The sequence below is a fragment of the Xenopus laevis genome, chromosome 5L (assembly GCF_017654675.1).
Source record: "Xenopus laevis strain J_2021 chromosome 5L, Xenopus_laevis_v10.1, whole genome shotgun sequence".
NCBI lineage: Eukaryota > Metazoa > Chordata > Amphibia > Anura > Pipidae > Xenopus > Xenopus laevis.
Window position 1 is genome coordinate 8734759 of NC_054379.1, and position 72089 is coordinate 8806847.

Below are 72089 nucleotides of genomic sequence, written 5' to 3' on the forward strand. Positions count from 1 at the left end.
GAAACACAGGGGAGGGGGGAGGGGTTTTGCACCCAGGGGGTTTCCTTCTCCTTTAATGGAGTCCTGCTTAGGATTTCATTCGTTGCCTCGTGTTCCACTGCTTCTGCGTCTACCGCTTCACTTCCTGGTTCGTTTGTGATGAATTCACCAAACGTTTTAGTTTCTTGCTCATACTTCCAACATATTGTTTTTTTACAAGGACATTCTAACAGATAAACTACATTAAGGGGCAGATTTATCAAGGGTCGAATTTCGAAGTGATAAATACTTCGAAATTCGACCATCGAATGGCTTTACTTCGACTTCGAATATTGAAGTCGAAATTTTTTTTCACCAAATTTGACCGTTTTGCGGTCAAAGTAAAATCGTTCGTTCGATCGAATGATGAAATCCTTAGAATCGAACGATTCGAAGGATTTCATCCATCGATTAAACGATTTTTGTTAGACTTCAAAAAACATAGAAAACTACTCTAGAAGGTCCCCATAGGCTTACATAGCACTTTTGGCAAAGTATTCAAGTCAAAGTTTTTTTTAAAGAGACAGTACTTCGATTATCGAATGGTCGAATATTCAAACTATTTTACTTCGAATCGAATTCGAAGTCGTAGTATCCTATTCGATGGTCGAAGTATCCAAAAAATTAGTTTGAATTTCAAATTTTTTAACTTCGAAAATCCCATCCAATTCACTTCACCAATAGTGATGATCTCTCTATTTCATCAACCTGTTTTTTTGAATCCTCTATTAACTTGATGTCATATCCTTTTTCTAAGAATTCATTTTCAGCCAATGCTGCCGCCATCAGTTTAATATATACAGGTATGGAATCCCTTATCCGGAAACCCAATATCCAGTAAGCTCCAAATTATGGAAAGGCTATCTCCCATAGACTCCATTATAATCAAATCATCTTAAGTTTAAAAAACAATTTCCTTTTTCTGTGTAATAATAAAACAGTCGCTTGTACTTGATCCCAACTAAGATATAATTAATCCTTATTGGAGGCAAAACCAGCCTATTGGCTTTATTTAATGTTTATATGATTTTCTAGTAGACTTAAGGTATGAAGATCTAAATTACAGAAAGATCCATTTTCTGTAAAACCCCAGGCCCGAACATTCCGGATAACAGGTCTCATACCTGTAACAATAAAACAGTCGCTTGTACTTGATCCCAACTAAGATATAATTAATCCTTATTGGAGGCAAACCAGCCTATTGGGACATGATTTTATAGTAGATTTAAGGTATGACGATCCAAATTACGGAAAGATCCGTGGGTCCTGAGGATTCTGGATAATAGGTCCAATACCTGTATATGATTAACATTAATGGTCGACAGGACCCAAGTCATGAGACAATACATTTCTCTTTTAGAAGGTTGTTTTCTAGAGTTTAGCTTCAACGTCCACCACATGGTGCCCAGAGGACATCTGAGCTTTCTATAATCTACAATGTTCTTATTTCTGGTTAATGGTTATTTTTGAAAGGACTCCTGGAAAGAAGAAGAAAAAACTCCTCTACTAACAGCCACTCAACAGGGATTATCTAGGAATTGACTGAATGACCTGAGCCCTATCTCTCAGGTTGACCTTTAACTCCCGGGTCATAGGGGGCTCCATCTAGTATCTCGTAGCTAAAGAAAGCTGAAGGCTATCAGCAAAACAAGGGTCTATTCTTTCAAGGTAGATTCCGTGATGCATTGACAAATACTAGGAAAGAATGGCCTTCTGAGCATTTATTTTTTCAGCTGTTAAAATGAAGGCAATTAGTGAGGAAGATAGGATAACAAACACCTAGGTAAATATTTCTAAAAGGAAATAAATAATGTCTTGGGGGGGGTGGAACAATTCAGTGAAAAAGAGAGAACAGAACAAATAACAATGCTGGATACACATAGAAATAATCTCTAAAGAGAAGTTAACGCTGGACGAAAAAATAAAACAAAAAGTCTTTGAACCAAAAATGGATATTTGTATAAGTTTCTATTTATTATAATGTAAGACATTTCTGAAGCTCTAAATTAATGAGGAATCTGAAGGCTCCAAAGGTTTGTCTATTGCAAGAGATACAGTATCTGCTGCCATTTAGATATGTTTAATGCAAAGGAACAGAACACTCTATGAACTTCATGAAACGGTGGAACTTGAGCTTCTCCTAATTCACCAGATGGAGATTTCACAGCTCTCTGGTAACTTGCTTGGGGTTTTTAGGGGTATATTTGTCAAAGAGTTAAAATAGAGCACATTTTTTCAATCTATTTAAATATTCTGTAGAGAATAAAGAGCCGGGGAGCTCCTCTCTGGTGAAGTGTCTGCTACTTTTTAAGTGCAACAACCTATAGGCCTGGGGTTGGAAAATTAGATTTTGTCCATAACTATGCCAAGGGACCCCTAAACCATTTTATTTAAAGGTTTGACAAGACCTTTGCCAGTACACAAGAACATGTGGGGGTAAATTAATTAAGCAGCGAAAATTCGCTAGAGACGGCTTTGCAGCCATCCCAATGGTCGAAAATTTGCTCAGACAAAGCTAATTTACTAATAGAGAGAAAAGTACTTGAGTGGTTCTACTCGTAGGGAGGCTTGGGGACATAATATTTTCCATAGAAAAACAACCCCATCCTACAGAAAATCGGGGAGGGAGGGGTGATTCTGCCACTCACCTAATCTCAGAATTGTCCCCCACTTTGTATTGCCCACCTCTCTAAATAAAATGGGTGGGGAGAAGGGGATGTGTGCAGTATAGCAATAAGGGACCTCTGAAACATTGAATGATCATCATCTATATATAGGTTTGTAAAAGAGGAGTCAAAGTCACAATCCCCTCACAGTAAATAAGGGCTTAAAGGAGAATTGAACCCTTAAAAAAAGAAAAACCTACCCCCCCACCGACATAGACCCCCTCCCTCCTCCCCCAGCCTAGCTGCCCCCCCCCTCAGGGAAATGCCCCTAACTTTTTACTTATTCAGATTCAGGGATCGCAGTTCACCGCAGGCATCTTATGGGTCTTTGGTAAACTGACAGGGAGACTGGCAAATCGGCGGATGCGCAGTTTACCGTTTTGCAACAACTGTGCATGCGCCGAAATGGACGGGAATTGCAGACGCACGGAAAGAAGACACGAAGACTCGGAAGATGGCTGCAGTGAACTGCGATCCCTGAATCTGCACCGAGGGATAAGTAAAAAGTTAGGGGCATTTCCATGGGGGGGCAACTAGGTTGAGGGAGAGGAGGGAGGGGGGTTTACATGGGGTGGGGGGTAGGGTTTTTTTTGTTAAGGGTTGAATTCTCCTTTAAGGAATCATATCTTGCCATCTTGACACATGTACCTTATATCTTAATGATTGAAGTTAGATATCAGTTAGATATTCCTGATACTCCACAGTAAATGACAGCTGGATCATTTTATATGCTGAAATATCTAACAATTGTTACACAGTAAAATATGTCAGTTTTTACTCGACACTTTTCTCGCCAAGGAGCCCTTGTTCTACTGGGGCCCAATGCTTCACAAAAAACAGCCTAGATACCAAAGATTATGGATGCACAAAAGTGCAAAATTAAATTTGGTATCAAGATATGAGGGTTTTTTTGTGTTTGTGATCCCTGGTGGCTTTAATGACTTCCTCTTGAGATCTGAAAGAAATTCCCATAAAAGAAGCTTTCAGGTGTGTGTCTGAGGACCCAAGGGAACTATAAATATAAGCTTAACAGCTCTTTCCATTAAAATTGGAGAAGATGTACGGGGAGGAACAATGGCTTTCAATCTCTTTAGAAATCAAATAGCAGTTTATAATCCCAGACTTATTTGGGCCTTTCAAGAAGGTAACTATGGAATTAACTTTAAGCTTTTCAGCCTGTTGGGGATCCGCTTTATTTCTTTTTGCTAAAAAAAAAGGGTATCTTGGGATTTCCAAGGAGAATGGATTTTATCCCTTTCTGCCTCCAAATTAATGTTTCATTTAGAACCACTGGAAGTTTTGGTTTCCGCAGCTATTTGGTGAAAGAATTCCAACGTATTTTGCAAGTCCAATGAGCTCTACCCTATAAATGCCTTATAGGGAAAGCCCTTAATTCTTATCTAGTGATGTATTGAATCATTTGAGGATTCAGTCAGATATTAAATCCACAAAACATTCTGTTAAATCCCACATTGAAACTTAACCTAATTTTAATATTCAGATTTAGACCTGGGCAAACTTTGCCATTTTTATTAACACATTCTATAAGTAGCTAAGATTAAAATGTTCTTTTGTAATTGGATTGGTTTTGACAAACTGTATCCTGGATTTGGTTCATCTTTTATCAAAAGTCTTTGATTATCTGCATGGATATAATAACTCATGTGCTGTTGACCCGGTAATATTATCATAGTGATGATTTTCAATACATTTATGGGACCAACCAAAGGATAAGACTTCGGTCGTAAATAATTGATATAGAAAGGAATACGTTGTGTTGAGGTAAGACATTAGGGATCATTTACAATGCCCCACTTTGTGGAATTTACTAAAACTCAAATATTTCTCATTTATGTTTTTAAGAAACAAAAAAAAAAACAGAAATAAAAAATTTTCACGAATGTCAGTCATTTATCAAAAGATCCAAACTGAAAAAGCATGAACGGGAAAAAGTCATGAAAAAACACCCGAAAACCTCAAAAACTACAGATCAAAGAAAGATCTTCCAGTTGTAAAAGGGACATCTGCCATTGACTTCAACATCATTTATATAAATTTTGGACATAAGTATTTTTGGAATCAAAATTGTTGCATAATTAATCCAGGAAAAGATTTTACGCAACTTTTTGGGTTTTTGGCCCAACAACAAAAAGTTGTGGTTTAATAAATTGGCCCCTATATAAAAGGTTGAAATTGGACATATTTTTGTACCTTGCCCATTGCATGGGGCATTGCCATCTCAACAAAGTATATTCCTTTTTATAAGTGATTCTCTTATGAATTACCCCTATAGTGTCACAATTTATTTCTGTTTTTATTATTCTAAATATTTTTCTACATAATCTCTGAATTAAGGTTTTTTTTTATCTTCTAACTATTCTTATCTTCCACAGTCTACCTTTTCATATTTTTGGTACATGCCTTATTAAGCATGGGACAATGCTGAAAGCCCCGTTTTTCCAGTTCTTTACTTTGTAACTTCCTATGGTAGGTGATAATTACAAGGTTCCTTTGCACCCAACAGCACTGTACTCTGAACCTTGTGGCCTTCTGGTCTGCACAGTCAAACTCTGTACATGGTCAGTAAGTGGTATAATGTTTCTGCTCCTTCGTGCTCATGCACGTGTGCCTGGGACAATATTAAATAAGCACTACAGATGCAAAAATTTAAAAAAAATAATCTGTTATACCTAGAGAACCACTGAATAGACCAGTAGGCTTGAATGATGAATGCTTTGTTCTGAAGATATTTGCTATATCTACAAATGATGACCCTTGCTTCAAGGAACCAAATCAACCCCTTCCACTGAAACTTCATGCCAAAGGAAAGGTGGAGATACAATATGAGATCACCGAATGAGAAGAATGGACCATACATTTGAATATTCATACCAGAGACAACTTCATGGGGTTCTATATAACCTATACAGAGAGGTCTATGCTAACATATGTGCGAAACATTATTCTGCCAGAAAATTTTAATGTAAAATGCTCTCGTATTTGAATAAAACCATTCTTCTCAAGCCCACTGGCTTACTGTAAGGCTGTCACAAAGCTTAATGAATCATGGCTCTGAGATATTATTATAAAACTAATACTATCTAAAACATCTTTAGGCAGAAAAAAGTAAAATAAATGCTTTTTACAGAATACATTCCCATAAGAACCATTTGTACTTTTAACATTTTTCTCTAAATGAGATAAATGACAAAGCTTAGATGCAACAATATGAGAGTACGTGATGTATCTGAAACTTTAATTCTGACTAATGACGAGGGGAACAAAAAGATCAGTTTTCTTAGTAAATTGCTCAAGTCTTTGAGGGTGTTTTTGAGTGCCTGGGCTGCTTTGCAGGCTTCAGATGTCATATAGGAAATCTGAGGGGAATAACTGTGATTTGGTCTGACAGTAATATATTTTTTTAGCATTCTATCCAACTATTGTTCCATGAGCTGCAGATGGCGTTAGTAAAGAACCACTGGAAGTGCATAAGGCTGGGGTACCACAACTACTGAAATGCTAAGGGGGTTATTTACTGAACTCCGAATGCAAAAATCATGAAAAATTCATGATTTTTTAAATAAAATCTGACTTTTAAAAAAATCAAGAATTTTTCGGAATTTAGTAAACCCCGAGGACGGGTCAGAATCTGAAAGTCCGGCATCTCAGACCTGTCGGTATTGCATACAAGTCAATGGGAGAAGTCCCAATTATTTTTTGATGTGCTCTGGGTTTTTGGCAATACCCCACAGTTTTCTGAGTTTTCGGGCAAAATTCTGAGTTTTCGGGTGAAAAATCCGAAAAAATCGTGAAAATCAGATGAAAATCAGATTTTTTTTTTTCGCATAGAAAATTTTCGGGAAAGTGTATTAAGAAATAAGCCCAAAAAACCTGTGTGGATTTGGTCAGAGTTTTTTTCAAAAAATATTGAGATAAATTCGGACTTTGATAAACAACCCCCTAAATGTTAATTTATCTATTCATCTTTTTCACCCAAAGGACCTTTTAAAACTTTAGGCTACCCTACCCACAAGTCAACCTTCCTGACAATCTCCAACATGCTCTGTTTGTGGTCATTGATAAACACAGTCATGATGATTGAATGTTCTCAGATGTAACCTCACCATATGTGGTATGAAGTTGCAATGGGCTACACTCTTTCTTGATCCATTTATTTTACAAATTCAAGGTGAACCATGAATGAGTACAAATTGCAACACAAGGTAATGTTTTCTTCTGCACCCTGAAAGATTCATCTTAAAGCACTGGTGCTCACCACATCCAAAAGCCTGTCCAAGCTGAAGTCCACTGTAGCTCAAAACAGACAGAAGATTTTTCTTGGTGGGCCAAACATGTTTTATTATCTGAAAGCAAAGAAAACCACAAATGCTTTTGTGGAGCAACCCTTCATCAGGTCATATATAGTGATGGGCGAATTTATTCGCCAGGCACGAATTCGCGGCGAATTCGCGAATTTTTCGCCATTTTGCGAAATTCACACATTTTTCGGCGAAGCAAAACGGCGCAAATTCGCCCATCACTAGTCATATACAATAATTGTTTAAGAAAATAGTTGGCCAGTGTGTTGATGGGTACAGAGTCTCCTTTAGTAGCCCATTTTACAGGGAAATCTTTGATATTAAGCATAAACAAAAGGGATTTTTTAGAATAGTTCAGTACCTATCCTCATGAGGGGCTTAACGTTTCAAGTTTCACTTACCTTTGACGTTTTTCTCTCATTCTGCCTTATATTTAAACATTTTTTACTTTATCCACAGTATGGTTCCTATTATTTCCTGTGGTGGACTGATGGACTTCCAAAGTTAGAGAAAACCCATTAGTAGTTTGAAACCTGTTTATGATTTTTTGACATCCCTACAACAGCGATGACATTTTTGAAGCTTTATAAATGCTAATTATGTACATGGCACCAAATTTGCTGGTGATTATACTCTGAAGTTACTGGTTTGTTGAACTGGTACTGCCATTGCCTTGGCAGACACACATCAAATAATTCCCTGTTTATGTGCTTCCATTGGATTAAAGGAAAACTAAAGCCTAACTAAAAAAGTAGTTAGAAATGTTATACATGATGTTTTGTGCTTCTGTACCAGCCCAAGGCAACCACAGTCCTTTAGCAGTAAAGATCTGTGTCTCCAAAGATGCCCCAGTAGCTCCCCATCTTCTTTTCTGCTGATTCACTGCACATGCTCTGTGCTGCTGTCACTTACTGAGCTTAGGGAAACTCACAATATACAGTACACAGAGAATAGAAATGTCACACTATAAGGCTAATTAAAGCTTAGCTTCTCAACAGCTGCTCAGAGCCCACTGAGCATGTGAGTGTCACAGACACTTTCCAAGATGGTGACCCCCTGTGACAAGTTTGAAGTCCTGGATCATTGCTGCTATTGACAAGCTCAAACTTTAGCCTCGTGCAATAAGTTCACTATATAAAATATGACATTTTTAACCATATTAATTTTTAGGGTTTAGTTCTCCTTTAAGAGGTACTGTTGTTTATTCATTCTACACTCATTTGCAGTTGAGGAATTTTGCAGCTACCTTCCTTGTCTCCAAGCCAAGTCCTTGTGTATTCATTTACTGTAACTGCCAGGAAAGACAATGCCTCAAGGCACAATGTAGCATTAAAATAATGATTTGGCAATCGGTCAGAAAATGTAGCCAAGACTGGTGAAATCTAGTGTGTATAAATGAACACATGTCCTGACAAAAGCACATGATAAGGCCTCACTAAAAACCAAAACAAACAAAAACTTCTGGTGGAGTGAAGATATAAAATGTATTCTCCATAAAGAATCTTGCACCAAAAACCTACATGGAGATGAAGAGCTGGTCCTGCCTATGCAGAATTTTGAGGAGGCTCCATTCCATAGTAATCCTTTGCTTTCATGAATAATGGTTGGGCAATCATTGATGACAGCTTTCCTACATTTCAAGCGACTGTCCCAATTTTGACTTTTGGACCCTGGTTTTGAAAGCTGACAACGATACAGAAGAATTTCAGTAATATTACTCATACCCACTGAGCACTTAATGTACGGTGGATATATCAAACACAAGTTTGCACCAAATCCTTCCTTTTTTGATTCAGATGAATACCAAATCCTCTCCAAAAGATCGGGTCAAATATCAAACCAAAAAGTCTACTTCTCATATGAAAATTTTTGAAAAATCTATAAATCAATCTCAAACAAGTCCTGAATTCAGCCCTTTAAAACTCACTCTCTGTACAACTGAGTTATTTTTGTTATATAATTTATTGTTAAAGGAAAGGCATATTTAATTTGGGGTGCCAAAAAGGCACTCCAAAGGGATTATTTATACTTACCTCACACCCCGGGCCAGTGCTCCTATCAGGAGAAAACTGCACAGGTTCTTGCAGCGAGCACCGCGGAACGATCACCTTCCTGCGCAGTAGAATGAAATATCGGCTTTTTCATTAAACCAAGGTCTACTGCGCATGTGCACCCACGCAAAGAAAGAAGAAGCCGGAAGCCGATAGTTTTGTGGTTCTCGCTGGAAGAACCCTGTACCAATGCAGTTTTCGCCTGACAGGAGCACTGGCTTGGGGTGTGAGGAAAAACTGGTAAGTATATACAATCACTTGGGGGCACCGCAATTTTGGCACCCCTAAGCAGGGCTGCCATTAGAAATCACGGGCCCGGCCCAAACACCAAGCCCCACCCCAGATCCCGCCCACTCCGCACCACAGTTAAAAGACCACACAGACCAAGCCCCCCTGATGGTGATCCTGCCCTCAAATAAAGTGTCTTTTCGCCGCTTTGGGACTTCCTTCGGCACGGGTCTTTTCGCGGCTTCAGCTGTTGTACCCCCTGTGCCCCCCTGATGGTGATCCTGCCCTCAAATAAAGTGCCTTTCCTTTTTTAATGCTAATCTTTCTCAGGAGACTCTCTCATATTCCATTCTGGCTTATGAACCAGCTAGCCTGTCACCAGTCTGGGGATTACAAGCCTGCTTGCCAACCTTTCCTAACCATTTTTATTTCAAGCTAGAAATAAACCAAAGAAAATATTAAATAAAATAAATAATAAAGAGCCAAACAAAGGCTGACTACAAAGGGTCTGAGCATACATTTTATCAAATGTCATTTAATTATCAGCATACATATGTATTAATAAGTTATTGCCTCTTGCAGCTTCTCGCTTCTTTCAGCTCCACAACAGGTCTAAGACTTATCTTATAGGGTGCTGGGCTAGGCCTTGATCAGTACTTGCCTACTGAAGGAAACTGCAGGGGTTGATTTAGAAGTAGGCCACAATGACATCACTTGGGGGCATGATAGAGTGATTTGCCCTGGAGCACTGCAATACCATTGATTATCAGGTTAATTAGACCTTGTGACCGCCACTGCCTATGGATAAGCTTCAAAGGCCGGTTCTTCAGTCAAAGGCGTCTTTTTGCTCTCCTAATATGTACAAACTTGCACACAATACAAGTAGTTTGTATTTTGTTTGTGCTACAGCAATATACACTCACACTCAGATTATCATATAACATTTTGATTATGTTTTAGTATGACCTTTTTAAGTCCTATCCAGTGCTTGCTAAATAATTCAAAACAAGTCATTGGATTGAAGGCATTTTAGAGTCATTTCCGTGTTGACCCACTCAACAGCCAGCATCTACTGTAGATCTCACTACACAAATATTACTATGATATGGACATTGTTCAACATAACTTGAAGTCAAGAACTGCACCATCCGGTCCCTCGTTTTCCAACACTATGAACCCCTCCATCACTGAATGGGGTTCTCCAGTAAATTACAGATTAGAGTTGAACTACATGCAGTTTATTTTGGTAAATATTTTGAAATTCTGAACATTTTTTGGAAAACAAAATTCACATTTGTTTACTTATAAACCTTCTAAAAAATGTGTAATTGCTGTTGTGCGCAAGAAGCTTTTTCATGAGCAGGAGCTTAACGATTCTCATTCAAAGAAAATAATGAATTTTGACAAATCCACCCCAGCATAGAGATATTCTTTTTGTAGGAGAAATTTAAGCAGAACAGGTGCTCTTAATCTTTTCAAAAATTCTCTAATCTACTCTCTGTCCAGGTTGGTGTTATTTCTGGTTTCTAGTGATGGGCGAATTTATTTGCCAGGCGCGAATTCGCGGCGAATTTGCGAAACGCCCGCAAAAATTCGCGTCATAAACGGGCGCCAGCGAATTTTTCCCCATTTCGCGAATTTCACGCGAAATTCGCGATTTTATCGGCGAAGCAAAATGGTGCAAATTCACCCATTACTACTGGTTTCATTATTTCAGAATACAGTGGTAAGCAGGGCACAAGGGTAAGAAGAAATAATTTATATCTGAGACCTTTCTCAAGTTCTGAACCTTTTTTTCTTATCCCAGTAGATTGGACATGACAATAAACTGCCAAATTTTGTCATATTTTAAAAATTGCTGAATTGTTTCACTCCTTTTTAGTTTGATGCGTTGCGTGTAACCTCCATTATTAGTAAAATCACATTCCTTATAGCTTCTAACCCCATTCCCCCAAATGAGCGGGCCTCCTATTCAGCTAGGATTTTTTTAAAAAAAAAAGAATCTAAAATACTTGAGCTTAATTTGGAGAGATCAAAGGGCGTAAACTATGTGCACAGGTGCAGAATGCGATGGATGGGAAAGAAGCAGATTAAATAGGAAACTTCTTTTAGAGTGTTGATATTAATTGACATGTTTTTCAACAAACTCGGGATGCTTTGTGCCATCTATTCCTATTCAATGGCAAAATAACACTCTAATGAACTCGTCCCTTCAAGATTAATGAGCACAAAATGCCTCAGCCTATCAGATGCAACCGGCGTAACATTTTCAGGCTGCTCCTGTGTTGACATTGCCCTTATGCACATTGCCTACATATTGCCTAGTTTCCCCCCTGCTGGGTAAGTCCCAAGGTCACTACCCCATGGATTCCTTGATCTTTCTCAGGTTTAGATATGGTTGATTAACTTCATCTCCTACTTATTCTCCTAGCAGCTATGACAAATCTCCATCCTAATTCTGTTCCTGTTATATTCAGCCTGTTATTTGCCTTTAAGAGCCACAAGAAAGAGGATCATTCAAAGACTCTATTTCACGGAGTTGCATGTGAACTACAATGGCACATGCAGGATGGAATCCCTTGTTCCTCATGTTGGCCAGCTGGTGCCGGAAGAAGCTGAAATTAATCACGCTACACTTGGGTTCCTACACAGTGTTCCAGTTGCACTAAATGGGTGTTAATTCAGGAAATGCCAAACTGGAAATCTGCCGAAGAAACAAAAATAATTAAATACCACCATCTTTTATTTCAGGGTCTTCTCTACAACTGTGCCTCCTACTGGCCTACTGGGGCATGCAGAATTTGGGTTTTTGTTCTGTCTCTGTACAGATATGAGCAAACAGTTGGGCCTACATGCTCTTTCCTTTCCCCAATCTCTGAGTTTTTTCAGTTATGGCTATGGACCAAATAGCAGCAATCCATGTGCCGATCTCCTAGCTCACACCCATTATAATTGTAATGCATTGTTAAAGATTTTTTACATATGGGATATGCTATATGACTATTCAACCAGCTGGCCAATCACCATGGATTGTGCACAGTCTGGTTACACAAGTGGATAGTCTTATGCGAATTCAGCTGGCTAAACAGTATAATATAAATTAGGTTTGTATGACTTTTGGTATGTGTAGACTGTTTGGACAATCATCGTGTATGTAGCAATATGTATCATATTGGTTCCATTGATTTGCACATTTTTAAAATTTCATCTGTCGGTGCACTATGTTGCTCAGGAGGAGGTCCTCTTCACTTCCTTTTATTTCAACTATTCAGGCCCAAATAAAGGGAACGATACAAAGGAGCCCATACTGTGTTTGGCCCCTCGTGCAGTATCTGTCATTTTGACTAGCTGGCTGACAATTTGGATACTCTACATGGTCATCACATATACTCGCAGGGCCATATTTTTTCTATACATACCCAAGGGCCTGTGCCTAGGACTGCAGCTTTAAGGGTTGTTATATAAAATAAACAAAAATCTTCCCAGTCTGCTGCTGGAAACTTAAAGGGATACTGTCATGGGAAAAACATTTTATTTCAAAATGAATCAGTTAATAGTGCTGATCCAGCAGAATTCTGCACTGAAATCCATTTCTCAAAAGAGCAAACATATTTTTTTATATTCAATTTTGAAATCTGACATGGGGCTAGACATATTGTCAATTTCCCAGCTGCCCCAAGTCATGTGACTTGTGCTCTGATAAACTTCAATCACTTTTTACTGCTGTACTGCAAGTTGGAGTGATATCACCCCCTCCTTTTTCCCCCCAGCAGCCAAACAAAAGAACAATGGGAAGGTAACCAGATAGCAGCTCCCTAACACAAGATAACAGCTGCCTGGTAGATCTAAGAACAACACTCAATAGTAAAAACCCATGTCCCACCGAGACACATTCAGTTACATTGAGAAGGAAAAACAGCAGCCTGCCAAAAAGCATTTCTCTCCTAAAGTGCAGGCACAAGTCACATGACCAGGGGCAGCTGGGAAATTGACAAAATGTCTAGCTCCATGTCAGATTTCTAAATTGAATATAAAAAAATCTGTTTGCTCTTTTGAGAAATGGATTTCAGTGCAGAATTCTGCTGGAGCAGCACTATTAACCGATTCATTTTGAAAAAGTTTTTTTTTCCCATGACAGTATCCCTTTAAGTCTATATCAGGCATAGCATGTGCATAGAATATCCTGCACACGGACCAATCAGGGAGGAAAGGGGGCGAGTGGTAGGGGGTTGTCTAGGATAGGGTTGCCACCCTTGGAGGCCTCTTGGTTTGGGCAGGCAGCATGGCCTGTGGCATCATGAATGGGCCTGTAAAGTCACTGGTGGTCCGGTAGGGCAATCTCTTATCATTGCATCAGTCTAGGAGAATTCTGTCTGGGCAGGTAGTTTTGTCCTGGGCAGCCCTTCCAAAAAAGAGGCTGTGTGGGTCAAGACTGGACAGGTGGCAACCATAGTCGGACAGAGCCGGCTGTTAACACAGTTCTGGGTACAGGCCCAGCCAGTTCCTTCAAGTAGATGATCTCCCATTAATAACGAGGAAGTAAATCTATAAGAAAAGCAAATTCGGGAATTAAGAAACACCTTTATAGAAACAAAGGAAAGATCCGCAAACAAAAAAAACTGTAATGGCTGTTACAAATTTTTGGTTCTTCTTTTTTTTTTAACTGGCTGCTCCCTTTAGCAGCTGCCTGTCATCACATAAGAGACCTAAGTATTAGGTAAACAGAGCAGATTGACAAATAGATTCTTCACCTCTCCTTGCTCCCAGGACAGGCAGAAACAAAAAGGTAAATAAACAGGACAGACACACCTCAGTTCCCTTCACTGACAGCTCTCTCTATAATCTTTCAACTTTTGTGCTCGGTTCCAATCACGTCAAACAGAGATATTAGCAATAGAAAGTGCGAAACCTTCCACTGCTAAATATTGGAGGGATATATATATATATATATATATATATATATATATATATATATATATATATATATATATTGGTAAAGAAGATACGCACTCCAGTATTTCTTATTAGTGAAGATTTACTCCACTGTGCATATCACAGTGGAATAAATCTTCACTAATAAGAAATACTGGAGTGCGTATCTTCTTTACCATTATTTATCATTGTTTGATTCAAGTCAGAGTGCGGATACACATATGACACAAGCCATAGAGTGTAACTGATCCTGCCGTGTGTCTCGCCAGACCAGTCCTCTGACTCTGGGCGGCAATCCCTGAAAAACAACTACATTGAAAAAGAAGAAAAACCGAGAAGCACAAAAATGACTAACATTTCCCGTAACATTTTCCCCAACATGACTCTGTGCTCTGCAAAATGATACATTGGTTTCAGGCATAAGTAAACACTTTTTTGTTGATGATTTTGTAATTTTGTCTTTGATCCATGGAGAGGGACCATTGTACTCTTGCAGCACATGCAAAAACTCTATGGGAGCAAAAGTTTGTCCTTGTGCTCATTTAAAAAATGTTTGCATCCTTGGTCTGTCTGCACTCTGTACCCGGAGCTGAATAAATGATCTGGAGCAGGGTGCAGGGTGCAGGGTGCAGGGTGCAGCTCCGGCTGTGCAAGGCAACACTGTCCTTTATCTCTGCCATGCTGTTTCTACCTGTGAGCCACATTCAGATGTACAAAGTGTAGGGGAGCCACACGAGCATGAGAAACGCAAACGTTAGTTGAGTCAAATAAGTGGTGTGATTGTCTAATTTAAAAATGATCACTTGCTTTGAGGCTAGTGGGTGCAACAATAAAATGTTTGGAGAGCAACATGTTGCTCAGGAGCCACTGGTTGGGGACCACTGGGGAACGAGGCCCACTGTGCTGCTAACCCAGGATCATCTACACCCCCTCTGGGTTCCCCACTGCCTGCTCCACTCAGCCACTGCCAACCCCTTCCCCCCTCCATGCACCTTCAGGGGCGGAGCCACCGGGGGAGCAGGGGGTGCGAATGGGCCAGGGCCCGCACCCCCTCAGGGCCCCCGGCCAGTTCCGGGTGTACGGAGGGGGGCGGGGGCCCGGCTGCGCGTCCTGCGTCAGGGCCCGCCCCCCCTCTAGTTTCGTTTTTGTGCACCTTATACATACTTTTGCCGCAATTGAGGTCAGTGAGGTCTGGGGCGCACCGGGTTTTTTCCCGGTGCCCACCAGACCAGTCCATCCCTGAATTCCACCCATTTTTAGCATGTTGTATCCTGTCTTTGTAAATGACAGCTTAAGTGTATTGCTATGTTTTTATTTCTATAGTTACTGGGACCTGCAACAACTAAACAGTTTGAGCATATGGAGCTATCTCACCCTGCTTTCTCCATCTTCTGCTGTCATTAGCTTGTCCTACTGTCTCCATCTTCTGCTCTCAGCATCTAGTCCTACTGTCTCCATCTACATCTCCTTCCATCTTCCTTTGCTGTCTCCATTCTGCTCCCTGTACCTGCTGAATCGAATTCTCCCTACTAGTGATGGGCGAATCTGTGCTGAAAATTTCGTGAAATGCATTGAAGTCCATGGGCGGCAAAATAATTTTGACGCGAGCGCCAATTTTTATATGCATGACTATTTGGTCCAAATGCATTACAGTCAATGGTCATCTGAATAATTTTGATGCACACCAATTTTTATGTGTGTGATAATTTTTTTGATGCAGTGGATTTTTCGCCGGTGCATTGTCTCTGCAGTTTTGCAAATTAATTTGCTTGCAGCGAAACACGGAAATTCAACACAAATTTGTTCGTCCATCACCACCACTATGTGCTGGAACTAGGGCATGTGCCATAATCTCGATTTGTCTAAATATACTTTGGAGGAAGATCTGGAACTGCAGTACAGTGTCTAGGCATAGACAGTCAAGGAACTGCAGCTGTAGTTCAATAAAAGCTGGAGTTTGGCAAGTTGGCTTCATAATCTACTTTGACCAAGGTCCCACCACCACAAGCAACAGCCCAGTTACAAAATCATCTGACCACTGTGCATTTCTTGTTACGGTTGCTCTTTCTGCTCCTTCTCAGAGAGGTTTCCTGTGCACATACTGTAAGATTCAAAGCAAGATTACCTGCTAATAGCCACGTCCCCTTTTCCTTTCAATGCACAACATCAATTTTCTTTGAGCGGTCATTGCTAGGAAGTGGTTTTTACGTGCATGGAAGGCTGACATTGTTTCTACTCCTGTTGTTGTTCAATTTCATTTCAGGATTCAAAGAGCAAGTGTGGGAAACTTGCGATGATGATCTTTTATACAGGAAATGGGCTAAACGAGACCCTGACCGGCTATTGTTAATGAGATCAGGAGGGAAACCAGAGAAATGCCTGCCAAAATGAAACCAAACGAAACCTGCTGCCTGCTCATTGTCATGCGATTTGCTGTAAAGCTATACAGTATGATGTACGCTACAAAAATCTTGCTTGAAAGATAGTTGAAGAGTGCTTGGTTCTAACATAGTGTTTGAGTCAAATCAATTTATAAACTGGGTAAAAATATATTGGGTAACTGGGTAAACAAATATCTGCATTATTTTTTGGTATAGTATGACCTTGCTCTATTGCTCACCAACAGTAGAATACCAGTATGTATAGTGGCACTGATGACTTCCTTGGTGGCTTCATAGCGATTGCCTGCTCTAGAACCTTCATGCCAGAGGCAGAATGTAAAAGAGGAGAATACTAGGACAGTCCACTAATGGCAAGTGGAGAAGAAATGAGTCAAACTCTTTCTCTTGGTACACCTCAGTAAATGAAAAAGACATAGAGGAGAACCAAGGGAGGGAGACCCAAGTGAGTATTGAGCCTTAAGGGCAGGAGACCACAAAAGGACCAAAGTAAGGCCATGGGGAATCCATGAACATGAATAAACAGAAGAAGGTTAAAGCCTACAGTTATTAAGGCTATTTTGGAGCAGATAAGGGCAGTGTATCGATTTTGGGAGACTGAAACGACACATGGGTTTTACCACCAGTGATTCAAATGATTGCCTATGGCAGGGGTAGGCAACCCACGGCTCTGGAGCCTAATGCGGCTCTTCATCCGGCTTCTTGCGGCTCGGTCTTGCGGCTTTGCCTGTCACGTCATCTATACAGCCCTCACACCTGCTGGCGGCTTCTTGAGTGTGCGACCGCGGTGAGCGAATGGTTAGCTTTTCTTGGTTTCACACTCAGGAAGCCTCCAGCAGGGATGTATCGATGTCTCAGGAGTGACGGAGCCACGGCAAGATGATTCATCATGGTCCTTACCGCGGTCGCACATTTTAATTTATTCCAAAGTAGGCCTACACATACACACTGCACTTTTGTTTGTTGTATTCTGTTGTAACAGTTACAATTAAAAAAACTTTTAAAAGTTTATAAGCTGTGTTATGTGTTGCGGCTCCAGACTATTTTTCTTTAATGGTAGAGTGCCAGAGAAGCAGCGATTTTTCGCCAGCGATTAATCTCCTAGTGTGTCACTGCTCTTAGAGTGGTTGATTGTGCCTTTCCAGTTTGATTGTTTGACGTGTGTAAAAACAAGTCCCAACCACTTTTGCATAATTCCCTTTAAACGTGTCATATAAAATAACGAAGTTATTGTGAAAGAAACACACTTCCATCGAGCAGTCCCTCATATAACCTACGCCTATTTTATTTAGTAACCTATTGAAAGAGATTCTATCTTAATAACATAAAGCCACAAAGGAGTATATTTGCATGGCAAGCAAAAAAACAGACAAACTAGGTAAATATTGCAAAATCTTTATTGCTTCCTTATCTCTTAATGTTACGGAGATAACTGCCCCTTTACCCCCTCATTGATTTCTTCAGATTAGCAATTTGTGCATGGAAAGTGCACCCAGCATAATAATGTATATTGACTTTTATCTTTCAACCGTTACCTGTATCTCATTAAACTGTAACTCAGTCTTGTCCATCATTTTCCACATTCTGGAAGGACCATGGAAGGTCACATCTGGACCTCGGGCCCCCAACTGGGCAGTTGTTATGTAGCAAAACACTGAATTTAATTGAGAACATCTTGTAAGTGTGTATTAATGTGAATAAAGCCAGAGGAATGAGTGTGACTATCTTATTTCTGCATCAGGATCACAATGAAGATGTTGTTTTAAGGCTCAGGTGTGCTGGTAGCTAGCATCAGATATGGATGATGTGTGTGAAGCAGAGCCTAGCCATGATGTCAGCTGTTATCTGATTTAAAATATTTGCATTTTTATATAATATGCTGTACCTGAAGAGAAAAATACAGCAAATCAGGTAAAAAAAATCTTTAAAACAACCCTTCTCTCTCAACAAAGGCCTCATTGGTTGCAATAGGTCTGGATCCCCAATAGTGATGGGCAAATTTGTCCCATGTAGGCTTTGCAGAAAAATCCACGAAATGCATTAAAGTCAATTGGCGTCAATATTATTTTGAGACGCGTCAATTTCAACGCCTGCGTCAATTTTTATACGCACCTATTTTGTCCAAATGCATTAAATTCAATGGGCGTCCGAATAATTTTGACGCATGAGAATTTTTATGCGCACAGCCATTCTGACGCACGCCCAAAATTTTTATGTGGCGGATTTTTCGCCGCCGAATTTTCTCAAATGTATTCGCCAGCAGTGAAATGCAGACATTCTCTGCGAATTCGTGCCTGGTGAATTTATTTGCCCATCACTAATCTCCAACCTTACCCATGAACCACATTGAAATGTTAGAAAAAATGTTGGAGGGCAAAAAGTTCCTGGGGATGCCAATTAAGTGCTGTGATTGACTATTGGTAGCCCTATGTGGACTGACAGTCTACAGGAGACTCTGTTTCGCAGTAGACATGGTTTTTATACAACCACAACTTGTCTCCAAGCCTGGAATTCAAAAATAAGCTCCTGCTTTGAGACAACTGGGAGCAACATCCAACATCGGGGTTGGTGAGCACCATATTGCTCATGAGCCACTGGTTGGGGATCACTGCTGTAGGTGATGGTGCAATTTAACATCTTTTTCCTTAAATCAGTCCCACATGCAGGGCATGCTTTCATAAAATTAGGAATTAGATTGCTCAATTCCCCAGGAACAATAATAAGATATTTATTGTACAGCTGACGTCTTTTTTCTGTTTTTCAAAATGAGGCTGCTGTTTCAACCTTGTCCGTCCTACGATCTAGATGATGCCCCATTCTCACTGCATCTTAATTGGAGGTAATGTCATAAAAGGTCTTATGTTTGTTACTTGTCTAAAAGCCCATAGTGACTGACAGGCAAGTAGTATCATAAAATACCTGACCAAGCCCACCCCGCCCCCTGTGTGCCCACAGCCAAAGTACCTTACCCATAATGCAGTTTACTTGATGGTACAATATCCCCAGTAGGCCCCATGGGGGTCTCACCTCCAGCCTACCAGTAGTTTGGCCACTTTGGATAGGTAATCTACCTTAAGGAGTTTTTTTTGGTTAACTTGGCTTTGAAAATACCACCATTATGCTAGGACCAGATGGGGCTGAAATGAGCCAGCTGAAATCCACAGGCCAATTTCAGCCCCTACCTCAGTGTCGTTCTTCTTTTTTGTGTCCGGATCCCTTGTGTTGGCTCCGATGCAAATACACTCTGCGGATCTGGTAGAAGAGATGCAAGCCTTTGCATTTTATGCTGAAATCCACAGAGTGTGATTGTGCCGGAGCCGACACAAGGGATCCACACAAAGAAGAAGAAGACAGATACTGAGGTAGAAGGAATGAAGAAGGAGGATACTGCTTGTGGTAGGGGCTGAAATTGGCTTGAGGTTGATTTTGGTCCCATCTAGCCCTAGACTTATGCTACAGTTTTCCACACATACATATTTTTATCAGTTGCAGGTATCGTGGCTATCAAGCTAGTCAAGTGTTTGTGAAATAAGACACAGTTTTCGTTTCCTTGTTGTGAGCGACAAAACTGCTTTTACGGAACATAGGAAAACACAACTGCTTCTGATGAGTACAGCAAAAGGTTCCATGCAATGAAAGATGATTCACCCGTTAAATGGTTAAAATGCTCTCTCTCACTATAAGTGCAGTTCCCATCCACTACAGACCTGTAGAGTCATGTTTACGAGAAGCAGTAGTGTTGGTAGAATCCACAGTTGATTCATCTCTTCTGTCGAATAATATTAATCATGCGCCTATTAATACTTCCTGATTAGTGATGGGCGAATTTATTTACCGGCGTCAAAAAAATTTTTTTCCGAAAAAACGGACCCCGGCGTCAAAAACGGGCGCCAGCGTCAAAAACGGTCGCCGGTGTCAAAAACGAGACGCCGGCGCCGTTTCGCGAATTTTTCGCCGTTTCGCGAATTTCGCGAAATCACTATTCCTGATCATTGACTGAAACAAATGAAGAACAATTAATAAATAATATATACTGTATAATAATAAAGTGAATTTGCTAGGCCTCCATGCAAACTCTTTTTAGGGCCCCTGTGACCTATGGAAGATTGAGCCTGTCCCCCTTCCCCAGCAGATGCAGGATCTGCTTTCCCTATAATTACACCCCTGAACTTATGCTATTTCAAAATTCAAAAATATTTTTCCCAACATCTCAAATAAGGGCTAGTGATGGGCGAATAGATTCGCCTGGCACGAATTTGCGGCGAATTCCCGTGTTTCGCTGCCAGCGAATAAATTCGCGAATCTCCCGCAACAATTTGCTGGTGAAAATCGTCGGCGTCAATTTCCGGTTTTCACGATTTTTTTGTGAAAACCTTCAAATTTCACATTTTTTGAGTTAAAACGTCCGAATGTCACGATTTGTTTAGGAACTTTCCGATTTCATGCTTTTTTCAACATTTTTTGCCGTTTCGCTAATTTCGCTAATTTTGCGGGAAATTCACAATTTTTTTGTCGAAGCGTAACGGGAAAAATTCGCCCATCACTAATAAAGACTGTTTTATATGGACAAATAAATAAATTGGGGTGGTTAAGAAAATCCCCATAAGGATGAACATAAACAGTAGGTTGGTCTGTTAGAATGTTTCCATGTTAAGGCAGTCCCTGAAGACACTGGAAGTTTGTGCATCAGGTGCGTCAGGTTGGGTCCCTAGTCTAGATGGGGTTGAAAGGAACCTGCTGAAATCCAAAGGCCAATTTAAGCCTAAGGACTCATCCCAGTGAAGGATTGTATTGTCTCTTTGGACTTCGTTTGCTGGATGGGTGAATGGTGCAGAAGACCAATATCAGGTTGATCACAATGGCAGAGATACAGGTCCCTGGGGCAAGGATAACATCAATGAACCGAACTGCCTGATCATCATCTGCTTTATTTTTGGCCAGATATCGGTCAGGTAGACCCATTGGAGGTGCAACTTTCGACTAGCTTATGTGATGCTAGATCTTGTAGAAGCACACACTCAGGGGCAGATTCATTAAAGGGCGATGTTGATTCGCTAGCAAAAGAAACCGTCGCTAGAATTCGTTTGCACTCCATCACCAGGCAACTTTTCGCTCAGACGAAGTGTTGTTACTTCGCAAATTCAGTAAAGTGCGGATTTTACTGAACCTTACCTCTTTCGCCAGATTTGACTTCGCTATCTCAGACCAATCCTCAATCTTCTGTCCCTTATCCTGTATGCCGAAAATGCATTAAGTTCAAAAAACGCTGGCGACTTTTCCTTTTTCTAAGCGGAATTGCCTGCAAAAGTCCTAATTTTTTTTGGGTAACCATTTTTATCCAACATACTGTATGGAACATTCATTTTACAGTGGAGGGCATTATATTAACTCTCTTGTCTTTATTAAGGTTCCCTTGATATTTTTAATAAAAAAGTGGTAACTTCAAGCATTTGCACCAACTTTTATTATAAAGACTTCAATACTTTAAATTACCCGCGGTATGCAAATTGACCTAGCACATCTTCGCTATGAAATGCTCGCACTGCCAATGTAACGCTAGCGAAAAGTCACCAGCGTTCGGAGCCCAGGACGAAATTTGAATATTTGTGAATTGGCTTAGTCGTATCGCATTTGCGCCTGGTGAAGTGGTGCGAGCTGTCCGAAGCAGACGCTGGCGAAAATTCGCCCATTAGTGAATCTACACCTCAGAGTGAGGATAAGGGTACTGAGTTGAACACCCAGAGGTTCCATAGACAAAAGAGGAGCACCACTTTACGGACCTTGTCCTCCTGGACATCTATTGACCACTGGCTGCAAGTCCTGTATGTCTGCTCCCATGCCTTCAGAGAAGTATTTATTCTATATTCAGTTATGTAACAATGCTTATGTATAAACCTGATATCCAGAAAGCTCCAAATGAATGGAACGATTTCCCATGTTCTCTCTAATAATAAAGCAGAACATTCTAACACATTCCAATTTTCGGCGTTCTTGTATCTACAGTATGTATCTATCTTCAATCCAGGAATCTGGTCTGCTGATTCTGAGTGCAACAGTCAGTGGCCACTGTTACTGCTCAATCAATGAGGCTAGAAGAGTGGATGTCACTAAGTAGGTATGGAACCCTCATGGTATCATGTTCAGAGTTACGCTCCTTCCCTGGGCCGAAGGGAGAGATTATTAGCTCTGTAAAACAAAATCCTTCATCCCCCCCCCCCCCCATTGTACTGGGACTTTCAAGCATATAAATAAACAGAGCTCTATAGACTGAATGGGAGGGAGAGAGAGAATAAATAACTTTTTCTCTTCCTGGAGGTGAAAGACTGACCTGTTTATTATTCTGTCACTGTGCACAGGGTAAATCAATACGTTATGTTAAGCGGCAGAACCTTTTGACCACAGCGAGGCAGAACAATACATTCATTTCATTTCACCAAGAATCTGGAACAGGCTGAAAAACTTGTTTGTGACATGTCACCGAACACCCAAGAGTTTGTCTTTTTGTGAAGGAAACAATATAGAGCGGGGTTGTTCTCTGTACATTTAGTCCTTGTGAAATCTACAATAGTTTTTACATACGGTAAGTTAACTCCTTGACCACAATGGACGTCCTTCAGGTCCTGAAATGGAAATATGATAAGGTTTATAGGGGGTAATGTAATAAAAGATGCATGGTATAGTAACGCATACAACCAGGCTTCATTTACAAATCACCTGTTTAAATATCTGATTTGGGTTACTTTACCTTCTTGTATGGGCTGAACTCTGGGAATTACATGTTCTTTTATTGTGATTCCTTCGTGTAGACTCCATCCAGCTGATGATGATAATGGGCTTATATCATTAATATGTGGAAAATGTATGCAACTGGGTTGGGTTGTAAATAATTATTGATTGTTCTGAAAGTGAATATTCTCCCTGGTCCCTCAAGAGTCTATACACCTATAACTTGTTCTTCCCAAGTCACCATTTCTAATGAAGTGTGTTGACTTGCTCCTATGTGTGATAGGTTCTTGGTGAGAGGTAGTGAATCTGCGCCGTTTCGCAGAAACATTTGCAAATTTACAGAAAAATGCAGCAAACCACGAAAATTTAAGAAAAAAAACGCATTGAAGTTAATGGACTTCAAAATAATTTTCATGCACAACAATTTTATGCCCGCAACTATTCTGATGAGCGAACAAATTTTTTTTGTCACTGCGGATTTTTCACTTTTCGCAGCAGTTTCACAAATTTATTCAATGGTGCGAAACGAGGAAATTTGCCACGAATTCATGCCTGGGAAATGCCTGGGAAATGAATTTGCCCATCACTAGTGAGGTGGAAAACTTGTGGCTGCTGATAAAGTTTAATTCTATTTGCAACACCCAGCAAGGACAATCAGAAGCTTCTTGGCAGTATTATCAGACTCCCCCCCACAATAGGAAGAATATACCAAATAAAACACAATGAAAAGGGCAAGAGGAAAAACCACTTGCAAGTTGTGCAACAATTGTGCAAGTATTTCTGCTTGAAGACTAGGCCCATTCAAGGTGAAAGAAGGGCCATACATCAAATATGCAATAACCCTAAAGAGCTGGTTACTCAACAAAAGGAATTGAAGTTTTACGTTTGTAAAATTACTTTGCATATAAAATTTGGGATATTTAGTCAAATGATCTACTGTGCATTCCTAACAGAAACCATGTTTATTTTTGCTATGTATCCACTTAAGGTTTCCCTCATTTCTCCATTGGGCTAGAGGGCAGAACTGATTGAATAGAGGCCTATGGAGTAGTGATGTGCGGGTCTGGGTTTCCCTGACCCGCACCCGACCCTAACCCGCCCTGCTACGACCCGTGCCCGGCCACACTCGTTTCCGGGGGTCCTTTTATAGACCCCGCCGACCAACCCAGCCGATGACGTCACAATGACATCACAAAAGGGGTGGGGCGAGCAGACGCAAGACTATAGAACCGGAACCCGGAAGTCGGATGCCGGCATTTGAGGGTGGCGGTCGGGGAGAGCAGGAGAAGAGCTCAACCCGCACCCGCCCGCCAACCGCGAGGAGCACTGCGGGGTCGACCCGGGTCTACTATGGAGACCTGTCTGGAGAGACTGCAGGGGGAGCTCCACTAAGTGGAAGGCATGTTGGTATCCACCCTACACATTCCTAACTTGCGTGTCATTCAGGGGTGCAAGATAGGAACTACCTGGGCATCTGGATTTATTAATCGGCAGAGAGCAGCACACATGGAGGAAGTGCCTTCCTCTTAGTTTACATAGTAAGTTAGGTTGAAAAAAGAAACACATCCAGCACGTTCAACCTTTTTAACCTATTTTAACCTGCCTAACTGCCAGTTGATCCAGAGGAAGGCAATAAAACCCCATCTGAAGCCTCTCCAATTTGCCTCAGAGGGGGAAAAATTCTTTCCTGACTCCAAGATGCAATGGGACCAGTCCCAGGATCAACTTGTACTATGAGCTATCTCCCATATCCCTGTATTCCCTCACTTGCTAAACACCATCCAACCCCTTCTTATACCTATCTAATGTATCAGCCTGTACCACTGATTCAGGGAGACAATTCCACATCTTCACAGCTCTCACTGTAACAAACCCCTTCCCAATATTTAGGCGGAAACTCTTTTCTTCTAATCGAAATGGGTGACCTTGTATCAGCTGGAAAGACCTACTGGTAAATAAATCATTAGAGAGATTATTATATGATCCCCTTATATATTTATACATAGTTATCATATCACTACTTAAGCGCCTCTTCTCCAGCATGAACATCTTACATAGTTACATAGTTACATAGTTAAATCGGGTTGAAAAAAGACAAAGTCCATCAAGTACAATCCCTCCAAATGAAAACCCAGCATCCATACACACCCCCCTCCCTACTGTCACATAAATGATATATACCCATATTTATCTGCCAGTTTTTCCTCATAGCTAAGATTTTCCATACCTTGCTCCCCTTAGAACTCTTGCACTTGCGCCCCCTGGGGTTATACATGACCCCTAATGTCACTTATAATGACCTACTGAGACTCTCTGATATGATGTGAGGTGACTAATTACTGTTAGATTTATATACAGGTTTGCACAGGCCCCAGCTTAAGCTCCCCGCATGTAAATAACATAATTTATATATTTTTTTTACCTCCGTAAATTGTGTGCTTTGTAGTAAGACTGTGTTTTCCACCCACATATTTAGGAATTTCTGTATGAAAAAGTTTTTCTTTCCTTCATTGCTGTTTGTGACAGAAGATATTTAAAGCTTGTTATGAGGTGTTCTCAGATTATGCTGGGAGGTGAGTTCCGGGAAATAATTGTATTGGGTTGATTTATTTTGCATTCATTTTCTTCAACAGTAATCACCTATTTTCAGAATGACAAACATCTCTGCTCTACAGAACAGAGGAAAGTACACTGTATATTTTTTTCATTTTTTTCTCCGTTACTTTTAAAACAGCTTTTCCAGAGCACCATTTCTAGGTATAAAGAGAGGGCAGGGCCTTTTTCTGGTCCCTCTGCAAACAAATTATGGGGCCCCCGGCAGCATTACCTCCTCCAAACACATTTCACATCTGCTCCCCCTATAGTTGTGTGTTCTGTTGGAACCAGGGGGCCATGGTTCCTTTAGGAACAGCTGGGATAAAATCCTCTGGGAAGGTAGTATGGCTGTGGGATAGCAGGTATAGTAGGGAGAGATGATGCCTATAGTAACAGTGGATAATAGTCTCTGGGAAGGGAGTGTGACTGTGGGATAGCAGGTATAGTAGGGAGAGATGGTGCCTATAGTAACAGTGGATAATAGTCTCTGGGAAGGGAATGTGACTGTGGGATAGCAGGTATAGTAGGGAGAGATGATGCCTATAGTAACAGTGGATAATAGTCTCTGGGAAGGGAATGTGACTGTGGGATAGCAGGTATAGTAGGGAGAGATGATGCCTATAGTAACAGTGGATAATAGTCTCTGGGAAGGGAGTGTGACTGTGGGATAGCAGGTATAGTAGGGAGAGATGGTGTCTATAGTAACAGTGGATAATAGTCTCTAGGAAGGAAGTGTGGCAGTGGGATAGCAGGTATAGTAGGGAGAGATGGTGTCTATAGTAACAGTGGATAATAGTCTCTAGGAAGGAAGTGTGACTGTGGGATAGCAGGTATAGTAGGGAGAGATGGTGCCTATAGTAACAGTGGATAATAGTCTCTGGGAAGGGAGTGTGACTGTGGGATAGCAGGTATAGTAGGGAGAGATGGTGTCTATAGTAACAGTGGATAATAGTCTCTGGGAAGAGACTGTGACTATGGGATAGCAGGTATAGCAGGGAGAGATGGTGCCTATAGTAACAGTGGGATAATAGTCTCTGGGAAGGGAGTGTGACTGTGGGATAGCAGGTATAGTAGGGAGAGATGGTGTCTATAGTAACAGTGGGATAATAGTCTCTGGGAAGGGAGTGTGACTGTGGGATAGCAGGTATAGTAGGGAGAGATGGTGCCTATAGTAACAGTGGATAATAGTCTCTGGGAAGGGAGTGTGACTGTGGGATAGCAGGTATAGTAGGGAGAGATGGTGTCTATAGTAACAGTGGATAATAGTCTCTGGGAAGAGACTGTGACTATGGGATAGCAGGTATAGCAGGGAGAGATGGTGCCTATAGTAACAGTGGATAATAGTCTCTGGGAAGAGACTGTGACTATGGGATAGCAGGTATAGCAGGGAGAGATGGTGCCTATAGTAACAGTGGATAATAGTCTCTGGGAAGGGAGTGTGACTGTGGGATAGCAGGTATAGTAGGGAGAGATGGTGCCTATAGTAACAGTGGGATAATAGTCTCTGGGAAGGGAGTGTGACTGTGGGATAGCAGGTATAGTAGGGAGAGATGGTGCCTATAGTAACAGTGGATAATAGTCTCTGGGAAGGGAGTGTGACTGTGGGATAGCAGGTATAGTAGGGAGAGATGGTGTCTATAGTAACAGTGGATAATAGTCTCTGGGAAGGGAGTGTGACTGTGGGATAGCAGGTATAGTAGGGAGAGATGGTGCCTATAGTAACAGTGGATAATATTCTCTGGGAAGGCAGTGTGACTGTGGGATAGCAGGTATAGTAGGGAGAGATGGTGTCTATAGTAACAGTGGATAATAGTCTCTGGGAAGGGAGTGTGACTGTGGGATAGCAGGTATAGTAGGGAGAGATGGTGTCTATAGTAACAGTGGATAATAGTCTCTGGGAAGGGAGTGTGACTGTGGGATAGCAGGTATAGTAGGGAGAGATGGTGCCTATAGTAACAGTGGATAATAGTCTCTGGGAAGGGAGTGTGACTGTGGGATAGCAGGTATAGTAGGGAGAGATGGTGCCTATAGTAACAGTGGGATAATAGTCTCTGGGAAGGGAGTGTGACTGTGGGATAGCAGGTATAGTAGGGAGAGATTGTGTCTATAGTAACAGTGGATAATAGTCTCTGGGAAGACAAATCTTGCCTCTTCTCCTACAAGCATTACACCTTTGCGACCCTCATATTGCTCTTTTGCATCTCTTGAGGCGATGTCCGTGACTGCAGTACCCACTCCAACCTTCTGATGGCGACCCTATGGGCAATTATTGCCCATAACTTGCAGGGCTTCCCATTGATTTAACTGGAAATTGGAAACAACTTAGATCACCTAAGAATCACAAAAACACCAGCATTAAGATTAATTCATAATAACCATTTGCAGTTCTTTCTTACAGGATTGCACCAACTGGAAAAAATATCTTAAAGTAATTGATCCTCGATAAATCAGACCCATAATTAAATGAAAAAAAAGTCACAAGTCTGGAGGAGGACCAACAAGATCCAGAATAGACTAGTTAGTTAATTTAGCCTCATATGATTCCAAAACAGAAATCCAAATTGCTTCCTGATTCAGTTACTACTGATTATTTCATAAATCATAATTATCTTTCCATTTTCCACCGCAAAGACATCCAACCAGTTTTTAATGCCAAACGATCACTCATAACCTGACTGTCCTTACGGTAAATAAACACTTTCTATGTTAATAAGTCAGATCATCCTTCCAAGCACGTAGTGTGTTTGGCCTTCTATGGTTTTTGTCTACATGTTCCTTTACCCTTAGATATGCGGTGGAGCAATTCTATAGTAGACAAAAGATATGCCAGTAAGTCTTTTCTTCTAATTGAATGAGTTTGTGGGCAATGATGAGTTGTGCTTAGAGTAAATATCCATATACCATCATAGTTACATTGGTTTCAGAAGAGAAGCACAGAGATATAGTGAAACCTTCACAATTAGTCATGCCCTTGCTACATGCAACTAAACCATAATTAATATTCTCATATGCAATGAAAACATTTTGTAAAAAGCACCAAATGGAACAAATCTAGTATTATTTACACTGAAACAAGCTGACACATTACAAAGACGTTGAAATCATTCACAATCCGCAATTAGTGTTCTTGTATTGGTGAATATAGTACTTTAATGACATGGAGACAAAAATCCTTGAGGTATTTTTAACATTGAAACAAATTTGATTTAAACACATAGGCTGATCCTTCATTGGCAGTTTTGCTTTGGTCTCCAGAGTTCTTATTTCTTTGAACCTGAATTATGATTATGGTCTAAAGGTGGCCATAGATGTAACAATTACGATCTTTCTTGGAAAAGATCTTTCCAAGAAAGATCGTTCGTTTCAATACACACGTGTAGAGCTGAATCGTCAGATATACAGGTAGATATACGGCAAAAAACAATAGAATTCTACCTGTATCTGACGATTCAGCACTAACAATGGGCGATGTTTGGGTCCCTTCAAAGGCACCCGTTCAAAATTTTCCGTCCAGCCCGATCGACGAGCCGACCGATATCCAAGTCTTCTGCCGATATCGGTCGGCTCTTTTTCCACCATACACGCAACGAATATCGGACGAAAATTCGTTTCGTACGATATTATCTGTGCGTCTATGGCCACCTTAAGGCCAGGGCTACACAATGGCAGATGTCCGCCTGAACAGGCCCTAGCCCAGAACAGGTCTTTAAGGGGTCATGATAATACCATTTTTACTCTTCTAATGTAATGAATTTGCAACAACTACATCCAACTGTGGGATGGTTGGTAGACTCTTGCCATGAAATTAATTTCCTGCAAAACACCAAGTAATCATAAGGTGGTCATACATGGGACCTAGTAGTCAACTTATCAACCCATCTACAGGGCCAGCTAGCAGGCCTGCCCAACCAATATCTGGCAGAAAATCGATCGGATATCTACCATCTAGGTCTGACTTTCCAATTGGGGCAAGGTCCGCATCCGCACATTGTTTCTGTCTTCTACCCCACAGCCTGTTTTGACTGAAATTATGATCAGATTGTTGGCCCAAGGGCCAAATGATTAGCTCAGTCCAACATTGTTCACCTCAACATGTGTGGCCACCTTTAGTCCAGAAAAGTCCAGTAGACATGGGACCAATGTTACCACTCAGTAAAAAACATATAAGACAGTATTTGAATGAGGTGATAATGCTCAGCAAGTGCTACCATCTTCTTTGATATATATGGGGCAATTTGTTATAATAAATGTGTAAAATATCAAATACTGAAAGGCCATTTGGGTTTGTATATGATAAAACTGGCCATCATTAGCTCCATGGAAACTTATTTTTTTGTGTTTGATGAGAAAATGTAGAGGGGATTTTTCCCTGTTCATAATGTCTTGCTGTTTTCAAAGTTTGGAAACTTTTGACAGATCATGTCCGTGGCTAACAGACCACATGTTTTTTCTGGATTATTTAAAGAGGCCGCAGAGAATTATGTTTTTGTGCATTGCATAATTTGCAAGATGAGTCAGTCACTCAACCTCTAGGTAAAACAATAAAACAAAGGAATCTATAAACCTTCACATCTTGATTTTTCTAGTACCTTTCATGCTGATGTTTAACTCCTAGAAAAAAAGTATTTTCTGGTGACAGCTTTTTCTGACATATTAGCTGGAAATATCCTTACACAGACTCATTACAAGCTCAAATGGAGACATTTCATCCGTGAGATAGAAGTATGATGTGTTGGCTTGTCCCTTTGAGTCACACTTTTGGCTAAAGATTCGGCACCTTCTGTCATCCAACAGTGGCTTGGTAGTTTTTGCACTTAGTAAACGAGCAGTTATTACTGATTTAGTGTGTTTGAGGACGGAATTTTCTGGTAAATCTGAAATATGTGGGCAAGGTGACTTGATAGTTAGGAAACAGTTGACACCTCATCAGTAAGAAATAATTGGTTGAGCTGACTGCCAGCTAGCTGAGGAATTTCATTTGGGAATTCGGGTTATAAGCACACACTGCATGCTCGATTCAATGTAAATTCTGATTGGGGCAAACAAAATCATTTTGAATATAATATTTTTCTGCATAAAACAAGGGTGACTTCATGGGTCTTTAGTTCTCCTAAGTATGAACATCACATGCACATCACATGTATCCTGGAGGTCCTATTTCCCATCACTCAGTTGCTGGATGCCCAAACACATACCCATGTTGGATGTCACGGTCGGCACCCAACACCACAACAAATGGCAAGCACCCTGGTCTCGGCTTGTGCTTCACCTGTAGTGTGACCACCGTTGGCCTCAGGAGGAGCCCTCAGCTACTTGGATGCCACCAGGACTTAAACGAGAGGTGCAAGGCAAGAGGTTCTGGATAGGCAGAGGGGCACGACTGTTAGCAAGAGTCTTTGGGCAGAAGGTCGTAGTACAAGGCGTTAGGCAATAGAGTAGTCAGATCAGGCTGGGTCAAGGCAGGCAGAGAATAAGCAAAGTCAGACAGGCAAGGGTCAAACAAGGAAGTCAATCAGAGAATTAAGCAGAATCAGAGTCGGTAAACAGGCAAGGGTCAGGATACAGAGAGTAGAATCGTCAAAGCCAGGCAGGGGTCACAACAGGAATCAAAACTGGTTCAAACAGATTTAGCTTAAAGCTCAGAAGCACCAGGAACAGACTCCTATAACGGGCAAAGATTCAAAACCTGAATGTCCCTCTAAACATTTGACTTTGGCGCCAATTGCACGCTGACGTCATGACGCCAGCATGCATGCGCCTTTAAATAGGAGAGACGCGTGGCTCGCGCGCCTTTGGGAGGAAGAGGATAGCATGGCGGGCGTCCCCGCCGAGGGAGCGGCAGGCGTCCCTGCCATCCTCCCACTAGACCACCAGGGTGAGTACCCCTTATTACATTGGAACTGTGAACAAGGGATGATCATTTCACAAATCCTCATACAGGTGGGAATTTTGCCATAAAATTTATATAATCATTATTTGTGTACATAGATCTGTCTATTGGTGTGTTACTTTGAGAGTAGGTTCTGGTATGGTGCACTCCCTCCTAGGAAGGTCTAAATCAGTGATCCCCAACCAGTGGCTCACAAGCAAAATGTTACTCGCCAACCACTTGTATGTTGCTCTCAGTGGCCTCAAAGCAGATGCTTATTTTTAATTCCAGGCTTTGAGGAAAGTTTTGGTTGTATAAAACTAGGTGCACTACGAAACCAAGCCTCCTGCAGTCTGCCAGTCCTCACAGGGGCTACCAAATACCCAATCACAGCCCTTATTTTTGCTCCCAGGCTCTTTTTACATTTGAATGTGGCTCACACGTACAAAAGGTTGGGGACTCTTGGGTTAGGGCATCCTGGAGAGATATTTCAACAATTTTGGAACTAAACTAATCTAGGTTATTTACAGAGGCCTTGCCTTTTCACAACAATTATTTTGGCTTACGCAACACAGGAGATACAGATGTTTTAAATTTCCAGAGAATGGTTAGTAAATATATTTTGACATCTTAATCTAAACACAAAAAAACTGTATAGATTGTAGATATAATTTAAGAAATAACACACAGAAATAAGCCTACATTTGCTCATTTGCATTTATGGCTATATTTGAATGTTCTGAATTAACACAATGTTCTCAGATGTTGAAAACATGCTATTTTCCCACAAAGGCAAGATGTGATTCTTGGAACTGTATAATATTCTAAAAAAAACATGCATTGTTTTAGGATTAAATATTTACTCACAAACCCTTATTTTCAGATGAGTGCTAACAGAGAAATGGAAATTCGGGCAGGGTTGTGGGAAGAGTCACTGGTCCAAAGAAAGGCACATACCTAGGTAAAATGTAGTCTTCATTAAGGCTTCAAAGAAAATTGCATGCAATAAAATTTTACTTGATTGTCCATTGGGTACACCACTGATAACTAAGGTTTATTTAGCTTTTTCTTGCTTCAACACATTTTTGACTTGATGTAATGCCAACTGCAAGTTGAGCAACTTTGAAATGACCAGGTAAACAAGTGGTCATTTTATGGAATGGAATGGAACCTGTTATGCTTGGGACCTGGGGGTTTCTCAATAAGGGATCTTTCCTTAATTTGCACCTCCATACCTTAAGTCTACTAAAAATCATTTAAATATGAATTAAACCCAACTGGATGGTTTTGCCTCCAATAAAGATTAATTATTAATGATGAGTGAATCTGTCCTATTTAGTTTGCTCCAGAGAAAAATTTGCGAAACTGTGAAATTATTTTTGAAACGCATTAAAGTAAATGGGGAGGTTTTTTTTGTGGCAATTTTTTTTGTCTCTGCAACTTTTTTTTGTCAAATGCATTAAAGTCAATGGGTATTTTTTTCTGGCGACTTTTTGTCCAAATGCTACATTTCTGTGTTGGCGACTTTTTTTGTCATTGCAAAAATGTGGAATTTCGCCACAAAGCCATGGCTGCCGAAAAAAAATCACTCTTCTGCCTGAGTCTGCCTAAACTAGTTTTATGTCCTATGCACTCACTTTGTGGAAGGTCTGAGGCATGATTCTTCAAAGGCAAGTATGGAATCCTCTACTTAATTTAATAAATAGATATACAATGAGCGTATTAATAGGGTATGAAAATAAAACGTAAAAAAAAAGTATATATTGTGCTTCTAAGGCATGGACTGACAAAATAATAATCTCAACCCAGAAAGATCGGCGTTAACTGGTTTGTTGCTCTGGGCATAACAGGGGTTGGGTAGATTGTTGCACAACCAAATCCTTCACAGTCATAAAGGAAATGAAGCATCAGCATAATTGCAACAGGTTTTATCAGTCAAACCAACAGAGCAATAAAAAGAAGAAAATAAATAATGCTAAAAGATATCTATGAAACTGAGATTGAACAGACCAAGTCATTCTCAATGATATTTACAATTATATCCAAGTATGCTTTTGGGGGAAGAAAACCTGAATAGACTTGCATCTCTTGAGCAATAGTACAGATGTAAGAGGACAGAAAAAATATTTGGTACTAAGGGAAGATATGTTCCTATGAAACATCTGCTAGTGTTTTTTTTATAAACATCTTTCAGATTCCATTGGTCCTCTTCGAAGATGTTTTCACTTCAAGATTCAAACACCCATAGACTTCTGCTAACGTTTCTTTTATTGCAGACGATGGTTTGTTTCCATTTTACGTCAGGCAGAAAAAGAGCATCGCTGATCAGTGGGTGAAATTTCAGTTATTAACATGGTGTTTGACTTCTAAACACATCACTAGACACATCACTATTTATTCCAAGCATAAACTCCCGTAAAGACATCACCGACCATGATAAAAAATAAAGGTCATTCATAAAACCACAGCTGGCAAGCAAATTGCACTGGTTGGGACGGTTATGACTAGACTTGTTTATGGGCCGTTTGTGCTGAACATTGATGCTCTTCTTGGACTATGTAAATCCAAGGCCTCTCTATACCCTGTAAAAAAAATATACGTCTGTTAATCACTACAGAGATCTAATGTGAATATTAGCTATAAGGGTTGTCATGTTGGGGTCATATGTATGGCTAAAATCCCATTGAGGTGCCAGGCTTAGAAGGAGGAATGAGAACAACATTTGGGTTGCAGTGTAGGACCCAATATGTAAGAAAATGTGTCCCAGTATGGTAATAATAATAACCATGCTGAAGGTTGAACCCTACTATCATAGTGGCCATTATCATTCAATCTTCCCAACATTGCTGGAGTATGGTTCCTCATCCAATAAAGTTCTGCTCTCTAATCAGTGTTTATTTTATTTTTGCAGTCCTTGGATAGCCCTGACAAGCATTTTTAATGATTTGCTGGCAAACCTGGACAAATGAACGGGGGCCAATATACTAACATTTTCTCAAAAAAATCGTGTTTTTTTTTATTTCTTAATTTTTTTTTAAAAATGTAAAAAATTCAAGATTTATTATGGGGCAGATGTATTAAGGGTCGAATATCGAGGGTTAATTAACCCTCGATATTCGACTAGGAATTAAAATCCTTCAACTTCGAATATCGAAGTCGAAGGATTTAGTGCAGATAGTTCGATCGAACAATCGAAGGATAATTCCTTCGATCGAAGGATAAAATCCTTCGAATCGAACGATTCGAAGGATTTTAATCCAACGATCGAAGGAATATCCTTCGATCAAAAAAAGTTAGCCAAGCCTATGGGGACCTTCCCCATAGGCTAACATTGACTTCGGTAGCTTTTAGCTGCCGAAGTAGGGGGTCGAAGTTTTTCTTAAAGAGACAGTACTTCGACTATCGAATGGTCGAAAAGTCGAACGATTTTTAGTTCGAATCGTTCGATTCGAAGTCGAAGTAGTAGTCGAAGGACAAAGTAGCCCATTCGATGGTCGAAGTAGCCAAAAAAACACTTCGAAATTCGAAGTTTTTTTAATTCGAATCCTTCACTCGAGCTTTGTAAATGTGCCCCTAAGTGTAAAAACCATGAAAAACTTAAATACAAAAATTTGGCAAATAAAAGTAGTCAAGGTCTTATTGAAGTCAATGGGAGCTGCGCTCATCTTATTTTTTCATCCATTTGTTTTAAGGGTTTTTCGAAATTTTTTTCACTGGTATAGGACCGATTTACTTGTTCGGGTCAGGCTTTTTGTCACCAAAAATCCGAAAAGTCGCAGACTTATTTATTATGCGACAAATCTGCGACAATACTAAATCCGAAATATTTCAGACAAATCCTGTCAAAACATGTAGAAGATGTTCCTTTTACAAGTGGAAGATCTTTCATTGTGTAGGGGACAGGAAGAATCCTTCCCCTGTTTGTCTTCCAGTGACATCATCCAGCCCAGTTGCATGCTGGATAGTGACCCGATTGGCTGGGAACCCCAGTGCATCCTGGGGAGAAAGGGTGTGCCTGACTTTGGAGCCAAAAGCACAGGGTCTCCCAGGAAGAGAGCTGAGAGAGCCAGCGTGAGTAGCTGTAAGACTGTGAGGTGCAGAGAAGAAGCTGCTGAATCTGGGGAGATTGAGCCCAGCCTGTCCCCTGCCAAGTTGCTGCAAACTCAGAAGGAGAAAGGTGCCACTAGTGAGACTGATTCTGCTGCAGAGCTGTGTGTGATCTCCAGTGTGAATTCCTCTGAGAGCACCCCGGTGAGTGAGCCACCCAAGGGAGGATACTGGCACGGATACAAGCGTGGGGCCCCATACTGAAGACAGCTGTTAACCCTTTACCTGCTACGAGAGAGCTGCTGCCAACATTCAAAAGGGAGAGGTACTTTGGGGAATAAGGTAGCGCTACCTGGGGAGTAAGAGCTCTGGGGAAGGGACAATCATTTGAACTGTGTGATTATTAACCCCTTCAGGAGGATTGGGACTGTGATATCTACCAAGGACTGTGATATCTACCAAGGACTGTGTGAAGCAACAGTTAAGCACCTAATAGTGGTTTAGGGAGTGTCCCACGTGTCCCCAGTGTAGGAGTGCAGAGTGTATTAGTTGCCCAAGTGTTTACTTTTTGTTTATATAAAGTTTATATTGGTTCAAATTGCAAACTGTGTGTTTTATTATTCCTAGTGTAACCCCCTGAGGTGTCTTCCTCAGTGTTCACTAGGTGGAGGCACTGCGCTGTAATTCCCAGTTCCCAGTACTTTTCAATGCAAAAGGGACTCAGGGCCCCTGGATTGCCAAGGGTAAGTGGTGATTTAAAGAGACAGTAACCAAATTAGTGTTACATTTTGGAGGCACTGCTGAGATATCGACTGGGAAGCTGGATATGTTTGATGAAAATATGTCTTCATTTGAAACTCCACAAACTGTTCGCCAGTGGTGTACTGCATTGGGACTTAACCCTCGAAAGGTTGCCGCTGTAGGGCCTATGGTGCCCAGAGTGAAAGAAGAATTTATTTACCAAATTCTCGATGGGGAACAGACTTTTTACCGCCCAAGAGTGGCTGCGTCACGGAGAGATTCTGCTGGGGTCCTACTAAATGTTCTTATAGAAAGCCCTAAAGAGATAGATCGTGACCGGGTTCCCCCTGATATTGATGCTGAAAGTGAAGGGCCCTGGAAGATTGTTCTGCCTGATATGTCTGATGATGCAGATGAGTTAACTTCCCAGGGTGATGCCCTTACTACTCAGTATGCTGTGAAGGCACAGGAAAGTGTGCTGCGGGACAAGACATTGTTTGATTCACCAGCTGGGAAGAGTCAAGTAAAGAGATGTCCATCCTGTGAGAGCGTGGTCTCCAAGGGGAGTCGGCATAGCTCTGGTTGCCGGCTGGATACCCCAGAGATTGTGAGCGCGCTGGGACAACTGACTGACCAACTAACACAGCTGGCCTGGAATGGTAATTTTAAGAGACTTAAAGTGTTTTCCGGCACAGATCCTGTACCTACTGGTGAAGAGTCCTTTGAGAGCTGGAGAGACTCCACTGTTGTGTCCGTGAGAGATTGGACTGGCCCCGAGACGACTATGAGAAGGAAGATCCTTGAGAGTCTCCGCAGTCCTGCCGTGGATGTTGTTAAATCCTATATGGTTGGCCACCCTGATGCTACTTCAGGTGATCTGATTGAAGTCCTGGAGGTGACGTTTGGCCCTGTAGAGAGTGCTACAGAGATGCTTCATCGCTTCCACTCTACCTTTCAAAAAGAGAAGGAAGATTTGTCTGTTTATCTTGTGCGGCTAGAACAAGGCCTGAGACTGCTAGTGAGCCGTGGTGCAATTTCAGACGGTGAAATGGATCCTCTGAGAATTCGCCAATTGAAGAGAGGGACCCTGAATAGTGACCCTGTTGCCATGACAATTAGAGCACACTACCAGGATAGTTACCCCCTGGGTACATTGCTCTGATGGAGAGAGTGCGGCGAGAGGAGGCGGATGCCTATGTGAGGGTCAGACGAAGTCCCACTTCAGGGCATACAGAGAAATCCCCTGCTGATGCTAAACTGTTGGAGGAAAACAAGAAGCTTCACAAAGAGTTGGAGGAGTTAAAAGCTCAACTGTCAGCGAGAGCCAGACCACCCCAGCTGAGGCTAAGAAAATTCCTAAGTGTTACCGGTGTGGCAAGCTTGGCCACATCCAGCCAAACTGTCCAGTTCCTGATGAAGGTGAAACCCAATCTGCACTGTGTAAAGTACGCCGCAGGCGTAGAAGTTTCTTTGGAAGATGTTACAAGTGCCAAGTGATGGGTCATCAGGCCCGGAATTGTAAGACTTACAAAAATGTTACAGTACAGAAGTCTTATTATGAGCCTTCCATCTGTGAGAGTGACTCCCTTGAAGAGGATAAGGTGTTGAGTCGAGAGAAGACTACTGTGGAGAACCCTATTGGCATGAAGGTGGTCCCTGAAACCTCTGATACCCCCGATAGATCTAAAGGACTGGGTCTGGGTAAGCGCAGGTCTTCATGTAGGGCAAATGTTAGGGTCTCAGGTAATAGTAGTGACACCAACATTATTGACTGTTTTACTGTTCAGGCATGCCAGGGCGTATGGCAAGCGAGGTCGTTGCCGGTTTGTCCAAGGGGAGAATGTAGGGGACAGGAAGAATCCTTCCCCTGTTTGTCTTCCAGTGACATCATCCAGCCCAGTTGCATGCTGGATAGTGACCCGATTGGCTGGGAACCCCAGTGCATCCTGGGGAGAAAGGGTGTGCCTGACTTTGGAGCCAAAAGCACAGGGTCTCCCAGGAAGAGAGCTGAGAGAGCCAGCGTGAGTAGCTGTAAGACTGTGAGGTGCAGAGAAGAAGCTGCTGAATCTGGGGAGATTGAGCCCAGCCTGTCCCCTGCCAAGTTGCTGCAAACTCAGAAGGAGAAAGGTGCCACTAGTGAGACTGATTCTGCTGCAGAGCTGTGTGTGATCTCCAGTGTGAATTCCTCTGAGAGCACCCCGGTGAGTGAGCCACCCAAGGGAGGATACTGGCACGGATACAAGCGTGGGGCCCCATACTGAAGACAGCTGTTAACCCTTTACCTGCTACGAGAGAGCTGCTGCCAACATTCAAAAGGGAGAGGTACTTTTGGGGAATAAGTAGCGCTACCTGGGGAGTAAGAGCTCTGGGGAAGGGACAATCATTTGAAACTGTGTGATTATTAACCCCTTCAGGAGGATTGGGACTGTGATATCTACCAAGGACTGTGATATCTACCAAGGACTGTGTGAAGCAACCAGTTAAGCACCTAATAGGTGGTTTAGGGAGTGTCCCACGTGTCCCCAGTGTAGGAGTGCAGAGTGTATTAGTTGCCCAAGTGTTTACTTTTTGTTTATATAAAGTTTATATTGGTTCAAATTGCAAACTGTGTGTTTTATTATTCCTAGTGTAACCCCTGAGGTGTCTTCCTCAGTGTTCACTAGGTGGAGGGCACTGCGCTGTAATTCCCAGTTCCCAGTACTTTTCAATGCAAAAGGGACTCAGGGCCCCTGGATTGCCAAGGGTAAGTGGTGATTTAAAGAGACAGTAACCAAAATTAGTGTTACATTTTGGAGGCACTGCTGAGATATCGACTGGGAAGCTGGATATGTTTGATGAAAATATGTCTTCATTTGAAACTCCACAAACTGTTCGCCAGTGGTGTACTGCATTGGGACTTAACCCTCGAAGGTTGCCCGCTGTAGGGCCTATGGTGCCCAGAGTGAAAGAAGAATTTATTTACCAAATTCTCGATGGGGAACAGACTTTTTACCCGCCCAAGAGTGGCTGCGTCACGGAGAGATTCTGCTTGGGGTCCTACTAAATGTTCTTATAGAAAGCCCTAAAGAGATAGATCGTGACCGGGTTCCCCCTGATATTGATGCTGAAAGTGAAGGGCCCTGGAAGATTGTTCTGCCTGATATGTCTGATGATGCAGATGAGTTAACTTCCCAGGGTGATGCCCTTACTACTCAGTATGCTGTGAAGGCACAGGAAAGTGTGCTGCGGGACAAGACATTGTTTGATTCACCAGCTGGGAAGAGTCAAGTAAAGAGAATGTCCATCCTGTGAGAGCGTGCGTCTCCAAGGGGAGTCGGCATAGCTCTGGTTGCCGGCTGGATACCCCAGAGATTGTGAGCGCGCTGGGGACAACTGACTGACCAACTAACACAGCTGGCCTGGAATGGTAATTTTAAGAGACTTAAAGTGTTTTCCGGCACAGATCCCTGTACCTACTGGTGAAGAGTCCTTTGAGAGCTGGAGAGACTCCACTGTTGTGTCCGTGAGAGATTGGACTGGCCCCGAGACGACTATGAGAAGGAAGATCCTTGAGAGTCTCCGCAGTCCTGCCGTGGATGTTGTTAAATCCTATATGGTTGGCCACCCTGATGCTACTTCAGGTGATCTGATTGAAGTCCTGGAGGGTGACGTTTGGCCCTGTAGAGAGTGCTACAGAGATGCTTCATCGCTTCCACTCTACCTTTCAAAAAGAGAAGGAAGATTTGTCTGTTTTATCTTGTGCGGCTAGAACAAGGCCTGAGACTGCTAGTGAGCCGTGGTGCAATTTCAGACGGTGAAATGGATCCTCTGAGAATTCGCCAATTGAAGAGAGGGACCCTGAATAGTGACCCTGTTGCCATGACAATTAGAGCACACTACCAGGATAAGTTACCCCCTGGGTACATTGCTCTGATGGAGAGAGTGCGGCGAGAGGAGGCGGATGCCTATGTGAGGGTCAGACGAAAGTCCCACTTCAGGGCATACAGAGAAATCCCCTGCTGATGCTAAACTGTTGGAGGAAAACAAGAAGCTTCACAAAGAGTTGGAGGGAGTTAAAAGCTCAACTGTCAGCGAGAGCCAGACCACCCCCAGCTGAGGCTAAGAAAATTCCTAAGTGTTACCGGGTGTGGCAAGCTTGGCCACATCCAGCCAAACTGTCCAGTTCCTGATGAAGGTGAAACCCAATCTGCACTGTGTAAAGTACGCCGCAGGCGTAGAAGTTTCTTTGAAGATGTTTACAAGTGCCAAGTGATGGGTCATCAGGCCCGGAATTGTAAGACTTACAAAAATGTTACAGTACAGAAGTCTTATTATGAGCCTTCCATCTGTGAGAGTGACTCCCTTGAAAGAGGATAAGGTGTTGAGTCGAGAGAAGACTACTGTGGAGAACCCTATTGGCATGAAGGTGGTCCCTGAAACCTCTGATACCCCCGATAGATCTAAAGGACTGGGTCTGGGTAAGCGCAGGTCTTCATGTAGGGCAAATGTTAGGGTCTCAGGTAACAGTAGTGACACCAACATTATTGACTGTTTTACTGTTCAGGCATGCCAGGGCGTACGGCAAGCGAGGTCGTTGCCGGTTTGTCCAAGGGGAGAATGTAGGGGACAGGAAGAATCCTTCCCCTGTTTGTCTTCCAGTGACATCATCCAGCCCAGTTGCATGCTGGATAGTGAACCGATTGGCTGGGAACCCCAGTGCATCCTGGGGAGAAAGGGTGTGCCTGACTTTGGAGCCAAAAGCACAGGGTCTCCCAGGAAGAGAGCTGAGAGAGCCAGCGTGAGTAGCTGTAAGACTGTGAGGTGCAGAGAAGAAGCTGCTGAATCTGGGGAGATTGAGCCCAGCCTGTCCCCTGCCAAGTTGCTGCAAACTCAGAAGGAGAAAGGTGCCACTAGTGAGACTGATTCTGCTGCAGAGCTGTGTGTGATCTCCAGTGTGAATTCCTCTGAGAGCACCCCGGTGAGTGAGCCACCCAAGGGAGGATACTGGCACGGATACAAGCGTGGGGCCCCATACTGAAGACAGCTGTTAACCCTTTACCTGCTACGAGAGAGCTGCTGCCAACATTCAAAAGGGAGAGGTACATTTGGGGAATAAGGTAGCGCTACCTGGGGAGTAAGAGCTCTGGGGAAGGGACAATCATTTGAACTGTGTGATTATTAACCCCTTCAGGAGGATTGGGACTGTGATATCTACCAAGGACTGTGATATCTACCAAGGACTGTGTGAAGCAACAGTTAAGCACCTAATAGTGGTTTAGGAGTGTCCCACGTGTCCCCAGTGTAGGAGTGCAGAGTGTATTAGTTGCCCAAGTGTTTACTTTTGTTTATATAAAGTTTATATTGGTTCAAATTGCAAACTGTGTGTTTTATTATTCCTAGTGTAACCCCCTGAGGTGTCTTCCTCAGTGTTCACTAGGTGGAGGCACTGCGCTGTAATTCCCAGTTCCCAGTACTTTTCAATGCAAAAGGGACTCAGGGCCCCTGGATTGCCAAGGGTAAGTGGTGATTTAAAGAGACAGTAACCAAATTAGTGTTACAATTGTTTTGAGGTTTTTGTGTGTTTTTGATGCTGGCTTTTGTGGACAATATGAAAAAGTTGTAGCTATTACGGGAGCAATTAAAAAAGTTGTGTTTTTTGCTACTTTTCTGCGACTATTTCCCGCTTGTGCACTTTCAATTCGGCTCTTTTGATAAATGACTGACATTCATTTATTTAGTTTTTTTATTAGTTTATTCTTGACTTCAAAAAGCTCTGATACCACTAAAATTCAACCTTTAATAAACTGACTAATTGTCCCAAAAACTTGAATTTTTAGAGGTTTTTGTAATTTTTAGCTCATCATTAATAAACTACATGGCATTTGTGGTTTTAGAGAAAATGGGGTATATTTATCAAAGAGTGAAGTTAAGAGTGAAGTTCCTCCACTAGAGTGAAATTACACCTCTCTCCATCATTAATTTCTATGGGATTCTGAAAGGCTTATTTATCAATAGGTGAAAGTTCACCCTTTGATTAATACGCCTTTAAAAATCCCATAGAAATGAATGGATAAATATACCCCATCGTATTTGTGATTTCAAAAAAAACCTCTAAAACCACTAAAATGAGAATGTTGATAAATGGGCCATGTTTGGTCATCTTAAGCTGCCATTGCCTCATGACTGTAACAAACTCCATATCCCCAACACATTTTATTTGCTATTGAGTTTAGCTATGTTTGTCTGTAGATTCTGCTTTCTATGCCATTGTTTTCTTCTTGGATTTGCTAATCTGCTCTTGCCTCTTAATTCAGTCTGTCATGTGTGTAGACCTTAGCTCAGTGCTCCTCAACCAGTGTCTCGTGAGGAACATGCTGCTCACCAACCTCTTGTATGTTGCTCTCAGTTGCCTCAAAGCAGGTGATTATTTTTGAATTCCACGCTTAGTTGCATAAAAACCAGGTGTACTGCCAAACAGAACCTTTTGTAGGTTGACAGTCCACATAGAAGCTACCAATTGGCCAAGCAAAGTTTTGCACCACCCAAGAACAATTTTTATGGTATTTTCTTAATCCAAATCTTTCTCATGGGTAAAAAAGGTTGGGGACCCCACCCTTGCTGAATATAATTGACATGGGGTGTAAATGAGATGAAGGTATATTTTCAATCAAAAGTGTCTGGAAGAAAGACACCAATCAGAAAGAGGCTAGAGGAACAGCTGAAATGTGTTCCCAGATAATACAGATACAGTAACAACATCAGCATATACATTCCACTGTACTAAGCACCAAAGACAATTATGGGGCCGATTCACTATGGGTCGAATATCGAGGGTTAATTAACCCTCGATATTCGACTAGGAATTAAAATCCTTCGACTTCGAATATCGAAGTCGAAGGATTTAGCGCAGATAGTTCGATCAAACGAATATCCTTCGATCAAAAAAAGTTAGCCAAGCCTATGGGGACCTTCCCCATAGGCTAACATTGACTTCGGTAGCTTTTAGATGGCGAACTAGGGGGTCGAAGTTTTTTTTAAAGAGACAGTACTTCGACAATCGAATGGTCGAACGGTTTTTACTTCGAATCCTTCGATTCAAAGTCGTAGTCGAAGGTTTAAGTAGCCCAAAAAAAACTTCGAAATTCAAAGTTTTTTTACTTCGAATCCTTCACTCGAAGTTAGTGAATCGGCCCCTAACACTGCAAAATAGAACCTTTTCAACACATTATAAAATATGTCAAGTTTCTAACTGCCATCTGTAATACGAGTACGTTCATCAGCTGTCGGACTGCAATGTATGCAAATTTTTGTTTTCTGCATTAAAAACATTGTTAATAGTGATGGGCGAATTTATTCGATAGGCGCAAATTTGCAGCGAATTCCCATGATTTATAAATTCGCGTAACCGCCGCAAAAATTTGCCGGTGTAAACAATAATGGATTCCTGGAGTTGGGTTTTTTTGGACGGTGGCGTTGGTTTTTTTTGGACGCTGGCGCATTTTGCCGACTAATGTGCGCCGGCGTCCAAAAAACGGACGCCATTTGCGAATTTCGCTGGAAATGCACTATTTTTTCGGCGAAGTGAAAAGCCCCAAATTCTCCCATTACGAATTGTTAAACAAACATCTGCTTTTAGTAAGAAATGTAACGTATGTGACGTCAACGAGACAATGTTCATCCTGATCCCGGAGCCTGCCGGAGAGCTTAGTAATATAGAGGGGCTTTAGGGTGGAGGCTGTAAAATCAGTTTATATGAAATAAACAATTAACTAATTAAAACACAGGGGGCTTCATTTATAAACTTCACGCAGGGCAGATTGGTTCGCGAAGTGAATATATTTGCCCTGCCCATGGTTAAATTTATAAAGCTGAATAAGAGTGTGCAAACAGAATTGCGAATGTTTTTTCACAATGCGAATGTCTATAGGAGCTTTTTAAATATGTCACCATTAGCAAATTGCGAATATTTATGCGCAATCAATTACGCCACAACTTTGGTGGCGGATAAAATATTTGCAAAACATTTTCGCAAACTGCGAATTTAAGTTACTGTCAATGCTATTTTCATGCACAAAAACCTTGCACATTGGGTGCGCTCGCGCAAACTCCCGTCTCATTTACGCGTCATCTGCGAAAATTTATTCGCAAAAAAATGGAAAGATGGGCAGAGCAGTGCAACATATTACGTTCAGGAAAAAACATGCGCAATACAACCATTCGCGAAAAATATGCGCTGCGCAAACTTTATAAAGGGTTTGCCAGTTGTATAGATATCTTCAAAATTCCCACAAAAATGAACAGAAAGACCCATAATCATGTTTTTCAACAACCTTTAAACAGGAATTCTAAAAATTCACACTTTGCAGACATTTCTGTTCTACAATCACCATTTTATCAACTGTTGGAAAATGATCTATAAGAATTAATATCCAGACTAATCTAAGGTTGAGGTTGCCAAATTCCGTGGCTGGCTCCTGAGTGGAAGCAAAACAGTCAATGTGGGTGGCCAGGTTGGGTAAGATATGGAATAAATGGTTATTTGCTGCTCTAGAAATTCATGGAAGTTTTTTACTGAAGGCCCGTCCAACAATGGAGTTGGGTAGGGCAAAATGTCCTTTTCTTGGATATTGTTGTTGGTGTTGGTTGATCAATGCGATGTTTTCATAAATATCTCCAGATACCTGAAAATCACCTCAAATCTGGTACTTAAACCAAGAAGATTAGAAAAATACTGATTTAAATGAGAAGCAAAGTCATTTTAAACCGGGGGTACCAAATATTAGTGATTGTATTTACTTACCTGACACCCTGGTGCTCCTATCAGCTGAAAACTGCACTGGCCAAGGGTTCTGCCAGCGAGCACCACGGAGCGATCCTCTTCCGTCTTACTGTAAATACAATAAAAAATATCCTGTAAATCTTGGGGGTGCATAACATGAAAGCCCAAGTGGAAAATGACTTTAATTCTCCTTTAAGGGACACATACAAAATAGCATTAAGGAAATGCCGCCAAATATTTGCAGACTCTCACTGCCTTCATGTTGAAAGGCAACAAATAAAAATTTTGAAGCATGACTGTTCTGTTGCTACCTTCATCATTAAATCTAAATGTTATTGTGATAAAATCCTCAGTGATGATCTAAACCAAAGCTAAAAACAAAGTGTTCTTTCCTTGTATATATTTTGCATGGTGAAACTTTTAAGGATTGACGCGGAGGCCTATTTATCAACAGTCTCATTTTAGTGGTTTCAGAGGTTTTTGAAGCCATGACCAGACTCACTTTCTCTAAAACCACGAATGTCATGAAATGTATTAAAAGATCCAAACTGGAAAAAAGCACAAAGGGGAAAAGTCACAGTCGCATAATAATTAGCGTCAAAAACACCACAAATCAAAGAATGAGTAAAAGGGACATCTGCCATTGACTTCTACGTTATTTCAAAAGGTTGTAACTGAATTATTTTGCAGTTGTGTTGCATAATAAATATGGGAAAGGTTGTGATTTTTTTCCAGTGACTTTTTTTTGGATTTTATGGCTTTAAAAAGCCTGACCTGAACACATGTGGTTTAATAAATTGTCCACAAAATGTCTATTTTAATTAATGAGTAAAAAAGTAACATTTGCATTCAGGGCTTGACAGACAAAAGGCAATGCTAGGCAGGAGTAGCAAGACCTTGGGACTCATCCTTAATGCCCTGGCCAGGAAGTGAGGAACTTAGAACATGAGGGTTAGCTGTGAGTGGCTGAACCTAATTGGCCTATAAAGTTGTTGATAATTGATAACCACACCAGGAGAGGCAGATTAGCCCAAATGTACCTGAATACACTGCCTTCCTCGCCCAGTGGTTAGGGGAAGACACCTTGAAGACCATTGGGTCCCATCCCAATAATAGGCCATTTAGAGATCCTAGAAACCCTCTAATGAGAGAAGCCCACAAAACCTTGTAGAATGGTGGCTCTGAAATGTCAACAGTAAGGCGGTTATTTTCTAAACCTCAAATTTTTCTGGTCAGGCTTTTTGGGGCAAAAACTAGATTTTTTGTGGAAAAAAAAAAGATTTTTCTTTGAGAAAATCCACCATCTCAGACCTGTGGAGGTCAGGTACAAGTCAATGGGAGATGTCCCTATCCCAATTTGAAGATGTTGTGGATATCGCTGGATTTAGGCCAATAATCTGAAAAATTCAGGGTTTTTGGGCATATACCTGAAAAATTTGAGTGATTCGGGAAAAAGTTTGAAAAAAATCAAACAATTCTGATTTTCGCTGTTTTAAATTTTAAATTACATTTTTTTACCAATCCAAATTTTTCTGAATTATTTTATTAATAAATTAAGCAAAATTGGGAATGGGAGTTTGGTCAAGCTTTTTTTTTTTTTACTGAAACAATGAGATAAAATCAGTTTTTAGCAAATAATCCCAAAAAGTCTTTTTAAATCTGGGAAAAACCTGAGTGCTCTAGATCTGTCTGCAGTAAGACCCTCATTTCTAACCACTGTTCATGGCCAGCGTAGTTATGTTTAGCAACCTAGAGGTGAATACATTTGGTTGGTGACATTGGAATGAAAAAGTGAATAGTTGTGAGGCATTGCAAATATGTTAGTAAACAAAGCCCAGCACAATCTCTTTTATATTTTTCACTCTCGCTTTATTTACTATGGAAGACATCATTGAGGGGTTGAGGACACACAGATGTCTAGACTATCCAGAATGGACCTAGTTGAGGTGGCTAGACAAGTTTATGTCATGCCTTTCTTAAGGACACAGAGTTTCAATTAAATTCTAGACTGGAATTCTAAGGTATTGTCATCATAGCCAACACACAATAACGGTGCAATTCAAGAGATCAACTCTTGATAGATTCCAGTCACAAAAATGTAAACAATTTAACATCTCAGAACAGCTACCGTTCGCAGGCACTCATGAAGGATAAAGCACAAAGAGTCTTCTTTCTGATTTGTTTAGAGTCCACTGATATGGCTACTAATTGCCTCTATTTGTATTTCCTCAAAAATACAAGCTCAGTCTGTTGCACGATCGGTTTTCTATTGAATGCCCCCCTTGTAATTCTCATGTCCCTCTGCCAGTTTTAAGAAGCCCATGGCAATATCAGATTTACCCATCTATTTCTGGTTTGTTTATACATGTCAAACAGCTGACAATGATGCAATTTTGTTTTTTCATATATTTTGGCACATGTTGGCATTTGTGTGGCCACAAAAATGTGGCAAATGGAAGGGATGGCAGACACAGCTAATACTAGAAGGAGATAAATTGATTCGGAAAATGTCTTACAGATCCCTTTAGATTCCGGAAAAAAACAGCTATAGGGGAAATATGTTTTAACATATTGTGTATGTTGGAATTATTTGTAAAGCAGAATAGGGAGATTATTTAAATGACTTGAGAAAAAGATTTTAGAGCATAGGGAATTGTAAGTGTTTATCTCTTTTGCCTTTTTCTCATAATTTAGGGGATTGAGATTGTTTCTATAATGGAGCATTCAGACCAGAATGGTCAAGAATCTTATTTGAAACCCCTTTCTTACATCACTTAAGGATTGAGATCTTAAGGGCATCCAAATGACTTCTCCTAATCCTTAACAACCCCTTTGATGTTGTTCCCAGTGGCCTCAAAACAGTTTTTGAATTCCAGGCTTGGAGACAAGTTTTGGTTGCATAAAAACCAGATGTACTGCCAAACAGACCCTTCTGTAGGCTGCCAGTCCTCATAGGGGATACCAAATAGCCAACCACAGCTTTTAGTTGGCACCTCGTGAAACAATTTCCATGTTTGTATTTCTCCCCAAATTTTTACACTCAAATGTGGCTCTGTAAGGGCCCGAAGGCTCAGAATGGAGTGCGGACCCAGGAGGAGGCAGTTCAATAAACAAAGTTCAAGGTACAAAAGGGTTTGGCAATAGAATGGTCAGAGTCCAGGCAAAGAGGTCAATCCAGGCAGAATAGGGTCAAAACGGTTAAACAGGCAAAGGTCGGTACACAGGAATCAATATTACAATACTAGAATCACACCCAGGAATGCACAAAGCGAAACCTATATTTGGGCAATGTTGTAGTCCTCAGGTTCCTTTAAATAGGCCTCCTTTGTTGCCAAAATTGGACATGATGACGTTGACGCTGGCGTGTTTGCGCTGGCGTCCAATAGGAAGAACCATGTGGGAGAACAGGGCGCCGCCATCTTGGATCGAGGAATGTTTCCCTTACAGGCTCATTGGTAATAGGATTATTCGACATTTTTGACAGTAAAGGAAACCAAAGCTCCTCTGTAGTTACATACAGAGTACGAAATGCATTGTATTGTATTTTTACGAAACGAATGTAACAAGTTTTAAAATGAGGACCCCCCTTGCTACACATCTGTCCTTCTATCCCTGTGTCCCCATGTCACTTTCATGCCTTGTTCTCCAGAAGATGCAAAAAGGGGCTGAGAAGATAATGGATCTTCAAACCTTAAGTCTACTAGAAAAACATGTAAATATTAATTAAACCCAGTAGACTGATTTTGCTTCCAATAAGGATTAATTATATTTTAGTTGGGATCAAGTACGAGCTACTGTTTTATTATTACAGAGATGGGCTTTCTGTAATTCGGAGCTTTCTGGATAATGGGTTTCCAGATAATGGATCCCATAGCTGTATTTGGGGCATTAATGTTTGTTTGAAGTATGTCACCATTGCAGATCACTTTTTCTACTCTATAAAGCATTGGTGCTGCCAGAGTATATGACCTTGGAGTGTACCGCTATTGTGACTATTTTATTTATATTTTATCACTGTTTTTGGGTGCTATACTTAGCTATTTATTTGGGAAGAAGAGTTTTCTAAATAAAGGAAAATACTCTATGCCAGTTTTATGTAAACTGCCCAGGGACAATTAAAAGCACTGGGGTGCATTTATAAACACTGGGGAAATTTGCACCTGGGCAGTAACACATAGCAACCAATCAGTGATGAGTTTTTTTTGTAGTCAGCTACAGATTGAACACTGAAAGCAAAATCTGATTGGTTGCCATGGGTTACTGCCCAAGAGCAAATTTGCCCAGAGAATCCTACTAGCTTTGGAGTTGTTAGAAATTGGAAGCCAGGAAAGTGTTTTTTAACAAATTGGCATGTTTAAAAAGTATTCCTTATTTGACAAATGCTTCAGTTAATCATAATTAATGGGCTACACATGGAGAGTTATAAGAGCAAATTTACTAAAGGGCAAAGTGACTAACGCTGGCGAAAATTTGCCAGCGTGATGTCATTTTGGGACTTCGCCGATTTACTAAAGGGTGCTGGCTTAAATTTGCTAGCGAAGGAGATAGACTGTAGCGCTACTTCGCACTCTAACGCCACGCAAATTATCGCTCTGGCAAATGGACGTAACTACGCAAATTGACTAAGATGTGGATTTTAATGGACGTTAACTCTTGCGCCAGACTTGCCTTCGCCAGCTCAGACCAGGCGAAGTGCAATAGAGTAGATAGGAGTTCCAAAAAACGCTGGCGACTTTTCCGTTTTTCAGGGTGATAGGTTGCAAAAGATCGTAGGGTTTAGGGTACCCGGCTTCCCCCCTACATTTCCTTTCATATGGAACATAAACTATACACTGAGCACATGTGTAGGACAATATTACAACTCTATATTCTTTTATTGAGCTTCCCTGGGCTTGTGTAGTGGAATGTATTTGCTGCTACATATACGTCCATTGAAATGTAACTTCCCAGCAGGTCCTAACTTGAGAGGAGCAAAGCAGATGTTCTGAATGAGCAAAGGGGCACGTGCATTTCCAAGGTTTTGGATTGAAGGCAACAGTTCAGGGAATAGATGAAAAGCGTAGCCAGGCAGGCCGGGGTCGGTACAGGCGGAGTTCAAACAGGGTCAGACAGGCAATGGTCGATACAGGCAGTGTTTAAAGAATAGTCAAGCAGACAAAGGTTAGTATTGGTAGAGTGCCGAATAATCAGGTACTCAAGGGTCAGGATTGGCAGAGTTCAGAATAGTCAGGCAGGCAAGGATCAAAACTGGAATCAAACAGACAGAAAATTGCACCCAGATACTAAGCAAGTTAGACCTAACACCGGGCAAGGATTATAGCCAAAAGCCCCATTAAATATTCAAAATTCGCGCCAAAACATGATGACATCATGACGCTTACTACACGTAAAACCCAGAAGTGCACACCGCGCCATAGGAGAACCGGCAACAAAGAGAAGAGGATCACCGGATGGCCCACTAGACCACCAGGGTATGTCCTCACAAATTATTACAAAAATGAGTTAGTACCACACTTTGGCCAAAATATGTAAGCTCATGTGCCACATCAAGGCCTCTCATTGTACGAGAGTCCTACACTATCCATTAACATTCTAAGTATGTAGTGCATTTAAAATCAAGTCCCCCAGCAAACAGTATGACTGAGTAGAAAGACCATTGTGCACTTACCCTTAACTCAGAAGCTCTAGTGAGAAAGCAGGGAGTTTTAAACTCCATCAATATACACCTGTAAATCATTCCCTGTTTTAAAGGCTGAATAGCAACTACTGGCAAAATTTGGCTACAATTTGTACATGAAACACAGGAAGAAATCGCCAGTGCTCAGTCTAACTCACGCTATGGCGTTGACCAGCTGTAGGTAGCATTGTAGGTTATTCCTTAGCAGAGCAGAGCAGGCTTAGCACAGATTTAGGATAACTTTTACTTACCTGTTCTTTAATATTGCTTTTGTCACACTTGGTTCAACCTCTCTATTGGCGACCAGTTGAGGCTACACCCAGCAAATATTGGGGAGCCTAATCTTTACTACACAAACCTGCAGATATAGTGACCCTATAACACATATACTGTGTATATAAACAGTATTTATTATTTGATTAAATTCTTTTTTTATTGACCATCCTTTCTCCCTCCCTCTTGCTTCTCTGAATGTTCTAGTTTGCTGGCTTTTCGGACTTTTCGGAGCTCCAGCAAGCAATGAATCGCCTAACATTTCTAACAAAGTGCCTGGTTCATCTCTCTGCTACTCCAGCATCTATACTGCCATTATTTGGGGCAATTCGAGGACAGCAGTGATGAAAGGAGATAAAATTTTCTGCCAAAAATATTCTTCATTTTCTGGCTTAAAGTTTTGATCCGTCAGAGAAGCCCGGGAGACCAGGATTCTGGTGGTCACCGCAGCTCGCAAAGAAAATTGTACGAAAACAAGTAAGCGTTAAAAGGGAACCATAAATATTTTGTCTCCTTTCTGTAATTTCATTTGCTGTTGAATTGACTTAAATGATGGTTTGCAATTTTCCATTACACAGCTGCTTCTAGGTTTATAAAATTTTGTTTTTGTACTAATGGATTTCCTGTTAAATTTCCAGGGCCAGAGCTCTGCTGTTGGATATATGCCCCAGCCAGCCTAGGTGCTTCCAGGATATTTTCTCTCTCCTCTTTTTCCTGTTTCTTGTTTTTTTCCTGTGCTTTGTACTGTCTCTTGATATCTCTGATAGCATCATTTGCCTCATACTTGTCCTCATGCTCCTGTGCACTCTCTTTCATGACCTGGTATCTAATTCTAGGCTGTCCCCATTGGGCATTATCTTTTAAGTTTAAATAGTCATTAGCCAATAGAATAGCTATGGGAAAGGCAGACGCATCCTCCATTCTTGTGCTACTTCACATGATTTTACTTAATTTGTATTGTTTTTTTTTACCCATCCTCCCTCCTCCCTTTTTATTTTTTCTCCCTCTGATCATTTCTTCAAGGGTTTCAGCCTAGTAGGATTACAGAAATACATTTATGCTTATACTTCAGATAAAGGCTACAACTGAGAGGCAGCATAATCATTAGAGAAACCCAGGCAAAATTGGGTGAAGTCACAAGGTCTACATCAGGCTTAGTAACCCTGAGGAGATGTTTGATGACCAGTAACTTCTACCTGCTGATAGACATTTATTAGACAATAGGTCCCCAACCTTTTTTTACCTGTAAGCTATATTCAATTGCAAAAAGAGTTGGGGAGCAACACAAGCATGGAAAAAGTGCCTTGGGCAAATAAGGGCTGTAGAACATGGTGGCTATTTGGTAGCCCCAATGTGGACTGTCAGTCTCAAGGAGGCTCTGTTTGACAGTACACATGGTTTTATGCAACCAAACCTTGCCTCCAAGCCAGGAATTCAAAAATAAGCTCCTGCTTTGAGGCCACTTGGAGCAACATCCAAGGGGTTGTAGAGCAATATGTTGCTCATGAGCCACTGGTTGGGGATCACTGTATTCGACCATGATAAATGGACTACCTAAGACCCTTTTGTACCAGCATTCTACATTATTGCTATTGTTGGGCTGGAACACCATGGGTGTCATCTACGTTTTCAGAAGCAAACCACCATGTTCTTCACACTCAACGCCTTGCATTAATGGAGTGAAGGGGCCTGCAAGAGCTTCATCAATTTAGTGCTGCTCTTCATATATTTCTGAAGGGTGGGTGGTAGAAGAATGTAGGTCCTCCTGTCCTCTACTAATCTTCTAACTCATTCAGACACACCTGGAGAGCCCTGACAGACACAGGCCATAATGCGATCCTTACTGTCATGTCATGCTACTGCTCCAGTTTTATATAGTAGGGCCTTTTTCCATTTTTGCCTAGTGCTCCTCTACCCATTAACACTTAGCACTAGGGGTTAGCTGTTGGAGGCATTAAGAGATTTAGTGCAACAAGAGTGCTTTCCATTAACTGCAGATCTTTCCCCTCAAATCTAAATACGTCAGTCAAATCTTGCACCTCTTATTCCATGCTGTCTAATAACACCCCTTATTGAGCAGACCCTCTTATAGCTGATGCATTCAGAGGTGCAATCTGAAATCTGTAAGGCTTTGCTCAGAAGTCTATGTAAAAGGGCTCCTGCGGGGGAAAAGGTTAGGTCATTAACACCTTGAATCCAAACAAACTTACTTCCTTTTCATGCATAACACATTATTTTTTCATGTGCACCCATAATGCATCTGATACTTTCACACCTTCATATTTTAACACGGCTGCACAGATCATCCTTTATACGGTCTCTTCGAGATGCTGAAGTCACAGATGAGAATTTACTATTCAGTTTTTTCGGCCTCCATCGTGTGTTACAACCTCTTCCACAGCGATCTGAATTCTTCGGATGTGAGAGAAGCAGGACCCCACATTTAAGGTCTAATGAAAGCCGGTCTTTCTTAGTATAAAAACAGCCAAGTGTATTAGGGCAACTCGCTAAGCTTTTGGCAGGGTGCAATAAAAGCTATTTATTCACAGCTGGCAGAGATCTGTGACAGGCCATGTGTAGAAGTCAAAGCATAGAGCTATTTAGAACTTCCAGTGCATTAAGGCTTTAAAAATGCTTTTAAAATTGGTTTGGCTTTCAGATAAACTTCCTCAGAGGTATATTAACAAAATTTGCAAAATGCATGTGTGTTTTTTGCCTTAAAGGGAAAATATACCCTGCTTATAAGTAGAGTTTTTATTCATTTATTTTGCTTCACACAGTTAGGCTTTATACAATAAGGTCTTCTATTAAAGTTGCAGGAACTTGTAGGCTGCTGCGATCATTCTCAGCATTGTCTATTTTGGCCAAAAGTTGACAATATTCTGTGGAGGTACAATATATGGAGAATAATGTGGTCAGTGCATGCAATATACAGACTCCCCAATCAGCACCTTATGCTGAAAGATGAGGCTGCTCTAAAAAAGGATATCAGAGGTTCTTGACAAAACAATGATGTTGGAGCTAATAAAAATCAGTTCCAATGGTATAAGTAAAAAAAAAAACCATCAGCATCAGGGTTGTCATAATAATTTGGTTTTTAGGGCTCATACTCAGGGATACCTGCAGCTCTTTTCAGAGCACACCTTCTTCAGATGTCCAATGTTTGTCTCTAGCCTGAGTCTTCATCACTCTGTTGGAAGCAACTAGAGAAAAAACCCCATCAGCATCAGGGTTGTCATAATAATTTGGTTTTTAGGGCTCACACTCAGGGATACCTGCAGCTCTTTTCAGAGCACACCTTCTTCAGATGTCCAATGTTTGTCTCTAGCCTGAGACTTTATCACTCTGTTGGAGGCAACTAGAGTAATAAACTTACTCTTTAAGGTAATGGTACACAGGGTGAGTCTGAGCAAAACACTTGAATTCATCCCATTATTTCATATAAATAGTAATTACTGGTCTGTCAAGTGTTAGGGGTGTATTATTCAAAAGGTATTTAAAAAGGGCTCAGGGACAAAACACTCAAAGTCATGTTGTGCACCATTGCCCTTAGTCAGGGGATATTTACAGAGGAAGCAGACCCTGTGGCTGCAAGGGGGGCAAAAAGGTACAGGGGGCCCATGTGGCCCTAATTAATGAGCAATTTCAACATATATTGGTAAAACAGGTGAACCTCTAGATATTTTGGTGGTTCTAAAATTAATTTACTGTGGGACCTAGTATCATCTAGTTACACCACTGCCCTTAGTTGATATGAACCAAGTCAACTGATTTTTATATCCAGCTATCCAATGGCTAATGCTTCGTGAGTCCCCTGGCCCAACTCAATATACTCTGCAACACAATTCAATGGATATATATACACCTTTCACCAAGAAGCAGATGCAAAATGACCCTACCTCCTTCGTTTCATGCCCTAAGTGGGTTCTCTTTGCTCTATACTCACTCTATCCCAAGGGAACTCTTATAAGGTAGGTAGGCTCCATGCTCATTCCCCTCTAGAGAAGATGTTTGCATATCTTGTGGCACAGTAGAAATAAAAGTCTCACTACTCCCAATTTAACTTGTAGTCCTGCAGCCTTTTACTTTGGCATATAATCCAGGTGTTCAGCATCCGCGCAACCAGGCTGTGGTTGAACAGTAGAAAAATAGATGGAACAGAAAGATAATTAACATCAAATCATAATATCAATATTCACCCAACTTTTGAAATGACACACTTCTGAATTTTTAAAGTTGTTTAGTAAATTCAGCAGATTTAGGAAAAAAAGGAATTTGTTGCAAAATCACAAATAAACAAATGAAGACCACTTGCAATGGCAGTTTCGGTTCCTTAACATAAGGAACATAACTGAAATCTTGTGATTAAAACAAATTCTCTTCTTCCAATACAAGTGTTTTCCCCTGCTTTTATCTCCCATGCACATGTGCCAACTGATATGGCAACTGTAACAGACAAACCACACCCTGGAAGAAAAGACAGGTCACATGGTCTGCCCTCGCCATAAGCCCCTCGAAGAACCTGATAAGCCCTATCTCAGGCCTTTGGATGATGCTGGTGGAAATTTCTTCTGCGGTTACGTCACTTGTTGTCACAGCTGCTGAAGAAGTCTGGAGGACCTTCCTTGCTCTTACTATAGACACTTCATGGGCAAATAACTTCCGAGCTGAGAGAAGGCTGCTGTGTTGAGAGACATGCGCTGATAAAATACAGATTTTACTCAATCATTTTTAAAATGTATATAGGAGGATGATTAATCCATTTCTGTGTCTGCTTGTAGTAGCAGAACAGCCAAAATAGCTGCAAAAATGTGCAGGGCCCTGGACACGAGTGCTAGAGCACTAATGGGCCAAAAACAGTGCCTACTTGGGCCATGTCCATTTTAAAATTCCAAAACATGAACCAATTCTGATTTCTAGTGTACAGAACACATTCTCATTTTCGTTTTTTTTTTTTGTTTTTTTGCCATGCACTTTGTAAATGGCCCCTAATGTGTTCAACTATACTTGGATTATTTTACCAAGTTTAGTAGCATGAGCATATGATATGTTTGAGGGCTTGAGGGCTCATACATTTAAAAAGAATTCAGAACACTTGCACTCATGGCAAAGCTACACTCTACATCTGGCACCATTGAGGCCTTGTACTTAATTCTTGCCAAGTACAGGGCTCCATTGCTCCTTGCATCTGTACTGCATTGGAGCCTTGGAACCGGTCATAGGCATGTGGTAAGTACAAGCCTCCATTGCTCCTTGCATCCGTTGGTACTTACTACATTGAGTGTTAATATACACTGGTATTCTGAGTAAGAAATTCTTACTGGCTTCTGGAAAAGAAACACAAGCAAGGAAACATCTGGGCTGACTCCATAGCTTGTGGGCCCATAGATTGCAAGCCAGTATGAACGGGTTGAATCTTACAATTGACAAATGAGTGTTTCTGGGAAGATACATCCAAGCTTGATACATAAACAGGTGTCATAATGGCAAACTCTGAGTAACTTGTCACATTTATCACATTTTGGCAGAGTTCCCTTGTGGGTTAATCACTGTGGGAAAGTATTTTTGTTGTACAAGCCTTTTCCAAATACGTTCCTTTGTAGCTTTTGAGAGCTGCTCCTCAGAGCTTCAGGGTTCCATCTGCATAGAAAAGAACTGATAAGCCATTTGGAATACAATTGTTTTACAATTAGCTACTGAAGAATAAACAAACACAGGTCAAATGTCACGCATGGCTGTCTATATACCCACAGGGGGAAAAAATTACACATACTGTAGAACAGCCGTCTCAAAGAAAGACTGTTTATATTCCATAGAGCAGATGTTTTTAGAATTTTCTGGTACATGCTTCCACTGGATGTTCATCAGCCTATTTATTAAAATTTGAGACCACATTTTTTTCTTGTATTCTTTACATTTTGAAATGTATCTTAAAAATTCAGTAGTTGAAACCTGGCAAGCTTCTAGAGTCAATGGAAGATGTAGTCAAGTCAGGGCTGCTTTAATAAATAGGAATAGGGCATTTACCCAGGTGCTACAACTTTTGACTGAAGCACCCCCCTGAAGTGGCAGACCCCTTAATTAAAATGTTACAGAGCTCAAAGGGGGAGTAACTACAAAGGAAGCAGACCCTGTTGTTGCAGGGGACCTAGGAGTGTAGAGGGCCCAGTGAGGTCCCACTTAGCTGTTTCAATCCATCATGATTGAATAGGTCAACTTACCAACGTCATAATGTGATCAAGGTTTGAAATGCAATTTTTTTCAGAAGATTCATTTAAAGAAAAAAAACTGAAATATGTAAATAAATAAATCTGAGCTTCTATGCTTTGCAAATAGGCAAATAATTATTTAATCACAGCAGTTTCCCAGAACACTTGTACATTCAGGGGCCCATTTACTTAGCTCGAGTGAAGGAATAGAGGAAAAATAGTTTTAATTTCGAATGGTTTTTTTGGCTACTTCGACCATCGAATGGGCTACTTCTACCTTCGACTTTGAATCGAACGATTTGAACTAAAAATCATTCGACTATTCGACTATTCGTAGTACTGTCTCTTTAAAAAATTCTTCGACCCCCTAGTTCGCCACCTAAAACCTACCGAGGTCAATGTTAGCCTATGCGGAAGGTCCCCATAGTCTTCCTAACAATTTTCTGATCGAAGGAATATCCTTTGATCGATGGATTAAAATCCTTCGAATCTTTCTATTCGAAGGATTTAATCGTTCGATCGAATGATTATTCCTTCGATCGTTCGATCGTAGGCATATCGGTAAATCCTTCGACTTCGATATTCGAAGTCGAAGGATTTTACTTTGATGGTTGAATATCGAGGGATAATTATCCCTCGATATTCGACCCTAGGTAAATGTGCCCCTCAAAGCCTTATCTTCACAGGGTGCATGTAATAAAGTATCTTCACCTCCACATACCTCAGCTTGAAAAAGGACCATCTGGGTCTGAAACGTCGCTATGCTATATGTGAAATAATTATTCAACTCTGTCTCAGAAAAAAGGGGGTAAGTAAAAATGATTAGAAAGGAATTTGATAATAAAATAGAGGGCACAATATTTGCCCAGGTCTAATAACCCATAGCACCACAGCAACCTATCAGCAATGATTATTGCTGATGGGCAAATTAATTCTCCACGCATGAATTCACAATGAATTTCCCCGTTTCGCCACCAGCGAATAAATTCGTGAAACTGCTGTGAAAATTTGCCCGCGAAAAATCCAAAAATTGCACGTCAGAATGGTCACGCACATAAAATTGCCGCTCCTCAAAATTATTCGGACACCCATCGTCTTTAATGCGCTTCACAAACTTTTCGGGTGTTTTGCGAATCTCTCAGTAAATTCCCTAATTTTTTGGTAAATTCTCGAATTTTCCGACAAAGCTAAATGTCACACATTCGCCCATTACTAATGAAAATTTACTGGTCTAATACTACTTTTGAATAATGAAAGAAAACATCTTATTGATTGCGACTGATGACTAAACTTGGCCAAACTTTGTACCAGTTATTCTATTTCCCTTGTATTTTCATTTCTTTGGGAAAAGTTGTCAGGAACTACAATAGGTTTATTCACAAAATTACATAGATGGCGTTGTGACATTTGAAGATTTGTTAGTCCATTTTTTTTCAAGGGCAATTTGTGGTGACAAAAATATCCAGAGCACAACAAGTCGAGTGTAAGATTTGTCTGCTTTTTTTCAGTAAGGCAATCAAATTGCCAGTCAGAATTGTTTTTTTATTGAAGTCAGTGTGATTGGTGCATGCAAAGACAAGCCAGACAAAATTGCTGCCAACATTTCAATGCCATTTTCTATAATTTCTTGAGAAAGAAATAACAGCGCTGTTGTTGAAGTGCTCAACAAGTGTGTCATTTTATCAAATGCTCGTAGTTAATGTGTCCGCTTTTGATTGCAATTTTCTCAACATTTTTCTGAACTTGTCTTATATCAAAGGGAATATAAATAAATCACCTCAAATAAAAAGTCACCTGGGTTGTCAAGCCATAAAATAGAAGGATGAAAGTGGCTTGTGTAAATTGAATATATACATTGACTGTTCATATCTCAAAAGTTGTAGACACAACGAGCAGATCTTTGCCCAACATGGCCAACTTTACTTATCTCCCTTGATCAGCTGGCCGGTATCAGACTAATCCAATTCAGGCAGCAATGGAGGCCGTTGTGATATCGCTTCATCAATGAGTCTATGTGGTTTTCATCCCATCGGAATTTTTAAAGCTGTATAGGTTTAAAAAAACCATCAGACAGGGCCCATACATTGATCTGATGGGGCTAAATGGCCACCTTCAAGGTCGCCATCAGAAATTGCAGGGTCCCATATGAAAAAATTTCCTGGGCCCGCTGGGCTGCACCCGCCACATGCCCCACCTACAGGTCCACCCTCCCCACCCCACAGGTCCACCCCCCACCCCCCACTAAAAAAAAACATTGGTGGCTATGGTTCCCAGATGTTAATAAAAAAATATTGGTGGTCAGGGTCCCCCCTTAAAAAAAAACATTGGTGGTCAGGGCCCCCCATTAAAAAATATTGGTGGCTAGGACCCCACATGGGGAAAAACAATTGGTGGCCAGGCCCCCCCCCCCCACTTGTAAGAAAATCGGTGGTCAGGGCCCCCTTAAACGTCCATGTAAAAAAACTTGCCCCCCCACCAGAAGTGCACCGGGACCCACCACACAACAGGGACCACAAAGGGTTACCTTTAGGAGGGCCCCCCTAAACGTGAGTTGCCAACTACAGAAGGGAGTAGGGGAGCACAGGTGGCTGCATCTTCTTTCAGTGACAGCATTTTCTTCTCTTATTGGTCACAGAATTTCAAGTCCTGGTAAAGCTGCATGGTGATTGGATGAGCTGGAGGAGAAGTTCAAACCTCAGCTATCCAATCCCTGAGCAGCTCAACCGGGACTTAAACTCAGTGACCAATAAGGGAAAGGAATGGAAAGAAGATACCTCCCCTTGTGCTCTTGCCCTGCCTTCCCTAAGTCAGCAGCTCTCAGTAAGCAGGTGGGCCCGGCTAATCAATAAATTGCGGCATGGCTGGGCCCCCCTTACCTTCGGGGCCCCGTAAAACTCCCCCCCCTGTCCTCCCCTGATGGCTGCCCTGGCCACCTTAACAGTCTGGACCTGCTACCAAAGGATCAGCACCAAGACACTTCTCTGGAGGATGAGCAATGCGGCATCAGATTAGGAGTAAATAGTGGACTTGGTGCATCCATAGTATTCTTCTTCTTGGGGTGCTAATGGGGCTTAGTTCTGTGATTTCATTTTGTAGGACTCTTGTGGTCTGGCATGATACCAATAAATTTGCAAATTGCTAATGTGGAACTATTATTCAAAAATGAATCTAGATCTCAGTCCAACAAAATATATATAGGCCTGTTAATATGACATCAGTGGTAGGAAAGCTTTTGTTAATAAGGCATAAGATACTGGAATGCATTTCAAATCACAGTAGTATTTGACTTTTTTCCAGCATGGTTTTACACAATAGATCTTTCCACCCAATCGCCTTTTATGAGGAGGTGAGCAGAAGCTTAGATATTTGGGTGGCAGTGAATGTGATGTAGGTTTGCTAGATTTTGCTAAAACATTTGATTGAGTACCACAGAGAAGATTACTGATTAAATTAAGGAACATTGACCTGGAACATAATATTACTTGGATAGAGAACTGGCTACAGCATAGATTACAACGAGTGGTGGTAAATATAACATTTTCTTATTGGACCATTGTTGTTGATGGAGCATCACAAGGCTCTCTCCTTCATTCTTTGTTTTTTAAATTTGTTTATTAATGACCTTGGGGCAGAGTTACTAAATGGCGAATTGTCCATAGTGTTAGCCACTTCGCCCTTTAGTAAATCTTCCCCCCTTGTATTGTAGGTCCTGGTAAGAATGTAACTGCTTTTATTTTGTCACCCATTCATAATCTCCTCCAGCGCAGGCAACAAAATATGAAAAGTTACATTCCTACATTCCCTTGCCCTGTCTACCATTGTCCTAAGAAGGATATTCATGAGCTGAAGGGTGTGCAGAGAAGTACTACTAAACTAGTATGGGAAATTGTGAAATTAAACTATGATGAAACGATCAAGGTTGGGTTTTTCTATGGAATTCTTGCAAGGGGACTTGATTACACTTTACAAGCACATTAGAGGACATTATAGACAGATAGTTGAGGAGTAGTTTTATGGTACCTCTCTATAAAACAGGCCATAGACACGCTATGAACAAAGTTATGGAGCTGCTGCAGCTGAACTGACTTTAGTACAGGGGAATAAAAATGATGGCACAGTGTTATAAAATCTCTTAGCACAGACTATGGGTATACAAAGGTGCTGTAGTAGCTACATTAATTTAAGCGAATGCAAAACCTCAGATATTCTTATGACTGTTCTTCTGTGAATAAAAATTGCCAATTTCTCAGTACCCCATGGTGATACATTTTTATTTTTTCATTTTATTATATCATTTTAAATAGCTTAAAAAACATACATTGTTTTTCTGCATTTCATTCTTTTCTCCCTCCAGAAAAAGATAGATTTGCACTTTGCATGTTTTCAACTTTTTTTAACCGTAAAATAAGTCTACAGTGTAAACCTTTAGAAACCACATTCCTGGTCAGCCATACCTGAACGGAATAGAGTTTGGGAATGTTTGCATGTAAGCAATGGCTGTTGCCACCAAGATGACACATTTCTAACGTTTCTTGCTCACAAAGACGGCAAAATGAGGGCATGAGTAGATGTTGGGGTCTGTATAATGCTTCTTCTGTTTCAGTGACGTGTTCACACATTGCCTTTACTCTCTTTATTTTCCTTTAGTGAGAAAAACATTTTCATAAGCAAGTGCTACGATTGCATATTCCAGGAAACGTGACATTTCCCTTGAAATCTGCTACAAACACCATTATTAGAAGGACAGTGATAGGAAACAAGTGGGCACATGTGTATATACACAGGGAACCTTAAAGGGATACTGTCATGGGAAAAAAAAATTTTTCTCAAAATGAATCAGTTAATAGTGCTGCTCCAGCAGAATTCTGCACTGAAATCCATTTCTCAAAAGAGCAAACAGATTTTTTTATATTCAATTTTGAAATCTGACATGGGGTTAGACATATTGTCAATTTCCCAGCTGCCCCAAGTCATGTGACTAGTGCTCTGATAAACTTCAATCACTCTTTACTGCTGTACTGAAAGTTGGAGTGATATCACCCCCTCCCTTTCCCCCCCAGCAGCCAAACAAAAGAACAATGGGAAGGTAACCAGATAGCAGCTCCCTAACACAAGATAACAGCTGCCTGGTAGATCTAAGAACAACACTCAATAGTAAAAACCCATGTCCCACTGAGACACATTCGGTTACATTGAGAAGGAAAAACAGCAGCCTGCCAGAAAGCATTTCTCTCCTAAAGTGCAGGCACAAGTCACATGACCAAGGGCAGCTGGGAAATTGACAAAATGTCTAGCCCCATGTCAGATTTCAAAATTGAATATAAAAAAATCTGTTTGCTCTTTTGAGAAATGGAATTCAGTGCAGAATTCTGCTGGAGTAGCACTATTAACTGATGCGTTTTGAAAAAAACATGTTTTCCGATGACAGTATCCCTTTAATAAAATAATATAGAGTTGTAATATTGCCCTACACATGAGACCAGTGTATAGTTTATGTGCCATATGTAAGGAAATGTAGGGGGGAAGCCGGGTACCCTAAAAAATGTATGATCTTTTGCAGCCTATCACAGCATCTTAGTCAATTTGCGTAGTTACGTCCATTCGCCAGAGCCAGTTGGATGGACGTCTTTATGTTAAATGTTGGTGCAAATACTTACAAATTCCACTTTTTAAAACACTTGTCCAGGGAACCATAATAAAGACAATAGAGTTAATATAATGCCCTACACATGAGCCCACTGTATAATTAATGTTCCGTATGTTATGAAATGTCTGAAAAAAACGGTTCCCCAAAAAAGTAAGTTAGGACTTTTGAAGCCAAATCCCACTAAAAAAAATGAAAAGACGCCATTGTTTTTTGAATTTTGATGCATTTTCAGCACACAGGATTGAGGAAGATGTAGCTGCTTTATAGCATTACGCCTGGTCTGAGGTGACAAAGGCAACTCTGGCGAAAGAGCTAACATTCAGTAAAATCCTCTAATGAATTTGCAGAGACGTCCGTTCTCCAGAGGGAAAAGTCACCTGGCCATAGAATGTGAATGACCGCAAGCGACGGTCTGTTTCGCTAGCGAATTGGCGCCTAAGCCTGTTAGTAAATTGTCGATGTCCTAGTGGGTGACAACTCTGGTGAAAAGTCGCTAGCGTTAGCCACTTCGCTCTTTAGTAAATCTACCCCTAAGTTTGCAGGTCATCAGAAGAGAAAATCAAAAATTCTCATTTTCTTTCCATCTCTTGACAGTTACTTGCTAAATAGAGTCTCCAACTTATTGCAGCTGAGGGTGTGTTTGTGGCGGTGGGGCATTAAAAAGTTTTCACTGCCTGCATGTCTGTCCTGAAGCAGACTGAAACAAATGAGTGTTAAGTAAACTCACTGACAGCCCTGCTAACGTAAGCATTCCAGGCCAGTGCATGTTCCTGCCTGTAACATACTTTTACATTATAACACCTCCGGCAGGGACTTCTAAACTGTCACACATCCAGCTGTCAGTCTCTGCAAGGACAGCTAAAAACAAGTTCTGGGACAGCTTCATAAACAATTCAATGTAGTGTTTAAAACCCTACTAAATACTTTATATATTTAAGGCATCAGCTAAAGGAAACAATATAAATTTAACCAGAAACCAGCGTGGATCATTTTTATTGTAGAGCAATTGACATATCAAAGAAATAGTTGCATGACTTGCTGATTAGTGATGGGCGAATTTATTCGCCAGGTGTGAATTTTCGGCGAATTTGCGCGTTTGTCGCCAGCGAATAAATTCGCGAAATGCCCGCGAAAATTTGCGGCAAAAATTCGCCGCTGTCAAAAACGGGCGCCGGCGTCGGAAAAACGGGCGCCGGCATCAAAAACGGGCACCGGCGTAAAAAACGAGACGCCGACGCCGTTTTGAGAATTTTTCGCCGTTTTGCAAATTTCGCGCGAAATTCGCAAATTTTTCGGCGAAGCGAAACGGCGCAAATTCGCCCATCACTATTGCTGATGAATCTCACTACAAAGATATTCTTAAATCAGAATTTCTTTGAAACATACACTATCATTTATTTATGCTACACAAACATGTCTTCGATGATTATTTGCCTATAAAATTATAACTGGGAGCAGTAACTATCTCCTATAGAAACAGCTAAAGAAAAACAGAACTGTAAAAATGAAGGGAGAACCTGTTTTTTCCATCATTTAGAAAATGTTCTGCATATTTTTGAGTTGCCTGAACGTGAATTATCAAGATTTATCAACTGGAAAAAGCTTTAAATTTAAAAAAATTGCAACTAAAACCTGGAGAGCTTCTATAGAAAATCTATAATAAAGATAAGTTGCTATAGTTAATGGGCTGTGTATTATCGACATTAAAATTTTAGAAATTAACAGAACAATGTGATTTTAGCTGTAATCATGTTTTTTTTTTATCTGCAACTAAAGGCAAGTTTTGCCAAAAAATTTCACTAATCTGATATCTATAAAGCAGAAAATTTTATTTAAAGGAAGACCTGAATACTGAACCAAATACTCAAAACAGCTTGGCTCAAGTATAATCATAATTGAACCTTGAAATTGAACCTCTCTTAAGACTATATGCTTTACTGTTGATTTCCTCTGTTGAAAGTTAACCCTGAGAGTTAGCTGAATTTTGCTCAGGCAATATTTTCTATAGTTTGGACACCTAAGGTGGTCCTCAGTAAACCCTGGGTGATCATTTTTCTTTCCAGGGTACAAGTGATATAATAGCAACTCTGTGTTTGTGAAGTAGGTGGCAGGGTTTAATTAAATAGAACTACATGTGCTCAGAGCTCTTTTCTGGATCCCACCTAGTGGGGAGGTGGGTACAAGAGTGGGATTGGGCAGGTGCCGGCACAGTTAGATTTTGTTACAGACACTCCAGGAGTAAAAGACAGACAGGGTTCAGCTATCTGGGCAGCTCAAAGCTCCAACAAGAAGGATAGTGGGGTTTGTACCCCACCAGTATAGGGATCCAAGTGGTTGAGTTTCAGGGACACAGTGAATGAGATTCCTGAAGCAAGGGACCATGGTGGGACCAGACTACATTGGGTACTGGCACAAAGGTGGTCACTACTACCTCCAGAGAGGACAGATCATGAGTGTGAGTCCAATTGTGAACTTATATGCTGATTTAGAAAAAGATACTTATGTTGTATCCACGTGCTACTTATTTATGATCGGTGTTCTGATGTCACCAGAAGTAACGTGACTGGGATCAATATGTGCTAATTAGTTTAGAGTACAGTCCTGATGTTACCAGTAATATACCTGGGATAAATAAATACGTTTTTGAAGAAATCTCTAGTCATCTACTTCTACTTATTTTGTCAGTGGTCCAGTGAGAACAAAGTCTGTTGTGGGGGACTCCAAGGCTACATCACTATTCAGTATAATAGAATTGATAAGGATTTGGCCAACATTTCTGCACAAAACACACAAAAAGGAGCCACCAATGCTCTCTGGCTCCATATATTATTTGTAATTCATTATTTGCAAGTGTATACATTTTCAACACAAGTTGAACCTGCTATGTTGCTCCTAATTATTATGACTTCTGCATTGTCATGGTAAAACAGTTGTTCCTCATATATGGGCTCATCGGCTGAACTGGAGCTAAATGCCCACATGATAATGACTGACTCCTGGTCGATTAATTGGTCCATCACAATTTAGTGAACCAGATGAAAACTAGTTGAAAATATCACAAAAGATATTGGATATTGTGTCCAAACTTGGCAACACACAGGTCTGTGTATTTGGATTAGTTTGCTTTTTTCTAGGTTGCAGGGGGTTGCAAACAGTACCTGGCACTGGGAGACCACCTTCGGTCTTTAGAAGGATTTACACCTTCTTATCTCAACCAAAGCAGTTGAGATAAGAGCTCAACCTGAAGAACACTTTTACTGCTTTTGATATTCTTGGATCCATAGTATGGTAACACCCACAACAAAAGTTGGCCTCATTTTGATTTGTTATCTTAAGTATATGTGAAGTTTTTAAGACCTGCAGTTCCAGGTGATTTCAAATGTCTCTTTATAAAATCTCCCCATTAGGTTGACTTAGAAGTGGTCATCAATTATCTGTTGTTAACTAGACCTTAGCTTGTGGGAGAACTGTACTTCCCAGCCTCTTCCAATGGCTTAAATTTTGCTGCATTGTTTACTTGCTCCATAATCCTGTCCTTTTCCTAGCAAAGCATTATACTGTATGGTTGATCAATGGTGTGAATGTCAAAGAGAAAGTATAAGCATACATATCAGGTTGAATTTCAGCGCTCAACTGATTCAATTTAAGCTGTTCTGAGCAGGGCATAATCCTTTCCTTTCAGGTTTGCCCTTTCCCTATGGGTCATCTGAACAGAAACCCCATTCCTGATGCATCAGTTTCTCAAACTTGCTGAGAGTGTAATTGTCCCTGACAACATCAGACATTTGGCAATAGCAGTTATATAGATTGTAACAGAAGAAAACTACACTTGATTGTTGTGAGTTCCTTTCCACTGTCTGGAGGCTCCTATTATTGAAACTGTAATTATTTTGTACTGGCAGATGCCATGACCTGAGCTAGGATAATGCCAATGCCATGTTCTGTGTATGGTGCTAGGCACATAACACCGGCAAAATGCATATATTGTTATTTCTACCAGTTTGATGGCTTTTATTTTGTGCAACAAATTATGAGGACCTTTGCATTGTTAGCTTTTTGTAAAAAATAATTTGGCATCTTTTACTCGGAAAGCTATTTAATATTGGAATGCTTTGATTTTTCTGTGTAATAAATGAAATACATGTATAATACTTTTATTAGAAATAATAAAATCAGTATATTGAAAATCAGTAAAAAGACTTTCAAATATGTAAAATTCTGAGAGTACCAAAAGATGTGCCGAGCTCCAAAATTCAGTAAATTTTGACATTTTGGCCTGAAAACTTTTTTACCAGACCTTTGGCAAAACATTTTTGCAACTGGTGTTGTACATCGTTAACTGGAAGTGTGTTTGGTAGTGATGGGCGAATTTGTCCTGGTTTGCTTCGCTGAAAAATTTGTGAAACGCATCGAAGTTATTGGGTGTCAAAATTCTTTTGGCGTGCTTCAATTTCGACCCCTGCAAAATTTTTTATACAAGCGACTATTTTGTCCAAATATATTAAATTCAGCGGGCATCCGAATAATTTTGATTATTCTGATGCGCGTCAATTTTTTTCCGACGCATTGGACTTTTCGTCTGCGAATTTTCACCGTAGTTTCATGAATTTATTCACTGGAGGCAATAGGGATGGGCAAATTTGACCAGTTTCATTTTGCCAAAAATTCGCCGCCGGCGAAATGTCGCCGACGCCCATTAAAGCCCTTTTTTTTTGTCGCACAAAGCCATACAAGTCTATAGGCGTCATTTCCGCAGCGAAACAAGGTGAAAAAATTCGCCCATCCCTGGAGGCGAAACATGGAAATTCGCAGTGAATTCACACCTGTCTAATTTATTCGGGTTTGGTTTCGTAATACTAGCTCACAAATCAGGTGTTATTTTGCCTATAGTTTGAGAAAAGTGTTCTGTTCTCAAAGGTTTAGATGTTCACTCATGTAAATCTCATATTGAGGACTTTGGGGTTGTTGCATACAGTAGAAGGTTGTGTGTTTGTAATTGTAATATTTAATAATAATTTGTAACTTACCCTCACTAAAGAACTTAAGAACAAATTTGATTGAAATGTCTCCATGTTTAATCCATATTGGGATTTATACATTTTTAAATTTCAGCTTTTCTAAAATCATAAAAAAATCCAATTAAACTAGATAGAGGATGTTTTTTTGATCACTATCATGTTTTGAAAAGCTTAAACTGGAAAAGCATGATCACAGCAACAATTGCATTGTTCCATTCATTTTTTATAAAAAAAAATTAAAAAATGGAATAGCTTGAATGTTAAAAATAAACTTCTTGTTGACTTATTGACTTTTACCATGGGATTTTATTCAGATTGTTTTTAAGGAAAAAACTTAAATGACATAAAGTTGATTTAGTGGGGTTTGCTGCACTTTTCTTAAATCTTAAAAACGAAGCAATCACCAGTTGTAATAAATTTGCACCATAGGCAAGCCTAGGTCAAATTCAATGGAACCAACTGCAACAGTAGTGAAAACAGACTTTCATAAAATGCCATTTTTAAACTTGAGAATTGTAGCAATGGTTACCAGCTTCCTCAGTCTTATATATTATTTTACTTTGATTAAAACATTTTAAAATTTCAATTATTTCTGTAGATGTACCAACTTGAATGTGATGCTGTTGTGTTTATCGTGAATTTAAACCTTTAATATGCCAAGGGGGCTTCATGTAACTCTTTTGTATACTACAGGTGCATAAATATTTGATGTGTCTTTCCAGTTTGTTGACCTGAAACACTGATAAGATGGAATCTTCCAGCTTTTGTGTCATATGGCTTTGTGATGAAGAGTTTATACAAGCTGAGTATTTGATCTTCCCTGTGCTTACATGATAGACTGCTATTGTCTGGCACACTTGATGTGACAAGCTCTGGAGACTTTGGAAACCAGACAGTGTGTACAATTAAATAAAAAAAAAAAAATAGAACAAACAAGTTATTTATATAATGAGCTCCACTAGATCTACCTCGTTGCCATTGTTCCCTGACTGGGAGGAAGTTGTGTTACATTTTTAGTCGTTCGAATGGGACCACGTTGCCCTTTTACCTTTTATTGTTGCTGAATCTGAACTGCCCCAATTTTCTTGATAATTTTAGTAACCGGTGAATGATGAAAACTCAATCACTGGAATTCACAGGAATTTTATCAGTTTTCAGTTTATCAGTATCCGGTGAATGATGAAAACTCAATCATTGGAATTCACCGGAATTTTATCAGTTTTCCGAAATTCACTTATTTTTAAAATTTCAGCAATGAAAGATATGTTTCATTCCAACTTCACCAAATAGGTAAAAAATATATAACTTTCCAACTTAGACCTGGTAAATTCCCATTATTCCTAGTGGAGGATAATACATTTAATTTTGGGTAAAATGATAGATTCATGTATATGTGAATAATTTTGTGACCATAGTAAATTCTATTGAAGTAATGGGATTTCAGTACTAACATGCACTTAGGAAATGCTAAAATAAAACAAAAGCAAGGTCTTAGTTGCTTTAAAGTAAAATACAAGTCCCCTTGCAAAATGGTCAGGATATGGTCCAGAGCAAGATGAGGTACTTGGTTAACAAAACCGAAAATGCTTCACATGGAAAGGGATGGTAGGGGAAAGTATTTTTTATGAGAATAAAATCTACTCACATTGTTTCCTATAATCATTGAGGTGTGTGAGATCCCTGGTATTGCCAATAGGATACAGGAACAAATATACAGTACATATATGGTTGGAATAATTGAATTCAGAACATGGGCACAGAAAACAGAAAAACAACAATCAAATACCAATATTCTTGCTAATTACTATGGAATTCTGTGTGAATATTTTCTATCATTTTGAATGAAGATGTAACTCATGGAATGCAATACAATTTAGACGACCTATTCAGTGTATTCTCCTAGAATGAATGACTTGTATGGATGTATCTTTGTGCAATTACCAATCAAGTCAAAGTGAATTCTCAAAGCCAGTTGGGTTGGTGTCTAGACAAGTACATGTGCATTACCTTCACATTTGTCTTTACATTATCTACTTTGGGCACCTATACTTATACTGTCTAAACAGTACCATGTAGGCATAAAAATATTCTCTTGAGACATACATGAGAGTAAAAAATATTTCACCTGAGCAATTGTCACAAATTACATTCAGAAAGGAATGCAGAACACAGTTTATGTGTTTTTGAATGAATTATAGATTTTGCTGTTTCTGTTTTTGCTGTTCATCGTTGATGTATGACCAGCCTTGATGTTGCAAGCAGTTCTTGTTGATGCAGGCTTTTGCCATATTCCTTCCCATAATGCCGCCACTGTTATTGCAGGAACTCACATCCATTGCCCACACCATAACTGGACCAAATCAGACAAGGCCACTTTTTGCTTTTTTGTGCCCTAGCCTAATGGAGTTGCTGGGTCAAAATGGTTTATGATCAAATTCATAGGGTAAAGGGAGCAAAAGACAGAAACAATGGAAAGGATTGCTCTTTTTTTTCATTTTTCCTAGAGAAATAGGGATTGAATTTACAATACAATACAATAATTGCGATGGTAACACAATCAGAAATAAATTAGTCCTCTAGATTAGTTCTCTCTTGCCGTTCTTTTACAGTCTCCCAGCTGTACAGATATGTCATATGTCTAAAAAAGGTTTTTGTTGGAGCAGCTCTTGCTCTAGGCACTGATCCAACAAAACCCTTTTTTATACATAAGAAATAGGGATTGGCAGCATGGTCTATAGAAATGTTCTATTTTATGTAAGGAGACTTTCAATAATAATAGTAATATAGGCAAAACATAACAAGTGCAATGTTTTATTGAACGACTTTGTAATTTTTGTTTATAAAATCCTTGCTCAGATGCTTACATAAGTCAGGGTGACTATTTGATGCTCAAAATATCAACAGGGTATAAAGAAAAAAAAAATAACTGTGAATAGAAATACCTGCAATTCTGATATTCTGTAAGGGTAAGGCCACACGAGGAGATTCAGGGAGATTTTGTCGCCTGGCGACTAATCGCCTCGTCTTCTGAGTGACAATCTCCCCGAACCGCCTCAGCGTGTTTTCCCATAGGCTACAATGAAAAGTCGCCTGCGCTAATGCACACGTGGCTATGCATTTTCTATACTCACCCGAAGTTGCCACAGTAAGGCACACGCGGCGATGCGTTTTCAATAGTCGCGTGTGCATTAGCGCAGGCGACTTTTCATTGTAGCCTATGGCGCTGAGGCAGTTCAGGGAGATTGTCGCTCAGAAGACGAGGCGACAAAATCTCCCCGAATCTCCTCGTGTGGACTAACCCTTAAGCAGCTGAGATGTTGCTTTCAGTAGCCCTCACTTAATTTCAATTAGCTAAGCTCTCATGGGGCTGGTAATAATTAACCCTGAAGTAGAATGTCCAGTGAAATAAAATAGAACTGAGATCTTTCTGCAGTTTGGTATAGAAGGGCCCATCCTTTTTCTCATGACTCATCTTCTCTTGTTGTAACCTCAATGTTCTTTTCTGGGACCTCTCCTCATTCATGTTTATATTGGTGAAGTTGTTGCTTCTTTTAGCCTTAAGTGCCACCTGCACACAGATGACACATATTATGTATCTCTTTATCACACCTTCTGTTGTTTAGATTGATTTGACAGCCATGCTTTTAAAGAGATGGTCTAATGACCAGTTTCTGTATGTATTTTGGAAACAATACAAGGTGTGCACAACTTTTTTTGTTTTCAGTAAAACAAGGGCCCTCCTCAAAAACCAAAAAAGGTTGGGTAGTTTATGTGTCTTGACCATTTGACCACCAAAGGTCACTCTTTCACTGGAGCCTATTGACTGGTCATGTTACGTAGTGATAGGGTAAATACACTTTTTGGAAAAACTACTGGTCTATATGTGTTCTTTTTTCTCTATTAATTACATTGGCCT